The 64,790-nt window shown below is 38.2% G+C and overlaps 2 protein-coding genes and 1 long non-coding RNA gene across 3 annotated transcripts; 2 read left to right on the top strand and 1 right to left on the bottom strand.

Moving 5' to 3' along the window:
• Positions 1-8,603: 8,603 nt before the first annotated feature.
• LOC110890448 (polyphenol oxidase I, chloroplastic) lies at positions 8,604-10,564 on the top strand. The gene has a single exon (XM_022138057.2). The coding sequence runs from the start codon at positions 8,606-8,608 to the stop codon at positions 10,394-10,396; it is 1,791 nt and encodes a 596-aa protein (XP_021993749.1). The 5' UTR covers positions 8,604-8,605; the 3' UTR covers positions 10,397-10,564.
• Positions 10,565-20,748: 10,184 nt separating this feature from the next.
• Positions 20,749-21,509, bottom strand: LOC110892094. The gene is made up of 2 exons (XR_002565827.1): positions 21,380-21,509; positions 20,749-20,937 (listed from the first exon to the last, which is right to left on the bottom strand). It is a non-coding gene; the product is annotated as an uncharacterized LOC110892094 (long non-coding RNA).
• Positions 21,510-22,168: 659 nt separating this feature from the next.
• On the top strand, positions 22,169-24,324 carry LOC110890447 (dihydrolipoyl dehydrogenase 2, chloroplastic). The gene is made up of 7 exons (XM_022138056.1): positions 22,169-22,263; positions 22,517-22,595; positions 22,676-22,776; positions 22,977-23,090; positions 23,262-23,375; positions 23,498-23,601; positions 23,880-24,324. Exons 2-7 carry the CDS (start codon positions 22,559-22,561, stop codon positions 23,911-23,913), a joined length of 504 nt encoding a protein of 167 aa, XP_021993748.1. The 5' UTR covers positions 22,169-22,263; positions 22,517-22,558; the 3' UTR covers positions 23,914-24,324.
• The last annotated feature ends 40,466 nt before the right edge of the window (positions 24,325-64,790 follow it).

The raw sequence follows: 64,790 nt of genomic DNA, 5'->3' as shown, positions 1-64,790 counted from the left end.
ACAAACTTTGCAATCCGGGATTTTGTTACAATCAAATCACTTTGTTCTATGCATTTATTGGTATGTGTATATATTGCTCCAAGCATGCATCTGTATCCACTGTCTTGTTTTCTAGGTTGGCTTTCTAACAAAATGTAATGAATTTTTTCACACCATGCTATTTTTAACAGGGAACAACTTATATGCACAGACATGAGGCTAAAGACCGATTAAGAGGTAAAGACTTATTAAGGTCTACTGAACCTAAAATTAACAAATTCAATTAGGTTGTGACACATTATTAGTGAGAAACCTAGTTATAAGCATCTGCTATTTTATTTTTATGTTTATATCAGCTCTTCATCAATACCATCTTCTTCCTGCAGTTGTGGAAAGCCAAAAAAATTGAAAAACTTTCACATACACACAGTACACAGTACATACACAACTGATTGTTCAGATTCTGTTTGAAATAGGAATAAATCGAAAGCATTACCTACTATGTGAAGAAAGGATGGTAAACAATCTTTTTGACATCTCAAATAAAAATATAAATTAAAATGAGAATAAAGTCAAATAGTGCTACAACCTTGAAGTAAGCCTTAGAGTTGTAAACTGGAATAAAATGTTAAATCTTAAACCAAATTATCTGATGACCCACTGCAATTTACATTGCTACACTACACTTTAGAAATCTATAGTCATCCACATTATTATCTTTTTACTAAATGTCATAAAGGATATAAATAATCAAATACGTATGATATAAAATATTTAAAAAGTTAATATGTATTAAAATCTTGCAGTCCGGTTCGGTTTTATCTTGTTTTAAAATTTTTGAAACCGCAAACCAAACTGTTCATTACGGTTTGAGAACTTCGAAACCGATCAACAGAAAGATATTAAAAAACCGACCGTGAAACCAAACCGATGACCGGTTTAGACGGTTTCACGGGTTTAAACCAAACCGTGAACACCTCAACACCCCTAGTTCCAAGTAAACATATCCCTATACCTCTAAACAGAAACGTTAAAAAAGGCGAAACTTAAAAAAAAAACATAAACATGACACCCGTATTTACACACATACTCAACAGCCAAACAACATCCACAAATACCAAATACTTAAAAATACAACAACATTAGTCTAACTAAACTTGACACAACAAAAAACAATGTATGTTATGGAAAGCCTACAACCAAGTAAACTTTTTGAACATTTTTCTTATTCCCAAAATTCCGTCATTGATATAAATAAAAGAAGATATTAAGAAAACTACTTTTTCTCGATGAAATAAGGACTCGAAACTTTAAAAATTTACCTGCTTAACACTTAGCATAATTAAAAAATGCTGAGCAACCTCCTCAAATAGTGCCTCCTCAAACATCGCTAGTTCACTCCAACAGACAACCACGATAAAAAAACCTGGAAAAAAAAAATAAAAAAAACCCAAGAAAATATCAACACAAATCTTGGAAAATCAGGAACCAAACAAATACACCGCAGAAATAGATAGTAACCAAATTTCACACATACCACCAACAACTGAATCAGAGAACGAAGACAACAGCGAAGACGAAATCAAACCAAATCGCAAGAACCTACACAAAAACATCTTTAAAGACGAAATAGCTACAGCAAAAGCAAAAAAAAAATAGAAACAAATTCATATGCTACTGACCAAATGATACAATGAAACCTTTCCGTCGTTACCTCACCTACCCTCACTATCTTTCTTCACTTTCCTCATATCCCCAATAGCAGAACTTTGCAACAGCTGCAAAAACCGCCAATCATCCGTATAAATTCTAGTAGGGTGTTCTTCAGTGGGCTTCATACTGAACTATTGTAGCAGATGACCAATGAATTAACAATTGCAGCAGAGCCCTGCAACTGATGCAAAAAGCTCCAACACCTGCTCTACACACAAAGTCACAAACGAATTTCTAAACATGATCAGTATTACCAGACCAAATTTTAAAGTTGGTTTAACAAACATCAATCACAAACAAAAAGGAAAAATACAGAAGTTTCAACGAGAGAACTACTTGAGCGAGTTGATCAAGCATCTCAGGTTACGCAACAGAGACAACCGTTTCCGGCGATAATTCTGAACCACAAAGAGACAATATAAAAGAGATGAACAAATTGAAGTCAAGGAAATGGAAAGATTTTGAGCAAAAATTTATTACCATTCGATGTCTGGGAGTATTGTAGAATGAAAAATTGCTCCAATTTCAGTCGAATCTTGTTCTCCAACCCAGATTCACATGCCCACAAACCCTAAAATTGAGATTTGGCAGCGGCTAAATGGTGATTGAACGACAAAATAAAAAACGATTCCACAAATCTATACATATATCAACAATTAAAATATGAAACAGTGATTAAAGCTAAGGAATCAAGGGATTATCATATTACATCATCAAACATCGAAGAAAACAACATACCTTGATGATAGTTCGTATATTTGAGATTTAGAGATTTCTGAAGTGGGTACAGGTAAAATCACCAGAGATGAAGCCGCAGATAGTATTAGGGTTAGTGAATGTGAGGTAGGTGAAAGAAAAGATTGATGCATACTCGATGAAGAGAAATCAATTTGCCTGGAGAATGATTTTCAAATTGAAGAAGAGCGTAACTGATTGAGAGAATTGATTAGGTTTCCAAATTGAAGAAGAGCGTAGGTAAGAAGAAGGAAAATGCCGCCCAAAATTCCCAATTCTCTGGCCAAAGAGAATAGCCACATCATGGTCAAATGGTCAACCACTATTTTGCTTTAGTATAAGAGATAGACTCATCCCACATAAAATCCAATGAACAATACAACCCACGGGTAAAGGTATGTAAAATCATTTAAAAAAAAAGATATAAATACTTTTTTTGAGAAATTAAAAGGAAACATATTTATAAATATATACGTAGAAAGATTACAAAAATATTTATGAAAGAGAATAATGTTTATATTTTATGAAAAGTTAAATAAAGCTATATTTTAAAAAAGATTACAAAAACATTTTTCTATTTTAAAAGAGTTAAAACAAAACATTAATAACAGAATTAAAGACGCATTAATTTTTTTTTCCAAACTATCACGATCCAACAAAAAAATATATATATATTTTTGTTATTTATTGTAAAACTCTTTTCTTATGTTTCTGAAAAGAATAATTTTTACAATCAAATTAGTTTTTATTCAATAAGATTAAGAGTGAGAAAAATGAAGTTTTTAAAAAATACCTATTTTGGTAAATAAGTTTTCCACCTACACTAGTTTGGGAAAAAACTCCAAATATCATAGACTACATCACTCTTCACATCAACATTAATTACGTTTATCTATTTAAAAAAATTAATTACAACTCATGATTTTTTATACAAAAAATTACACTACAAATATAAAAAGAAAACGACTTCAATCTCTGACCTTGATCTTCATTTTTTGTTCGTTGTCCTCTTCATTTGAACGTAAAAGCTCCAATACCTACGAAAATTAAAGGAAAAAAAAAACAGAACGTTTACATTCCACAAACGTTTAGAGGAGCTCGGGCCTAATATCAGGGGCGTAAAAAACATTTTTTTACATTGGACACCATGCGCGGAATTTCTTTACATTCGACAACGTACGAGAAACAATTTTTCAAATGTATGTAAAAACTAAACATTTACGCGTGCCGTTTTACGAACATTTGAAACATAGCTTTATGCGTGACGTTTATGGAGCTCGGACCGACTATCAAGGGGGTAAAAAACATTTTTTTTCATTCAACATCATGTGCAAAAATATATTTTATATTCGAAAACTTACATAAAAAATATTTTCAAACGTACGTAAAAACTATTTTATGCCTTCCGTTTTTACATACGTTTGAAAATTAGATTTACCTGTGACGTTTAGAAGAGCTCGAGTCGGCAAGCAGGGGCGTAAAAATCTTTTTTATGCACGTTTTTAAAACATTTTTTATTTATTTTTTTACATAATGGTGTTCTCATACTCAGTTCGTGTAAATGTTACACACGTTGTCAAACCTTTTTTACGCACATTGTCAAAACTTTTTTACGCACGTTGTTAAAAGTTTTTTTTACGCACGTTGTAGAATGGTTTTTTATGCACATTGTCTTTGTCGAAAGTAAAGGTTTTTTGTTTATTTTTATACATAGTGGTTAATTGCGTAAAAATGTTTTTACGCACGTTGTCAAACATTTTTTACGCAAATTGTCGAATGCTTATTAACGTACGCTGTCGAATGTTTTTTTACATAAAAATTATGATCGAAAATATGATCGAAACATAGAATAACTAAAAGCTTGGCTCGCAAATAAAACCCGCAAATAAAAATGGAAAGCTCGGCTCGACTCGACTTTGGCTCTAGACATGATCTCAATACCATCAAACCGATCACCCAAAATCACAAAAAACTTTAAAACAAAAGCTATAAAATCAATCCCATCAAACCGATCACCCAAAAATTCAACTGGTTTCCTGTTCGTCAAGTAACAAAATCTAATATTATTAGTGATTACCGACTATACCGTCCTCAAAAGGCAAATTAAAGTTTCCGAAACTAATGTCAAATAGTGTATTTAACTAAAAAGCCACAAGCATAGATCTGACCTTTGATCGCTATAAGCATAGGCTTCTTCGGATCATTACCGTCGTAACCTTTCAACTCCTCTTTTAAAACCTCGCCAAGCTGAACCGGCGGCGGAAGAGGCTGCATGTCTTCTTTGTACGATCGAGACCACGACGACGGATGATTATCTCAGACGAAGAAGCCGGAGACGACATTGTATCAGGAGAAGAAGCCAGAGACGGCATTGTATCCAACGGGAGTTAAAGTGAGTAGAGTTATGAATGTCGCCAAAGATGAGGGTTGGATGGTGGATTGTACTTTGAATTTCTCTCTCTAAAATTGGGATGGTGAAATTAGGTTTGGATTGAGAAATATAAAAAAAGTATAAAAGAGATGAAAGGAGACAGATGTTTTCATGTCAGACATATAAATGATCATGTAGTGTGTTTTAGTGATAAGAGAGAGGGGATGTGACATTTAGAGAAAAAGATTAAAATACCCTTTTGAATTAAATTGATTATATATGATGTGTTAAAATTCTATTGGATGTGAGGAGTTCTCATGGTTCTCACAAGTGATAGTGGTTCCTTCTTGAATCAAATCCTAATCTAGTATTTATCATCTATGAAAAAACACATACTGATATCTTTAGGTATGTTATGCCATTATTATTTGCTTATATGTGGCATTTTTATGTAAGACTAACTTGACTGCGTCTGTAAATGTTCCACTCGAGATGAGGTGGATTTTATCTATATTTACAGGCGCATTGAAGTATGTCCAAATTGATTAAGGGCACCCGGGGCGGTGCACTTTTTTGTGCGTGATAAACTTTTCCACGCGTGGAAAATGAAAACAGACCACTGCCACCCTACAAAATTAACGAGTGATACATGGATTCCGTGATATATTTCACGCGTGAAGGAAGGAAGGATGTGAGGGGGTGTGAGGGTTTATTGTTGGGTGTTGTGAGTGATAGGTATTTCCACTAAAAAGGGTTTTGAGTGATGGAATAATGGTTGATGACATGGCGGAACTTGATTGGATGTTGTGAGTGATGAGTGAGTGATGAGTGATCACCACCCCCTCCCCCTAATATCCGACTGCAAGGGCACGATTTGTTTTGGTTCTTGTGCAAAAAAGCCATGTTTATTAATTATTTTTTCAACCGACCCATTACATTAAGGAGTACGATCAAATACAAACCACATTTCGTATACAAACTGTTAGAACCATTTAAAAAATGACATGTAGCATTCAACCAATTATAGAGAAATGGTAAAATGATAAACTAAATAATATCAATTATCTTGAATTCTTTATAATTATGTTAACAAGCATTTAATTCTTTATTTGGATCTTCCTTTTGTTTTCAATGTGCTGCTGATAAAGAAAAGTGTTGATATCATATCACATATGTGCTAAAATCAATTATCTTGATTAATTTTCATGTGCTAATATAATTTAAAAGTGCTACTTTTTTGTATGTATTGTTTTAGTATGTGTTAATTTAACTTTTTTAAGTGCTAGGATCTGTTCTTACAGTTTGTAGGATAAATATGATTTGTACCGGAACCAATCTCATTACGTTAATTCAAATTCATTCAATTAATTTTCAAATTTTGTTTCAACTGAATTAAGTAACAGTACCATATCTTTTCAAAAAAAAAAGTAACACTCCTATATGGACTTTATTTAATTTTCTTACATACCAGCTCAATTTTATATGGTGTATACTTTGCTTACGACTCCAAAGATTAGAAAATTTATGCACCAAATAGTCACGTCACCAATTTTGACATTTGCACCGGTAACCGTGACTCGTTTCTAAGTGGGGGGATAAAAATTTCGTAGTGGTATCAGAGCTTTCAGAGATTGGAATTCCTCAACTCAGAGTAGAACCAACGAAGTAGGTTTAATCTTGTTAAGGTTTAGAGATTCTACCAAAAAATGGGGGGATAAAAATTTTCATATGTTTTGAAATTTCTTCGGTAAATTTCTAAACGCAATCACAGGTGGTAGAGTTTGTGATTTTCTGGTGATACCAAAGGTTCTGCGTAGAATGTTTTGCATAGACATATATTTAAGGATTTTAATTAATTATCCAACCAGTGTGAAGGGTTTTGCACGGAAACATACAGGTATCTAAAGTCTACAGTTGTTTCAAAGCGTTGTTCACTTAAGACCTGGGGAATCTTTATGAGATTTTACATGGATCTGGGTGTAATTCAATTCGTTGAGTTCGCAAACGATGTACTTGGTCAAGCTGACATCCTGAGTACTGATGCTGAAGATCCGTAGTGCATTACTTGGTCAACTTCACAAAGGCGAGACAATGAGATCTGGATGTAGTTCAACTAAGTATGCTGGTTGAACTTGTAAGTGATATACTCGATCTAGCTGACTTCCTGAGTGTTGATGCTGAGGATCAAAGTGCATTACTTGGTCACCAGAAAGATGGTTTATAGAAGACAGTTCATCAGAAAACTCTACCAATGTAGTATGCTTGAATGAAATGTAGTTTTTATGACAAGATCAAGACTTGATGCAGTTTTTAAAGAATGGAACCCTTATCAAATGCCGGTTGGAGTATTGGAAGATCAGCGAAAGATCGTCAATTCAGCCTTGCGAGGAAATTGCACAACAACCAACTGGATACGCGTACTTTGAGGGGGAAATACTATATGAAAAGCTTCAAGGGTTTGGTATGAAGATTCAAGTGAAGATACTACTTACCTGGATCACCGGTCAAGGAGGAATTTGTTAACACCGTGAAGATGACATCAACAAATACTTGACTGAAGATCGATTGCAGTTGCATTTTCAGCAACGGACATATTAGAATTATTTTATGTTGATTATGTAATAGTTAGTGAAACGGTCAAACGAACGTGTATTGACCCCCTCGTCTCAAGTGGTCAGACAAGACGGTTATTTGTTTGACCATGTGTGTGTGCAAGACAAGTGGGTGTGGCTATAAATACCAACCCCTTGTTCATTTGCAAATAGAGAGAGAGAGAGTTCTCAGAGAGTTTGAGACGAGGTTTTAGTGTTTGGGGAAGAGATCACCACTTAGTCTCTCCCCGGATGTATACTCCTTTGGTATTGTTCGGTTAGCTTATAATCGGGCCGCTTTGTAATGTTATACTACTGGATTAATACAAAGAAGTTGTTTGTTTGTCTCTAATCTCTCCCATCTTGAACATAATCACTCACTAATCACGTTTTCGGTCCGAAATCACGAACCTACAACTTAATTTAGTGTCTATGAACCCTAATTTAGATGTGTTTTCGGATGAATTGTAACATATTAAACTTGTTCGTTTGTGTTCACTAATGTTAAATTGTGTTTGTTTATATTTGTTCAATTACGTTTGTTTGTGTTCGTTTATGTTTGTTCAATCATGTTAATTTATGTTTATTCAGATATGTTCCGTTAAGGGGTTTTTTTTTTTTTTTTTTTTTTTTTTTTTTTTTTTTTATGTTCGTTTGTGTTCTTTTATGTTCGTTTAGGCTTTAAATGAACGAACATGCCCGATTTCTTAATGAACGAACACAAACAAAAACTTGTGTTCGGTTATATGTTCGTGTTCGTGTTCGGCTAAAGTTAAATGAATGAACACGAACATGCCTATGTTTGTGTTTGTGTTCGTTCGGTTCATTTACGGGCCTACACACAAGGAAACTCTAGTGCCATAACATTTTACAAAACCCTATCTTATATAAAAATGTCAGTACTGTATTAAATTATAATTGTTTGATTGTTCATGTAGAGCGTGATTAGTTAACTAGGAAACGTTTTAAAAGAAATCGTGACTGAATCAAATCACTGAAAACTAAACTTTAAAAAAAGAAACACATGACAAAATGTCTGAATACCAAAATCCGTATCTGAAATAAATACTTAAAAAAAACGATTTGATGATATTGTTGGTTATATTCATCATTTTTAAACACCCTTACAAACACGCCTCAGATCCGATTTTGCCGGAAACTTCTCTATATAAGTGGCTTTCGGGAGCCAACTTAGAGCACAACTTAACCAAAGACAATGGCTTCTCTTAGCTTGTCTGCTGTTCCCACCACCCCTTTGTCCTCTCGCTCTTCGCCCTTATTTTCCAAAACCTCCACACATCGCTTCAATGTCTCATGCAACTCTTCTGCAGATGAAAACCCTAAACTCATACTTCCAAAAAGTACATCACTTAATGTAGACCGGAGAAACATGCTCCTTGGTCTAGGAGGTCTATACGGTGCCGCCAGCTTGACCAATATCGGGTCCGCCTCAGCATTCCCCGTCACTGCTCCAGACAATATTGCAGACTGCGTTGCTGCCACTGATGGCGTACGGGACCCCGACAAGGCTATAAGAGGCACTGCGTGTTGCCCTCCAAAGTTATCAGACTCAATCCCACCAGATTACGTCTTGCCTAACTTCCCCCAACTTCGTATTCGACCCCCGGCACAGCGGGTCGATGATGACTACATAGTAAAGTATCGAGCCGCAATTGCGGCCATGCGGGCTCTTCCTGATGAAGATCCACACAGCTGGAAACAACAAGGTAAGATCCACTGCGCGTACTGCAACGGGGGGTACAGTCTGGAAATGAATGGTCTTCCGGATGTAAAACTCCAGATCCACAACTCCTCGCTCTTCTATCCTTTCCACCGGTGGTACCTCTATTTCTACGAGAGGATCTTGGGCAAGTTGATTGGTGATGATACTTTTGCTTTGCCGTACTGGAACTGGGACAATCCCACCGGAATGATGCTTCCTGCCATGCTAGCCCCGGTGTTTGACGATAGAGGTAACCCGAACCAGTTATTGAACCCCTTGTTTGATCCTTTCCGGGAGGTGAAGCACCTCCCTCCCGCCATCGTCGATCTCCAGTACAGGGGCACAGAGAGTGGGCTTGACTGTATAGACCAGATAAATACTAATCTGTCCACAATGTACAGTCAGATGATCAACCAAACTACCGATACCTTCTTCGGGACTAATCCCGGTGATGATGGTAAAGGTACTCCTGGGAGCATAGAGAACGGTGCTCACACATCGGTGCACATATGGACGGGCAACTCTAAGATGCCAAACCGTGAGGACATGGGAAACTTTTACTCAGCCGGGTATGACCCGGCTTTTTACGTCCATCATGCGAATGTGGATCGCATGTGGCATGTCTGGAAGGGCTTGAACCCTTTGACAAACAAAGATCCAATTGATGATGACTGGTTGAATGCGTCATACGTGTTTTACGATGAGAACAGACAGCTTGTACGTGTCTACAACAGAGACGCTGTAGACGTTACTAAGATGGGTTACGATTTCGAACCTTCAAGAACCCCATGGATCAATAATCGCCCGGTTGCCCGAGTTAAGGCGTCCAACGTTGCAGCTCAGTCAGTCGGAGTTGTGAAGAAGGTGGAGGAAATGGAGTTTCCTGTGAAGTTGGACCAGACAGTGAAGGTTCTAGTGAAGAGGCCATCTACAAAGAGGAGCGAGGATGACAAGAAGAAAGCCAACGAAATATTGTTTTTGAACGGAATCAAATACAACGGTCAGCAGTTTTTCAAGTTTGATGTGTTGGTGGATGACGTCGATGATGGCATCGAGACCACTGCGGCTTCAAGCGAGTTTGCGGGTACTTTTGCGCAGGTGCCACATGGCCTCGGAGGGGAGAAGATGTTCATGACAACTGGGAGGGCGTTTGTGATCAATGAGCTTTTGGAGGATATTGAAGCTGAAGACGACGAGTATGTTTTGGTTACTTTGGTGCCGAGGGCAGGGGCGGATGATGCAACCGTTTCTGAGATCAAGATTCAGCTGGTTCCCACCGAGTAAAATTCCTTGATACAACAACTGCATTTTCAATCTTCATTTTCATGCATGGTTACGTAGCTTTTTTCTGTATGGGTCTGGTGTACGTGTGCATGTCACGAGAATTTTTAAAGTTCCTGTGACTTAATAATAATAATAATAATTTCGTTTCAACTTTGAAGTTGAGGAAGTAAGCACTAAGCATGCTTGAATGTCATATGCTTGCTTAATTAACTTTGGATTTGATTAATAAACTTATGTTAATTTCCTTTCTAATTGTTTATCTCATCATGTTTTCTTCACTTTGATCATTTTAGCTTCTCCAAAAAAAAAAAAAAAAAAAAAAAAAAAAAAAACTTATACATGAAAAGTGAATATGTTTTTGTGATCACAAATACACCTTACTTAAATTTCATGTACTTACAAAAAGTTTTAAAATTCGACTTATGGGACAGTTCAGAAAATATAAAAATAGAAACATAAAAAATATTTAAATATCTTTTAGTATGGATTAATGGTTTAGGATTAAATACAAAGTCCAGTAAAAATAAGAAGTCGTACAAAGAGTATCAAACAGACTACGGTTGACCTCATTCAAGCGTCATTAAAACCGTCTCATCGAACTATATATGATATGAGATTTTAGGTTTTCATTTTGAATTTATAGAATGACTAAAAAAAATAACGCAACTTTAATTATATAATGACTTAAAAAAAATTTCCATACTATAAATTGGTAACATTGTAATGCTTTATAATGTTGTAACCCATGCATAGGGAGATTTTCAAAAAAAATGATTTTTCTCTTCAAACCCAAAGGTTTTCATCTTTTGTATTTTATCCCCGGTGAATTTTTTTTTTACTTTTGACCCAAAGCTTTTCATTTTTTTTTTCCAATTTAACCCCATCATTTTTTTATTTTCAACTTTGGTCATCATACTTTTTATCTTTCGCAAGTTTTTAGTTTTACATTTCTTTTAAATTTTGCGAGTTTTTTTAACGACAAGTTTCTTTTATTCCTATTGTCTGTGAGACTTGAATAAAAGACCTTTCCCTCCCAAGGTGTTTAAAAGCTTTGCCTTTCTCTTTGCCAACGGGGTTCAACGTCTTTTTCGTCTATTTTTCCCATTTGATAGGCCCGTCGAAACGCGTCTATTTTCCCCGTTTGACATGTATGTAGCAAGGTGCGGGTCCTATATCGACTTAGTTATTTTTTATACATTTTTATGTTACGGTCTGATTTCTTCGCATTAACACGCCGCAACGAGCGTGCGTGGGTCAATGATTTTACGTCTACTTTTCGTTCGGTGTTATTTTTCTTTTTATATATTTTATTTTTACGAGTTTTTTCCGATGTTGGTGGTCGCTGGTAATGGTGTGGCATTTGTGCTATTTGGCACGGTTTTATGAACGTTATTAACATATTAAGATTTTTACTAATAATATGTTTCGAGTTTACTCCTATACTTTACTTAAAAAACTAATTATTTACGTGTATATTTTATGTACGTGTCAGTATAAATTTGATTTGTTCTATGTTTTGACATAAACTTTTTTAGGAAACAAGCGAACTCAAATATAATACACTGTCTTTTAAAAAAACCATTTTACGTGCATATTTTATGTACGTTTCTTATAAATTAGAGTTAGTCTATGATTCGACATAAATTTTTTGGGAAATGAGTCAGATTAAATATAATATGTTTTCATGCTTATTTTATGGATTTTTCGTAAATTTTGTTTCGAATAGAGTGGAGCCAAATTGTGGTTTCCTTTTATTCTTTTTTTTTCAAAAACTCTAATTCATTTTAATTACACGTGTCAGTTTTTTATTTTATACCCGTTACGTTTTCTATGTACGAGCCAAGTCACATATAATGTGTTATGATTGTACGGTATAAACTCGATTTACTTTATGTTCTGATCCAGTCACAATGCTTATATAGGTTACATTGAGTTCAATTGCGTACGTCGTCGAAACACGCATTTTCATATGATTAACGCATCGCTTAACGTTTGGAATATCCATTCGATATTTATGATGTACCCGCGCCGCAACGCGCACGGGTCTTATTGCTAGTAACAAATCTAACATTCTTTTCAAAAAAAAGAAAATACACATTAGATACGTGGAAAATGGGGGCTTGTTGGACGATACACTTGTGAGTTAGTTGCCACTGATCTCGTGCTAACAAATGAGTAATTGATTTATATTTGAAAGAGTAAAATGTCCGGATAGTCCCTGTGGTTTGGTGAAATTTCATCTTTAGTCCCCAATTTTTCTAAATTACATGTATGCTCCCTATGGTTTGACGACTTGTTACTCGGATAGTCCCTAACTTGGATGGAGATTAGTTTTTGGTGTTAAATAGATGTGAAATTACATAAATACCCCTACTATAAAAAATAAAGTTTAAAACACTCAAGTAGGTTCCATCATTAATAAAACCCTACATAAACCCCTTTCTCCCACCTCTATCTCTCTCTAGAAAACCTCCATTGCAGCACCTTCAAAACACTAAACACACTCTCATCCTCCATCATTTTCACACAATGATCCCTCACACGTACTCAACCGACGCTTAATCCAAATCCGCCAACTTCGCTGTCACAATCGCAGTCGCATCAACACTGGAGGAAATCGCCACTATGTGCGCCGCAGTGATTGTTTCTAAACAAACACTTGCCTGAAAAGTCCCGATGGTTCTTCTCCATCACGTTTCCAACCCTAATTTGCAGGTTATTCGGTATTGAGAACAAAAGCCTAAAAAATCTAACGGTGACAGCTGGATTGACGTTTTAGCGTCAGTTGACGATGTGAAGGTTTCTAGTAAAGTTTTTGAGCTTTTAAATCCATCTAGTGGTTTAATTTTGTAACACCCCAAACACGGGTTTGGTGATTTAAACCTGGTTAATAAAAAGGAACGGGTAAAAGTACCATTAGTGATTTAGTGGTAAAGGTGAAACCGTAAACAAAATAAATGGGAACAAATTAACCTATTGGTAACATGAATATAAGTAACAAGATAAGAGTTTCATTCTCATTTATTATCAAACGAAAGTTGAGGGACCAAAACCGTTAAAAAGGAAACAAGAGTTTAATAAATAAAATTAAAACACCACACACACATAGTGTGTGTGTGTGTGTGTGTCGATGTCCAGGAGCAAGAAAGAACAAGGGTTCAAACCCTAGTTCATGAAGAAGCTTTAAATTGGAGCTCAAGCTTATGCTTGAACATGAATTAGTGATCACCTACACAAGGGGATCATGAAGTATGTTTTAAAACCTAGATTGGTGACCTTGTATGAAGTGGGTTATGTTTAATCCGTGAAATTGGTTGAAATTAGAATGAATACTTGTTAATGCTATTATGTTGAAGTTGAATCATGGTTAAATTTTAGTTATTTGGATGAATTAGAATGAAGCCCATTGCACGAGTGTGATGAGGATGATCATGATGAAATTGTAGATGTTATATTGTGATTTTGTGATGTACAAGGTATTATATGATAGATTTTGATAGACAGACTTGATGTGAAATTGATGATTATGGGGTCTTGTTTGAATGTGGTGGTTCATGAGTTGAAGTTGGGAAAAACATGCCCAACACACTTGTACATTATGCTTAGAAAGTGGTATGCACACCAAGTGTTCGATAAAATGCTTAGGTGAAAATGATAAGTGAAATTTGTATGCTAGCAATAGGTAATTATATGTAGAATGTGATAATGATGTAATAGATAATAGGTTTGCAAAAGGAATGTGTTTTAGATGGATTACAAGTGGGAAATTAGTAGGGGTGTTCAAAATCATCCGAATCCGAATCCGAATCCGATTTATCCGATTATCCGAATCCGAATTATCCGAAAATTCGGATATCCGAATTTTCGGATATCCGAAAGTCGGATAATCCGAATTTTCGGATTCGGATTCGGATAGTTATTTCAGAAAGTTTCGGATAATTCGGATATCCGATATCCGATTCTTTTTAAATGCCCCTAGTATATAATACCACTATAGAAAAAAAACCTAACCCTAATCTCTTTCTTTTCTATCAGCCGCTCTCTCACATCTCAGCCTCTCACCCCACGGATGAAATAACATCCAGATCTGTGAGACAAGATCTGAAAATCGAAGATCCAGTAATCCAAAATCGAAGATCCAAGGTATGTCTGTTTCATACGAATCGAATTTCATAGATTATATATCATTTGTTTTCCAATTTCATCGATTATATATCATTTGTTTTCCAATTTCATCGATTAGTTTTATCTTCCACATCGATTATACGAGTTGTTTTCCAAAATCGTATTATTTGTTTCCAGTTTATGTCTTTCTAATTGTTGTTGGAAGCAAGTTGTATCTTATCCTCTTTTTAAAGAGCCATATGTTTTCTACTGAGCTATCTAATGGACCTGATGCAATGGGCCCATTTAGATCTGTTTATTCATCCTTCATGTTCAAGGATCATAATATTTTAGAGGATATCCTTATACAAACGAAAGCTGTATTAGTGATGAAGGCTAAGCACCAATTTAAAACAGTATATTGGTCCTAGAGTTGATATGAGCATTGAGAATCAGTCCATTACAAAATTATTAAATGATAAATTGTTCGATATTATGTTGGCTGTTCAATGTAAATATATATTATGTTGACTAAGCTCATTTATGTTTTTGCTCAACAGGTTTGATATGGTGCTTTGAAAGTTGGAAGGATGGATTGGAACCTGAAGCAGTGAACTAGAAGATTATGTTTTTATTTCCACTTTTAAGACAATGTTTTGCTTTATTTTGGACATGTTTTGTGATTTAGAACAATGGATTGTGTTGGGTTTTTTTTTTTTTTTGAACATCGGATCTTTAATCTTTTATTTGCTGTTTGGTTTGTCGAAACTTTTATTTTGAAATTTATTTTTTTAGAGTTTCGGATATCCGTTTCATTATCCGAATCCGTATCCGAAATTTCGGATATCCGAAAGTCGGATATCCGAAATTTCGGATACGGATTCGGATAGTGAAATCTACTATCCGAAATGTTCGGATATCCGACTTTCGAATATCCGAAATTTCGGATATCCGGTTTTGAACACCCCTAGAAATTAGCGTGATAAGGTGATACGGTAAGATACATGCATTAGAAAGTTGTACTACATGCTTTGAGGGTGTGATGCACACCGTATGTGGGATTAGGTGTTTGATCATAACTAGTAAATAATCATGTACTAAATATTAAGCGTGTGAACTCACTAGCGAGTAAAGAAGGTAGAGTTATGTAAATGGGTTAACTTTGAATGTGTTGGTCAATTTGTAGGATCATGAAGAATTAGCATATTTAGGATTTACTATGTGATAATATGTGGATATAACTAGGTGATCGCGCGGTATGTGCATCACCACATGAGTATGAAATGCATACGATGTTATTACTATGGTCTACCTTATTAAGAAAATCAATTTGAAGGTATACATGTAAGTTAGATCGCTGACTTTTGAAAGTCAACAGTGTATGAATGTAATGGATGGACTTTTGGACACAAATGTAAGAGCAGAGAATTAGCGTGTGTAGTAGATGATTTATGTGCTATGTGTGATGGTAATCGAGTTGCATGAGGTTTGAATGAGGTAACTATTGGTATATGTCTTAAGTATGCGAAAATGTGACTAATGAAAGTCAAATAATGTGTAAATGAAAAGAAATGAATGTTTGTAAGTATGGTATATGCTAACTTTGATACGAACGTGATGACATGTAAGGAAGGAATCGTATCAAATGACTCAAATATGGAGGGCTAATGCGACGAGATGAGCAAGGAAGTAAGCTCTAATACGCACGCTTAAGGTAAGTGACTTCCGACTCACTTATTAGTATGTGTAGGGAGTTATTTAATGCTTTCGAATGTGGGGAGTTCTTATATGATTAAGTAATAAATGGAATTACTAAGGTAGGAATGATTGTTGGGGCTGAAAGTAGCGAGTTACGTCGGAAATAAAATGGTGAATCAAACGGGTCGAATAATGGCATGAAGGATCTATAAGTCTTTATCTTATAATTCAGCTTTTGATGTGAGTTAGGATGGTAAACGGATCCGTAATTAAATTACGGACGCGTAGAAACAAGAATTACACAAAACGGATGTCTAGATCAAAAGTTAGAATTCATAGCTAGGTACCATATGCAGCAGCAAAGGAAAACATTCTGTCGAAATAGGGTTGTTGCGCTACACGACAGCAACTCAGCTTCACTGTCGCGCAATGCGACAACTGTCGCGCCCCGCGAGCGCCCGGGGTAGGGACCGTCACGCCCCGCGAGAGCCAGTGAGCTGGCGAAACTTGTTTTCTGTTCGTTTCAGCACCCGGACTCGATTATAAACGCTTATATATTGCGAATGTTTATCTTATTTCATGGTTTATGATGTTGGTTTTGTTTATAAATGAATGTTATGGTTCTCCGGATAGTATAAGTATGGATTTACCCTCGTGTTAATGAAGAAAATCTATAAGTAAATGTATCTAGAAACCAGTATGTACGTAGGTCGATATGTATAATGCCTATATTATGTAAAGTTACAATTTTGACATGTTAGCATATGTGTATATTAATAAAAGTAGTAAGCAAGAGCTCGTAATCGTATATGTACGAATATAGGTATGTAAGATTGTATGTTCGCATGAAGTAACGTATGTATGTACGAAGGTGGGTTGCTATGAATAAACGTAGGAATGGTTTCAATACTTTGAGTATTGACAATTACTAATGATGTTTCTCGAGTATGAAATGAGAATGCAGGTACACCCTTAAGGACCTTGTGAAGGTTTAAGGAATTGGAATGCATGATTGCACATGGAATGCCGATCTGAAAAGATGAGCATGAGAAGAAGGAATACAGAGTGGTTATTTGATTGCGTATGTTTAATTTAAGAATAATGTCACCAAATCTTAATGATGCGTATGTATGTGGTGAATGTAGGTTGCGTGGATTTAACATCATTATGAAGAATAGAAGGATTGAAGATCGAGTCAAGAACAAGGATTGTACGGAAAGAGTGGTCACTCAACTAGAGCTTTTATATATTTCAATTGATGTAAAGAAAAAAAAAATAATAATAAAGAATGAATGTTGTAAATCTATTTAGAAAAGTGTTAATTATTCTAGTAACAAACCTTCAACTATGTTACAGGGGTAATAATGAAAGAAATTTTTTTGGGCTCATGTTTTCGTAGCGTTGTTTTTAAGTTATTAAGTGTTAGGGCGTTTCAAATTTTGGATTAGGTATGGTAAGGATTGGTGAATGGGAGTTTTGTTGTCAACTAGTTTCTAGGCAACGATTAAGGTTTGAATTATTTAATTCTACACAGAGTAGTAGTTTCTCTAGGTTATGCATAATTAGGCATGTTGAACATGGATATGTTGGAAGTGATTTCAGTGTTGCTGCCTTGAATTCGGTTGGTTGGGTCTTGAGGGGGTTTGATTTAATGAAGGTGGTTGAAGGTGGTGGTTACGGTGTAGGGGGTGGAGATATGGTTGTTGGAGGTGGTGTTTTAGGGTATGAAGAAGAGAGGTGGGGGTGCGAGTGGGGCCCATAAGGTATAATTTGTTTTTATTATTTAGATGAGGTTTTATTAATGGTTTTAAACTTTATTTTTTATAGTAAGGGTATTTATGTAATTTCACATCCATTTAACACCAAAAACTAACCTCCATCCAAGTTAGGGACTATCCGAGTAACAAGTTGTCAAACCACAAGGAGCATACATGTAATTTTGAAAGTTGGGGACTAAAGCTAAAATTTCACCAAACCACAGGAACTATCCGACCATTTTACTCTATTTGAAACTTAAAAACTTGTTTGTATAGACATGTCTATATCTTCATTATCTAACGCTTACGTCTAAAACTTGAATAACAGAACTTCACCACTACAAAATTGAGTACTTGTCACTAGAATGGCACATTTGATTTGAACTTTTAGTATTTCTAGTTCTGTAATACATTTTTTTTATTGTTGTTTTGTGGTTGAGAAAATGTCTGAATAATCCCTGTGATTTGTTCTATTTTCACCTATAGTTCCTACACTTCTAAAATTACAGCTATAGTCCCCAACTTTTGCACATTTGTTCTTGGCTAGTCCCTAGCATAGACGGAGGTTAGTTTTTGGTGTTAAGTGAGTATAAAATGACCTAAATACCCTTGATATAAAACAAGATGAATTAAAACTCAAGTGGGCCCCACCCCTGCCCCCACTGTATCTTCTTCATAATATCTCCCCAGTCAATCCCTCACCCCACACACCGTCTAAACCACCTTCCACCACCGTTCAACCCACCTCTACCGGCCACCACCATCCACCACCACGCCGACGCCCCCTGTCTTCTCCACACACCACCGCCGGAGAAAACCCAATTATTCAACTCCTAATAAAAAACCACACATGGTTGTCGTATAACATTTCTTTGCCGATCAAACGGCCGGTGGTTGAAGATGGATCTATTTCTTTTTAACAAAAAACCACACATGGTTGTCGTATGACATATCTTTCCCATTTTTTAACAAAACCCACTCATGAAACTCGATCTATTTCGCCGTTTCCATTGCTTGCTGGAAAATGGATTGCAGGAGAATAGATCTATTTTGCAAGATGGTCAGGACTTATATTGCTAGAAAACGGACCCCCAATGTTTCTATTTTGCTAGAAATCGTCTTGGGATGTTCGACAGAATGTATGGCAGTGGTTAGTACTAACCTAAGGGGTCGTTCAAAAGATATGTGAGTAGAGAGGGTTTGGTTCGTGATTTTGGTGGTGTGTTATGGGGTGTCGGAAAGTTATTACAGACCTAGGACAAAGGGTGGGATGAATAGAATGAGTGGTGGTTGTTATTTCATTTGTTCACAGATTTGTACGCTTGGTAGTGACGAGGTGATGGTGAAATATCAACAGTGGTGGTTTGAACTTGATGGAATGTTATGGTTGTTGTGGTGGTGGTATGATTGTGGTGGTTTGGAGTTGTTGTGGACAAAGAAAGAGAAAGAGGAAGAGAGAAAGGGGAGAGGGGGTGGGTAGGAAAAGGTAGGGCTCACTTTTTTAAATATTATAATCGATTTACTACTTTAATTATTTTCAACAACTACAAACCCAAGTGTCGACGCTGACACGGGAATAGGTGTGCCCCTTTATTGGGCTAAATGGGCGGCAAACAAATAGTTCCAGGCACTGCCTGGTACTCCCATATTGGCCTAACAAATATACGATTTTATCCCGCTTTAAAATTACGATTTTGCCATTAGTTTAAAATTATGTTATTGCCCCCACTTAAAAATAAATTTACGCTTTCGCTCCCAGCTAAATATTTCAATTTTGCCCTCGGTTAAAAATTACGATTTTGCCTCGTTTCAATTTACAGTTTTGCCATTAGTTTTTTTTCCTTAAAATTATGATTTTCCCATCAGTTCAAAATTATGTTTTTACCCCCACTTAAAAATAAATTTAGGTTTTTGCTCCCAGCTAAAAATTCCAATTTTGCCCTCAGTTCAAAATTACGATTTTGCCCCGTATAAATTCACAATTTTGCCATTAGTTTTATTTTCACAGACAAGTTACGATTTTTCCCTCAACTTAAATTTACATTTTCCCCATCGTTTTTCTTTGTTTTCCTGGTGAAACTACAATTTTACCCCCGGTGTAAAATTACAGTCGTGCCGACAGCTTCCTGGCACTCCCCCGTTGGTCCATTTAATTTACGATTTATCCCCGACTTAAAATTATGATTTCGCCCCCAGTTAAAATTTACGTTTTCCCAATTGTTTTAGTTTTTTTTAGCAAAAGTAGAAAACATTTTTTTAATTGGTTGACTCGACTTAATTTTTTCCCGTGTCAAGGAGCCGCCTAACACTCGCTCATTAGTCCTGAAAAATTACAGTTTTGCCCCGATCCGAAAAATATCGTTTTACATTTTTTTTCCTAGCAAAATTATAGTAGTGTTTTGTTTGATTGATTGAGAATTATTCGGCCATCGCCCCGCAACGCGGGCAGGGCATCAACTAGTTTTTATTAATAGTAAGGGCAATTTCGTCATTTTACAAGCACTTAAAACTAAGAAAAATAAGGACATCTATGCTAGGGACTATTTGAGAATAATATGCAAAAGTTGGGACTATAGCTGTAATTTTAAAAGGTTAAGGAGTATAGGTGGAATCTGAGCACATGGACTATCCGAGCATTTTTCTCTTTGTGTTTTAAAACACTTCAAAAAGGCCACTGGTGTTGGAAATTCTAATAATTTATGGATGTTTTGTCACACCCCAACTGATAGCGGAAACATCGGAGTGAGATGAACGAGATTGCTCGAGACTTCATAACACTAAATATGACGAGTATTAAATAAATAATTTTATTTTATTGCTATTATCAAGTACACTATTTGAAATAGAAATACAACAAGTTTGAAATAAACAAGTTACAATAAGCATCGAACGAATAAACTAATAAACACGAATTAAAGTTTGGTGCGCTTCTAGGCATCCTACTATATTCTGTGCATCATCATCATCATCATCATCAAAAGCCTGCAATACATTTTAAAGTATGGTTCAATACAAAAGTATTGGCGAGTATACATGTTTTGAGTACTAGCATATATGTATAAGAGTTTGAACAATCCACATAGAAAAAATAGTTAACGAGATTAATGTAAACATGGCATGCAATTTAACAAGTCAACCCTCTGATTACCACAAGTTAAAAGACTTAACATGACCTCAAGAATACGGGCGGTGCGTTACTCCTATAGCGCTATGCATGTTAAGGGGAGGCTCGTACAAAGTTAATGACAAGTAAATCACACAAAAGAATCATCCAAGTATACAAATCAAGTATCACGTATTTAAGCATGTATGATTGAAATGTTTGTGTCTGTGATTTAAGCATAAAGTATAATTTCGTGTGTTTAAATGTTGTAACGTATTGCACCCAAAAGTGTAAAAGGAGAAAGGAGTCAGGTATACTCACAATCTTGCAAAAGCTTTCTGATTATCCGTGGATTGACGATTTGTTGCGATTGGGGAAATGAAGGTGTATGGTCGCTTGGGGCTTATGGAGTGGTTGGAGTTGGAATTTTAATATACATAAGTATATAGTATGAAAGTATGTTTAAAAAACAGAATATATTTAATATATATATATATATATATATATATATATATATATATATATCATGTCAAGGTACTTGTCATGACACTGAGTTTCCTGTGATTGTTCGGGTCCACGTTTGCCTGACATAATCAGTAGCAAGGAACGCGAAAATAGGATAATCGGAAACCGAAACACAAACTATTCAGATGAATGAACAGTTCGGACGACAGGGGCCTTTCACGCGAAAGGGATCACTCTTTCGTGAGACAGGGACTGTTTGAACCGAACTTCGTCTCCGAACATTTTAACTATTAATCAGTTATGTTTGTGAGTCCAGTTAAGTTATAGATATATTATAACAGTAAAAAATGTCAAAGAGTTCATAGAAGTCATGCATGGAGGTATTTACCTCGTTATAGTTCACCAAAGCACAAGTTAGTTAACAAATTTAGCTAACTAGTTGGCCATGAATAATAGAAATGGAAATAACAGAATTTATGTAGCCAAATAACCGAACAAGGACAACCCAGGTGTGCCAACTCAACATAGAAAGAGTGAACTAAGTGTTGGAGGCTGGACGGGGTTAACTTGTTCTAGATCTAGCATGTGTATCTTGATAAGGAAAAACTAAATTTAAGTAGAAACAATTCAGAAAGTTTTAACCACTTCTATCGTATTTTGTTTTGCTACGTGTGCAGGTAGATGCAGCATTAATTGCCACTGGAAGAGCTCCATTTACAAAAGGTCTAGGGTTGGAAAATGTATGCTACGAAGTATTAAAGAATTAAACATGAAAATAATACTATAACATGTATGAATCTAAGGGTATAATGGATTTTCTCCATATAAATTGAGACTCAACATGGCTTTGTTCCTGTTGATGAGCATATGCGAGTAGTCGATGCAAAGGGAAATACGGTTTATTGCTAATGATTTATGAGCTTATATTACGAGAATATTATTATTTATCAGTGTTTAAGACTTTGAGAATGAATTCTGGTTATTATTTGTTAGGTTCCTCACTTATATTGCATTGGTCATGCACATGGGAAGTCGATGCTTGCTCATGCTGCAAGTGCACAGGGAATATCAGGTAAGTTACGATACATGTTTATTTTCTTTTTTTTTCTTTATTAGTATGCTAAATCAACCTTAATGTATCTTTTGAAATAGTTGTTGAACAACTCAGTGGAAAAGATCATGTTCTTAACCATTTGAGTGTCCCAACAGCTTGCTTCACCCATCCTGAAATCAGTATGGTGGGATTGACCGAGGTAAAAGTCTTGATTTTAGTCACCTGCCTATATGATTGTGAAAATATATTTTTTTAAAAATATACAACACACTGTGAGGGGGGTTAACTGGGTTGAGCAACGGGTCAATATGGGTAATTCGGTTACGGGTTGGGTATTGTTTTTTAAATTCATATTCGGTTTGGGACAATGCCAGATTTTGTTATCACTGAATGGTGCAGACTCAAGCAAAGGAGAAAGCCAAGAAAGAAGAGTTCAAGATAAGTGTTGCAAAGACGAGTTTCAAGGCGAACACAAAAGCATTGGCCGAGAATGAAGGGGAGGGTCTTGCCAAGGTCTCTTCCCTCAACTTCTTCTTTATTAATTAATTAATTAATTAATAAGAATACTGTTATGTTGGGTCACAATGGATTTATTTTTTGTATATTTGCTTCAATTGCTCATCCGGTGGCCATTTGGCAGTCAAATAGAGAATTTTGATGGGCTTTTGGTTTTATATGATGCAGTTGATATATAGGCATGATACCAGTGAGATTCTTGGAGTACATATATTGGGGATGCATGGTGCTGATCTTATCCATGAAGCATCAAATGCCATTGCATTAGGAACTCGTGTTCAGGCACATTTTCATCCCTCATTCAATTATGAAAACATAAACTTGAACCTTGAATATAATTGGTAGTCATAATTTGAATTATATAAGTCAATGAATAGAAACAAACACTAAATATACTTTTGCAGGACATTAAGTTTGCAGTTCATGCATATCCCACCCTATCAGAAGTCCTTGACGAGCTTTTTAAAGCAACACATGTCAATGTAGATGAACCCAAGCCAGTAGCAGTGTAAGTGAGGTGGTTTGATCAGTTATATGTATTCGGATTATGTTTGATGATGGTGTGTACATCTTATTGCAAAATTTTACAATTATAAGACGATGTGTTTTACGGATACTGCACATAAAGGGTGGCAAGTAAATATCGCCAAAACTGACCCATCTGTTTTTTTTGTTTTGCTCTGCGTGAATCTATTTATGAACAATGGATTGATTTTGATTATTTCAACGGGCATCGTCTTACAGGTCGCCATGATAAGTGAACTGTATTTTTATTCGGTTGTTCAGGTTGCCGGGGTTCCTGCGAGGTTACCCCTCTTAAAGAAGACTTAGGAGAGGTGACTGGATAATCACCACGTGCGCATTCAGGGCGGTCTTGGCGGTGGAGATTTTCAACTTCAAACCCTGGCCGATGTTTTAGGTGATGTCAGCCGGGGTTCTTGCGAGGTTTCAGCCTTTCACCTACCTGATGATGATGGAGGCTTGCTACCTGGTATGGCAACTCTGGTTGCAACCGTAGTGCTACTGAGCGGGTTCAACGACGATGATGATCTTTTCTAGATCTGAGTCGATTTATGTTGGTGATTTTGTTTTTTTGGTTTTTCTTTTTGAGATTGATTAAACGATTGTGTTAATGGTGTTGGCCATGTGGTTTCTCGTTGTTGTTTCGGCTGTGATGTTGGTGGTTGTGCTGTTAATAGTAGTAATGAAAAGACAGGCTTTTTTATGTTCATGGTGAAAAGTACAGACCGTATGTTTGTCGATTTATTTGGGATTTGAAGCGTTATTCGGCGATGATGGTGGCTTGCTACTTGGCGTGGCAACTCTGTTTGCAGCCGTAGCGGCACTGATCCATGTTTTCTTAGTACCGACGATAATGAAGTGTCATTCTGAGCCTTTTTTGCTTTGTGACAACTAGCGCTGGTTGGTTGTGATTATTGGTGTTTTACTAAGCCGTATTTTAGGGTTTGAATATTGGTGTTTAACTGGTTGGTTTTGATTACCGGCTAAAAAGAGGTATCTATTATTACACATGTGGCAATTTTCAACGTAAAACCCTGGCCGACGATAGCTGTTGTGGCCCTTGGTAGGTTGTCCTTTGGATTTCTCTTTTTCCAGGATTACTAGCTATCACCATTACCTGTGGGGAAGACACTCATGAACTATATATAGAAGCAGCCTCTGTTCTTTCAGAAGCTCTCAAAATTGAGTCTCAAGCAAAGAAGATAAAATCAGTAAGCCCTTTACCAGTTTTATGTTTATTTTTATAATATATATTTTTGACTTATGACTTATCGTTACTGATTAAAAACTTCTTTAGTAGATATTGGATAGTTTAGTTGTTATCACTTTTGTTTCTGGGGGGGGGGGGCGGACAAGTTAGATGAGACCAAAAGATGTATGCAAAGTATACGGGTTTTCATGCACTCTAGAACAGATGGTTAGGCATGTTTGAGATGGTTAATCGAACCTCGACATTAGTTTGATAATTAGATTAGGGTGTACCTATTGGCACACCAATGTGCCCATTGGCACACCAAACCCTAGTAAAATCACGGTTTACCTACGCTGCGTATAGGTCTATACGCAACGTATAGGGTTTAACCGTATACGCTATGTATAGACCTATATGCAGCGTAGGTAAACCATGGATCTCAGTGCCTAATCACTAATCATTGCACAGAAAACAAGGTTTATATACACTGCGTATAGCTCTCTACAGAGCGTATATAAACCATCTGAAAATTTGGGGTCATTTTGGTAGGTTTGAAGCATTAGATTTTTACAAGGTTTATATACGCTGCGTATAGAGCTATACGCAACGTATATAACCTTTCAGAATTTTCTTTCATCATTCAGCCTATTTGTGGTTAAATTCTCATCCGGTTACAACGTTAACTCGCTTAAAATATATAACGAGTTAAAAATCTATAATGTTTTTTTATTATTTAGTCGACATCGTCGTTAATTTATTTAGTCGATGTAACGCTCCGAATTTTCCGTGCTTTCTTATTTTAGCAAGTCATGTTGTACTTTCCTTATTTAGACGCTTGTACTCTGTTTGTAATCTACTTTCGTTCCGCTTGTAATTCGAGACTATTGATCATAATGAAAACGAAACTATTTTGTGTATTCATATTATGTGCAAATGTTAATCGATTTCTCGTTTAAACGAAATATTATTCAAGGATTCTTGATTCTATATTTATCGACACTTGATACTCGTTAAACTAGCTGAAACTATTAAAATGATGAGATTCGGATCCTAAATCTCGAAACTCGAAAGCTTTCTGAAACGAATAAACGTTTAAAGACTTTTATTCGTTAAAAATATGGTCATTATTCAAATTTAAACTAATTAAATTAATTAAATTAATTAATCTTGTTATTTGAAAGTTTATTTTTATTAATAAACTAGTTAATCCCGTTAGATATTAAAGTTAGTAAACTAACTTAGTTAGTTTAAACTAAAATGTTAGTTTCTTTTATTATAACTTGGTTATCGAATAGTTCAGGGGTGAGTTATACGATTTTTGAAAGTGTAAAAGTTGCAGGGACTGATTGTGTAATATTTGAAAGTTTAATAAAAAAAAAGAATAAAAAGAATGCAGACCACGGGACTTGAACCCGGCTCTGCACCCTCACACACTCGCGCATCAACCAACTGAACGGTGGCTCCATATTGTTTAAACCTGGCACCATTAGTTCCTCAAACACTCGCCTAAACGCGCTGAAACGTGATCATACCCATTTCAGCTTGATTTTTTTAGCGCGAATTTGAGTTTGTTTTGAGTTTTAAACCAATTTTTAGCATTTAATACACAACCACAACCTACCCTAACCTTCTCCTATAAATACCAAGCCATTCCCAAGCTTAAATCATTTTGCAAACTCATCCAAATCACTATCAAATCATCTAAAACGCAGCTGAGTTTCCAGATTCGAGCAGATTGCTACCTCTTCACTAAAGTGAGCATAACTTCTTCGTTTCTTATCCGTTTTGCCTCATTCTTTTTCCTATGTGCTTGGATTGACCTTAGCTTCCATTCTATGGGGTTTTCACAGTAACTAAGTACCTGGAACGTCGCCAAAAAGGCTCCAAAGTTCACTGTTCACTTCTGATTTCATCTAATCTTTACTAAACTTGTTCAACTTGAGTCTAACTCATCTCAAACCTATGTTGGTTAGGCTTAAAAATAAGGTTGAGACATTCAAAATCAGTGGTTAAACCTCATTTACATTCTGTTTTGCTTAGGGTTTTTCAACCCACAAGTGAAGTTCAAGCTTAAAGCTTGATGTATATGTGATTGAGGATTAACTTGGGTTGTCCTACATAAAATCCACACATTGCTTGATGATTTATTATAGATTAGTTGTTTATATTCGTGTATTACTTGCAAGTTCATGACCCTCCTTGAATGTTTTTACATTAAGTGTAGTGGTGAACAATTAGAGGTTCCTAAATGGAAGACTTCTCTTCCTACCTCCTACATGATTTCCATGAAACTTAGAGGTACCTAAATGAAGACTTCGATCTTCTACCTCATGCTTGACTTATTTGATATACTATACTCTATATAATACTTATGTAATATTCGAACAAACCGAACCTTTGATGATGAACAAGTGGACATTTTCAAATTAGTAAGTTATCATCTAAACATCATATGTGATGGATGATTATTTTTCATATTGCTATGTTTATGTTATTTAAATTCCGAAATCTACAATCTTCCGTTATTTCCCCAAACGCATACATCTATGTTCCTTTGTGTAGAAGGACAAGGTGCTCCCAACTAAACAACCAACACCACTCGCGGGATTCAAGTAGGAAAGCTTGCAAAAACCGTGAGTATACTCGATCCCTTTTACCTTTCTATCACTTTGGGTGCAACATGTATATTATACAAACTACACATCACTTTGAAATTATTTTAAACGAACTCTATCCATTGTTGAAACATGAAACTATGTGTGATGCTTGTTAATCTCGTATGCCGTGTATACTATTTGTGTTGATATATGCTCATTAACTTTGCTAGCCTACCTTAACAATTATAGCGCTATAGGATTAACGCACCGCCCATGATACTTGGGGTATTGTTAAGTTAAACATGTAACCTCCCGCGATACTATGGGATAGGCAAAATTAAACGCGTTGGAAACTTGGGTTTGAACATATTGTTACACTATCTAGGCATACTAGTAACTCGCATATTATGATTCATCTGGATATGAGCAACTTTTTAGTCTATGTTATGCTATGTAAACAAACTTGTATGCTCGCCAACTTTTTTTGTTGATATGTTTTAATACATGTTGCAGGTTGATAGTTTGATGATGATGCGATAAAGAACACGATTAGGTGGACTTAGATACACACCTAAATTTAAATTATCTTTTGATGTTATGTTTTGATGAACAATGTTGTATTTCTTTGGAATCTTGTATGACATTTAGTCCATTTATGAAATTCGAATTTTAATTATATTTGTTGGTTGATAGTTTGATGATGATGCATTTGTCTATCGACTTCGTCTTGTATCGAGTCTTGTATTTAGAATGATAGATCATGGCACAAAGTACGAGAAAATTGAGATAAATGTGGGACATATCCATTTCGCACGAAATGGATTTACCAGTACGCACGAAATGGATTTACCAGTTCGCATGAAATGGGTATTGACCATTTCGCACGAAATGGTGTTGCCATTTCGTACGAAATGCAATGTTCATTTCGCATGAACCATCCCGTGCGGAATGGTTGGCCTATAAATAGTAGCCTTGGTAATTTCATTTGTAACGATCTGATTCCGGTGCCGAGGTGCTGCCGAAGTGTCTACTCGCTGTAAAACGTTGTTATATCAATAAACAAGACTATTAGAGTGTATATCAAGCTGATTCAAAGTCGATACGTTAGTTTCCGCCTCTCGTATTGATTAGAACTCTTCTGAACGACTCATTTGGTCGTGCAAACGATCCTACAAGTGGTATCATGGCTCAGGAGGAAGAGTTCTTACCGAATCCAGCTTGATTTCTTCAAAATTCTGACTTCTACACTTTCTTTTACAACATGTATCAAAATTAAACAAGATTTTACGGTTAAAATGAGCTAATTTTTTCATATAACGTGCATAACACTGTTTTAATCAATCCTTGAAAGAATTAGACCTAAAATCGTCTTAAAACCTGATCAATTTGACAAAAATCTGGCCGAAAGTATGACATCAGCACCATTTCGCATGGATTGAACCGTTCATTTCGCACGGATTGGCAAAAGTTGACTCATTTCGCACCAAAGTCATCATTTCGTACGGATTGGATTTCCATTTCGCTTGAATGTGTCATCTCGTGTGAAACGGCATACCATTTCGCATGAATTGAGCTTTGGGGTTCATTTCGCTTGATAGTATTCATTTCGTTTGAAAGTGTGTCATTTCGTACGAAATCATCCATTTCGTATCAGACCATTTCGTGTGAAGAGTGCCATTTCGTTTGAAAACTGAGTTTGTGAAATTGTTTACCGAATCATGGAAAACGAATTTTATAATACCTTTGCTACTGCCTCGGGTACTCCAGTTACAGTTGCTCAGAGTGTAACCATGGAAAATGAAACTGGAACATTACAGAAACCTCCGAAACTGATGGGCATTGAAAAATATCATAGTTGGAAAGAACGTTTTGAGAATTGGGTTCAAGCAAATCATCTAAGGTCTTGGGAAAGTATAGAAACTAAGTATAATAGACCACGTTCTGGTTTGGGAGTTGATAAGATTATCTCGGAATTTTCAGATAAAGAGAGGGATATGTACAAGGCAGAAAAAATGATGGTTAGTTTACTTCAACAAGCTGTGAAAGAAGATATTTTCATATTACTTCAACATGATGGTAGTGCATATTCGATTTGGGATGCACTTCGCACAAAATTCGAGGGAAGTGCAGAGATGATCAAGAGTAAAAAATCATTGTTGAAGAAGGAATTTGAGTTGTTTACAAGTGTGTCAGGTGAAACTACAAAGACTCTCATTGAGAGATATTGTCATCTAGTGCGTTCAATGTCTAGATTGGAGATTACTAAAACTCCAGAGGAATGGGTTGACAAATTAGCAGATGCTTGACCTCAAAAAGAATGGGGTACATATCTCATGATTTTGAAGAATTCCGGTGAATATAGTAGATTGTCGATTGCTCAGTTTATTGAAAAAATTGAAGGACAAGATCTTGAACAGCAGAAGATTGCTAGAATGAACAACTCAAGTGGCCAACAAGACTTCAAGTTGTATCACAAAGGTAATGTTCAAAATGTTGAAGCTAGTCCAAAGATACAAACCGTTTTCAGAGCTGAGAACTCATCCGTATCAATCAATCAAAGCTCAAACAACAACAGTGGTTTTTCTTCATATCCAAGTGTCAATCCGAATGTTTCAACTTCAAATCATCAGTTCCAAAATTCAAACAACAGTAATGGTCATGTGTTACACTGCAACATCGCGTTGCACCTTCAGAACGGTCAAAATCTAAAGAAGTCGCTAAAGGTCATATGGCATTACTAGCTACAGTGTTAGAATCATATGAGGGTTTAGTTGCTGGAAGGATTGGAAATCCTATGTTAACAAAAGAGGATTACGATCAGATTGATGTTGAGGAGATGGAACTTATGGATATTAAGTGGTGTTTAGCAAGTGTGTTGAGGAGAGCTGAGAAATTTTAGCTGATTACAGGAAGAGATGACTTCTGTGATGCTAATGTTTCTACTTTAGGTTTTGATAAATCTAAAGTTACTTGTTTTCGATGCAGGGAAAAAGGACATTTCAAGAGGGAATGTACCAATCGAGAAGCAGGCGGAGCTCAGAATCCGTTCGAGAATAATGATTATTAGCAGAAAGCTATATATCAACAAGTTGCTCAACAACCGTCATCATCCCATGCTATTGAAGATGGAAAGAAGAAAGCTTATCTCGTAAATCAAGATGATGAAAGAATGGCAGAAGGTTTTAGCTGGGACAAATATATTCTGGCTGATTCAAAGTTAGGAGCATTCATTACACAAATAGTTCAAGAACCAGAGTTGATGAAAGAGTGGATGGATGTGTTTGCAGATAATGAGAAAAGTCAAGATGGAGAGTCTGTTTCTTCAGATGATTGTTCAGAAAAGACACAAGTGTTTGATCAATCATCAACTGATAGTAGTGATGATGAAGAAGAAATAAATCAAATTAATAATGGCAAAACTCATTTATCTCCTGATAGTTTCAAATTTTATTTTGCAGATAAATTGGAGAAGCTAAAGGAGAGACAAGCAGCAAAAGAAAAGAAAGAAGTAAAATGTGAGAATGTTGCGGAGAAGGAGATGAATGAACAGAGTAAAGAGGTCAAAGTTGTTGAAAAGATTGTAGAGGTCACTAAACCTTGTCTGAAATGTTTGGAACCTTGCAAGCAGTGTGAAGAAAAAGACAAGAATTATAGTGAACTCGACGAGATGAAAGAGAAATTACTGTTCGATGTTAAGTATGTGAAAGAGCCATATGATGTGTTAAATAGAACAGTGAATAGCTTGGAAAAGACAAACTCTGAAAGGGAAGATGCTTTTACTATGATGAATGCAACAATGATGTCTAAGCAGAAAGAAATCAATCACTATATTGAAGAGTGTGCAAAGTTGAAGCAGGAGTTAGATACTGAAAAGACTAAAAATGAAAGAATCAGACGATTGCTACAAAGTTATTTAAGTTCTGATTATTTGATTGATAGAATTTATCCAACTGTTGCAGGTTTTGAAGCATTTCAAGATAAGAAGTCAGAAGAGAAGAATACTGGTAAGAAACAAAGTGCAGTTATAACAAGTGTCCGCCTCTGATCTGGGAAGGTTATTCTTCCAGAAAACCAAATGAGGAACAAGTCAAAAAGGCAGTCAATATAAAGTTAAAATCCGAAACAACTGATGTTTTACCAGACAATATTGACGTCACGTTCACATCGTCTAACACTGATCATGAATCTGAGTTAATAAAAAAGGTGGTCGATCAGGTGTTGGATAAGGATGAGGAGTCAGAGTCAAAGTCTGAGTCAGAAACTTCGAGTTCGTCGGTCAACAGTTCAAAATCATCAGTCAAAAGGGTGTACAATAAAGAATTTCTGTTATCAAAAAATAATTTGAAGGAAAAATCAATCAAAGTGGCATATACTTTGAATGACTCAGACAAATTATATTCTGATGAGGAATTTCCAATAAGAGGTGTTAAAATTGAAATGATCAAAAAGGTTTTCAAATCAACAGAAATTAATATTTCTGAAATAAAAGTGTAAATCTTACTGAAAAACCTAAAAAATACACTTCAAGAGTTCAACAAAAATTGAACAAGAAAAAAGGTTACAGTTCTGGTTCTGGTTTTCAAAAGAAACCAAACCATAACAGTAATTTCAAAAAGAAAGGTTTAGGTTTTATTCCACTCGAAAATCATAAAAATGAGAAAATTTCTAAAACAAAAACAATATTTGTTTCAGGGTCAAGTTCTGAGGAAGAAGAAAAGAGCTCATTCTGGAAGCAATCGAACAAATCGTACTTTGTAGAAAAACAGAAACGTGAGAAGAATGGAGTTCATCAGAGAAAGGAGACAAGAACCTGTCCAAAGGCTACCAACACAAAACATGAAGTTGTTTCTAAACTCAAAGAGAAAGTTGTTGATAAAACCGAACCACCAACTGAAAAATTCAAAGTGTTTAAAAACTCAACATATGAAGTTGGCAAATGTTCGAAAAGGTTTTACAAGAGAAGAGTGAATCTTAACAACCAAACATGGGTTGTTAAGAAATCAGATGAGAAATCTGGCGATGAATTTGGCTCGTCAAAGTCAGAGGAGCCACAAGTTGAGACAAAAAGAGAAAATTCAGTTCCGCCAATGGATGATGTCAAATTTCCACCATTGCGGGCTGAAAATTTAAAATCAAAGATTGGAAAAGTGGAGATTTCGAATCAATTCTATTCTGAAAACAAAGAATTTGATGTCGAAAAGGTTTTTAACAACAAAGTGAAAGATATTTTTGGAAGAATGGTTGTTGGGAAGGAAAAAGGGGTAAAAGAATTTTATGAAGATAAAAGGAATGTTCAAACCTTGAGTGAAACTGAGAAGGTCACACCCAAAGCTGGTCAGGCTTGGGTGTCTGTATTCTTTGCTTGAAAATCCTGACTTGCCAGAACTCCCAGGTTGGTAATTGGGGAGTAGGAATTGGCATCTTTCTTGAGAAATTCACATCTGTGATATTTCGTCCTACATGTGGTAGTATTCTTGAAAATTGTCATATTTTAATTTACAAGTGGTATGGTTGACAAGTGTTCTTACAAGTGGTTAATCAAGGTCATTAAGTTGAACTTGATTTAACTTTCATTCAAGTGTTTGAAAAACAATGTGATGAAACCCCTAACCTACTAGTGGTTGGTGAATTTCAACAAAACTTATTTTCCGGAAAAACCATTTTGATTAAAACAAACTTAAGTGTTTTGAAATCATAATAGGAAAATAGTTTGTTGTCAGGGGGAGTTCTGATTGTTTATGCCAAGAGGATGGCGATTTGAAGCAATTCACAACAGTTGTCATTTTATTTGTACAGTTTGTTTTCAAATTTTCCTTGAAAATCAAAAATTGAAACATATTTTTGATTTTAGGGGGAGTAAAATTTTTTTAGAAATTTCGAAAATTTGAAAAATCCAAAAACATGATAAAACCAGAAAAAGCTAAAAACATAGAAAATGTGCGGAAATGAGTTCTGGTGTGAAAAAGAGGAAATAATAGTACATCAGTGGACTATCACAACACGCTAAAGAATTGGAAAGTCTAATGTGATAAACGATCTCATTGAGGATGTGCCAGTAGGTTTTTATATATTTAGTAGATTGTTTTCAAGATATAAACCTTAATTATCAAATACTTACTTATCTCATGGGGAACATCTCTCGGATATATGGGTAACCCCGAAATCTTGTTTGAAAGACTTTCTATTTCTGACATACTAGGTCTTTGTGCGTGATGATATCTGGGGGGTATTATACCAGGACTTCTGATTTTGCGGAAGCAATAGCCTAGTCCTCGTATAATACTTTGCACAACTTTAATCTTAAAGGCAACCCTCAGCATAAAAAATGATGAAACATTGAAAAATGTTAATCACGTGCTGTTGAAGAAAAGATCCCCAAACAGGACACACCGAAAGACGAGCCATCATCTCTTTGTCTGAACGGAAGTTCTAACCTGAGCTCTCATGGTCTCGCATTACCCGTTTACAGATATCATTAGTGTGCATTCACCTGTAAGACTGAATATAGAAGTCTAGATACGGGAGTATATTCTGAGGTGGGACACGCGAATAAGTTTAAGTTTCTTAAAACACTAATCTCGTATCTCAAAACATTTGAACTTTGTGTGAAAATTTAAGTGGATCAGTATACTGACAATCTAAGTGAATCGTTTAGAACTTAAAATGTTTAAAGCTTAACGGTGTTAGTGATTTGTCTCATAAACTGATATGATCCTATTACGCAAACTCAAAAAAATAGTGTATGTGAATATTTCTTTAATGCATTTCTTTAAAAAATAAAATCCAAAAATATTTTCAGTGTGTTTTAGCATAAATTTTTAAAATACAAAAAGATTTTCGACAACTGATAATGAAAAGCTGATTTTCAAAATTCCGAGTGCTAATCATGATGAACAGGTTTGGGTAAGTTTGTTCGAGATGAAAAGTGAAGTTAAAAGGTTGAAATAATTTGTGAAATGTGATATTATAATGATGTTTTTAGTTTATTTCTACAAGTGGTAAGTAGAGAATAAATTTGTCAAATTTTAAATTTGTGAAATTTATTATGAGGTAGAGATTTGTGCAGGTCCCCGTATCTAAACCTGAGCAGCGTGTGAGCCAGGTCACGATCTTGGAACAAGAGCTTTTCCAGACTGCGATCCCAGCTCATCGCAAGGGGGAGTCTGATGACATAAGAACCAGTTTCTGATTCTGGATCAACATTCCAAGAGGGAGTTTGAATGATAGAAGAGCCAGTTTGAATCACGGTGTCCACACAAGCTGTTAATGCTAAAGAACTTAAGGAATCAAGAAATTCGATCAAGAGAAGAGAGTCAGGTTGAGATCCTGGAAGAAAGAAAGAGAGAGAGAAGAAGAGAGAGATTGAGGATGCTTTCATTGTCAGATTCTTCGGAAAGAGCGAGAAGATTGATAAAGACTGAAGACTTTGAAGACTCGACACTGAAGACTTCGTCAACATCCAAGGGGGAGTCTGTTGGTGCATATGTCTGTCGACTTCGTCTTGTATCGAGTCTTGTATTTAGAATGATAGATCAGGGCACAAAGTATGAGAAAATTGAGATAAATGTGGGACATATCCATTTCGCACGAAATGGATTTACCAGTTCGCATGAAATGGGTATTGACCATTTCGCACGAAATGGTGTTGCCATTTCGTACGAAATGCAATGTTCATTTCGCATGAACCATCTCGTGCGGAATGGTTGGCCTATAAATAGTAGCCTTGGTAATTTCATTTGTAACAATCTGATTCCGGTGCCGAGGTGCTGCCGAAGTGTCTACTCGCTGTAAAACGTTGTTATATCAATAAACAAGACTATTAGAGTGTATATCATGCTGATTCAAAATCGATACGTCAGTTTCCGCCTCTCGTATTGATTAGAACTCTTCTGAACTTCTCATTTGGTCGTGCAAACGATCCTACAATATTGTCACATAGTGTTATGATGTCTTTTGCAATCTATTTCGTCTCATCCCGATGTTTCCGCCATCGGTTGGGGTGTGACGGATTGGTATCAGAGCCATAACTATAGGGAATTAGGAAAAAGTAGGAAAGCTTTGCCCTAGTCTATAGTTTTAGGAACTTTGCCTCTTATTTGTTGTTTAAAACTTATGCATTCTACCTTACATGCTTCCTAGCGATACTTCTTGTTTGTTAAACTTACATGCCTTTCCTAAGGCTAACACGAATACACTTTGATTCTTTGAAGACACTCGTAACATAAACGAGACGACTTTACCAAAATAGGCGTGAAACCCACAATTTGGTAAACGACTCTCATTCTAACTTAAACTATTTTTGCATGAAATTACACCATTAAGCTAGGAGTGAAATCCACAACTTAATGGTAATTTCCATTTCAACTCTAGTGGACTGTCGTCAAAGTGTCGAAATTATATTTTGACCCGACGAGTACCAACCACATTTAGGGTACGAAATCGTCAAGTTAGGGGTGAAACCCGCATCTCGTCGATTAAGTCCCATTCCTCGATTTTCAATCTCGCCAAAGTCCCGATTGTTTCAATCGATTAGAGACGTGTAGTAACTGGAAGGCTAAGATACCGTTAATCGCTTCTCGACGAGAGTATCTTACCTATAGGCCAAAGCACGATTTCTCTAATTCGAAAGGACTTTCGACCCACTTTGGAATAGTCGATGTTTCTCTACCCGAAACAATCCAATGTTTTATTTGAGCCTCTCTTTTATGTATCTCAATTTATATGTGATTTTATACTTGAACGTTCGTTCGTTTCAAACTTTTTACTCATTTCGCATGTTTAGTGCAATCAAAACCAATAATAATCTCTCGTGAACAAACTAAATTTACGATGCTTTTATTATCCATGTTATGCTATGTGGAATTCATGTTGTACCATGTGCAATTCATGATTATGCTATATGAGACGTTTGAACCTTTTATGCTATGTGAATCAATTTGAACCCTTTGTGCTATGTGACACTTTATGCTATATGAATCAATTCATGAAAACGATTTTCTTAAACAAAAATTATGATCAATTCTCACCTATTCTTTTTTTTTTTTTTTGAATTCTCTAGATATCGTTTTCTCATCTCTCCAACTCGACTAAGAAGTCAAAGACCAGCTCTCAAAAGAAGATGATGGCATTCATGGTCAATCAAATTGCGCGTATCATCCCTAAAATCATCACTGAGATTCGAGCTTCTGATACTCCAAACTCCTCCGTTGATTCAAAGGTTGAACCACGCAAGCCTGTGTCATTTAACTACAAGCACTTTTCGTCTTGCAACCCCAAACCATTCACTGGTAATGATGGGGTGACCGCTATGCTTGAGTGGTTTGATAGCATAAAAGTCACGTTCAACAATAGTGAATGCTCCGAAGAGCTCAAAAGGCGTAGTGCGACTGGTGTATTCCAAGCCCGAGCTCTCGAATGGTGGACAAACGAAAGGAATCTTCGTTCAAGTTGCATATGCCTACCTTGGGAGGAAGTTAAGACAATGATGATGGAAGAATTTTGCCTGCCGCATGAGCAACAAAAGTTGGAAGAAGAATTCTGGGCTCTAAAGCAAGTTGATGATGATAACCAAGCCTATACTACTCGCTTCAAACAGCTTAGTTTCATTGTTCCCCATCTCGTCTTGACCACCGACCACAAGATAAGGAAATACATCAAAGGGTTACCTCCTGGCATGCGCGATGCGATCGAGGCAGCCAAACTCGACAATATCGAAGCCGTTTACCGTTTGGCCGCTTCACTGAACAACAATTGCATTCGCGATAAGCAAGCTACAAAACTTATTTCATCCAAACCAGCCAACCAAATTACCCAACAATCGAGTTGCAATAGGGGAAAGAAGCGAAAGCATCAGAACCCTGTTTGCAAGGCGACTGTACCAGCTGCAAACCCAAACCCTGTTGCTCCCGTTAACACTCAAAATTCGTACGTCGGACCTCATCCCAAGTGTACCAGTTGTAACTATCATCACCCGACCAATGTCAATTGTCGCCACTGTACCATTTGTAACCGTTATGGGCCCAATACCACTCACTGTCGTAACAATCCACAACCGCAAGCCCAACAAGCTCAACCCACTCCTCAGAACGCCAAACCAGTCAGAGCCTGTTTCAATTGTGGTGACACTAATCATCTTCGTCCTCAATGCGCGCAATGGAACCAAGAGCAACAACAACCTGCTAGAGGTCGAGCTTTCAACATTAATGCGAACCAAGCGCGCAACGACAATGAAGTCGTTAATGGTACGTTTCTTGTTAACAACCTTTATGCTTCATTGTTATTTGATACTGGTGCGGACAAAAGCTTTGTGTCCGTTGAATTTGAACCTTTGTTAAATGTTACACGCTCTAAACTGCCTAAGTCGTTCTCTGTCGAAGTTGCCAATGGCAAATCCGTTTTAGTCGATTCCGTTCTTCGCGATTGTCTTCTTACTCTTAACGATCATACTTTCACTATCGACATTATACCCATGCGATTGGGTAGTTTCGACATCATCGTAGGCGTGGATTGGCTTCGTGAAAACCATGCTGAAATTGCTTGCTACGAGAAGTATGTTCGTCTACCTCTTCCATCTGGCAACACTTTGCGCGTCAATGGAGACCGACCTTCAGAAGGACTAAGGTTAATGTCCTGCACACAAGTGAACAAATATTTACGTAAACCGTACTTTGCCTTTTTTAGCCCACATTGTGGAAGAAAAGGGCAAGGGAAAGTGTCACACCCCCAAAATCCACAGGCGGAGTACCACCGCTTGGAGGCGTGACATGACTAGGATCAAGCCACCAATCATATTGAACATATACGTAATAAGTAAAAGTAAATGTAACTCAACCAAACCCATATGAAAGGTGTTCAAAACATAAGTATAATATCAATGTTTAGCGGAAGCATAAAAATAAACCCAACATAAGTATGAGTATGAAATGTCATAATGTTTAATCAAAGCATTCACGATCCTTGTCCACAACGACCGCGCCTCCCAGTCAAAGCTCCATGTATACCTAACGACCTGCAAGGCATGTAACAGAGAGTCAACAACTAGTTGAGCGAGTTCACAGTGGGTTGTTTAGTAATAGTGTTCATTTCGTAAAACGTTTGTTTGTTTAGTAACCCATGTATCGTTTATAATTACATCGCGGCCCTCCAGGCATGTTTGCGAAGATTAGTGGGAATTTCCCATGTATTGTAGACTAGTTTTATTTGTATCGCGGCCCTCCAGGCATGTGTGCGAAGTTTAGTATCAGTATCGCGGCCATTCCAGGCATGTGTGCGAAGATCAGTTTCAGTATCGCGGCCATTACAGGCATGGTGCGAAGAGTAGTGGGGGCTTCCCCATGTATCACTAGTCTAGCAGTATCTATTGGTGACCTTTCCCAACCGAGGTAAGTAATCCATAATTTCCCAATAACAACGTAAGAACAAATAACCATTCAATCCCATTCCCTACTGTCACAGTCCCCGATCCCTATCTCCCGGGAACGGGCGGCCGTGAGCCAGTTTCGGTGGTATCACATTTATTTATCCAATTTGGCAGCGGAAATTTTCATCAGGACCGTAGTTAGGAAATATTTAATCAGAGTAAACCACCATGTTTTATTACATTAAACATATGGGTAAAAACCCAAGTTTTCAATACACACGTTTCATAGGAATAAATCCTATTTATTTAATAAAAACATCCATTTTATTCTTAGGTAACTTTATTGCCACTTTTCCAAGCCTTCAGTGCTGTCCAGCTGGCTTCTATTTGGCTTTCACATTTTGTTACCTGAAACGCGTTTTAAAAACATTTTGTCAGTGGAAAATACTGGTGAGTGATTCCCAGTTTAATCAAGTTTAAGTAAAAACCAATTTGCAGTATTGAGGGCACATCCGCAATTACATTTGTATCCAAGACATCACAATTAACATCAGTGGTACGGTCATACTCAACTTATGGGATGTTACCACGCCAGTAACCAATTTTGTATACAAAACCCCAATATACCCACTATAATTGTATCCCTTACAAATACTCAATAACTGCTTTGTATATATTTAATTAAGTGAGGTTTTGTAAAAACAATAAACAAAAAGGTTTACAAAAGTGGATCAACTCACATTGCTGTCTTAGGTGATTCTTTAGGGTTTCCTGGTGAATATCTATAATTTACACAAATGCACGTGTGTTAGTATAATAACCCATTTTAACATTAGTAATACCCTCCCCGAGACGGCATTCCAACGACTACGTCGGGCAGAACCACGACAGCCGTTACGGAACCCTAGATCAATCGGGCAGCGTATCTAATACGTCTCCAGGGGTTATAATACTTACATCGTAGCAGAACCTCGCTAATTTAGGGGGTATAATACCCGGCTATAATAACACTACTACAGAAATTGTGATTGAGAATCGAAAATTGAACGAGCAGACTGAAGGCCCGTTGCCTTCTATTTATAGTTGTGAAATCTGGTTCCCACGCGGCCCGCGTACGAACACGAACGGGAAGGATGAAAGCGAGTTGGTATGCTAATTCCTCATCTGCAAATCAGCCCTTCCCGTGGGTTATTTTCTCAACGAATAAGTAATTCTAGGAATGAAACCTTTATCTAATTCGAAAAAACAAAGCACAAGTCCAGGGCAATAAAATATGAAAAATCCAAATTTTTCATATTTCTAATATTAAACAAAAGGATTAGCAAATAAAAGTGCTAATGCTACAACCAGGCCATAAATTGTTAAAGCTTCCATAAAAGCTAGACTAAGCAATAAAGTACCTCGTATTTTTCCCTCCGCCTCGGGCTGTCTCGCGATACCTTCTACAGCTTGGCCCGCAGGACATTTGGGCAGGGCCTACGCGGCCCGCGTCAATCTCGGTCAACGGACTAGCTTGTCCGGCTCACCCCCTAGACTCGCCACGATGATGACACGTGTCATCACCGGGCTGCGCCACTATCTTGGTCGCTCGCGGCCCGCCTTCACTTAATCAAACATGTACGCGGCCCGCATAAACTTATGGTTTTGGCTAAGTCTGGTCTCATACTTGCGCGGCCCGCATGAACTTGAGGTGAGGCCCTACGCGGCCCGCCTCAGCTTATCTTTTAAGGTTTTTTTTTTTTAATTTATTTTATATAGTATAATCTATTTTCGGGCTCGGTTTTCACATACGGGGTGCATATAAAGACAAGTTGATATATTTAAAGATATATTAGGGTGACATAATTATTATGAGAGATGTCGGTTTTACCGAGGGTTGTTATATCCTCCCCACCTTGTTTTAGAGCTCGTCCTCGAGATCTACTGGAATAAGTGTGGATATTTCTTTTGCATTTCTGATTCCAGTTCCCACGTGTATTCAGGTCCTCTTTTGGAGTCCCATTTCACTTTGACCAGAACTAATCTCTTATGCTTGAGATTCTTAATCTTTCTATCTTCAATCTGTAGAGGCCTTTCTACAAATTTGAGTTGTTCATTAACCTCTATATCCTTGAGAGGTACTATGAGTGATTCATCAGCTAAACACTTTTTGAGATTAGATACGTGAAACACATCATGTATTCCTGCCATTTCTTCTGGCAGTTGTAGCTGATAGGCTACAGGTCCTATTCTCTTAAGAATTTTGAAAGGTCCAATATACCTGGGACTAAGATTTCCTCTTTTGATGAATCTTACCACTCCTTTCCAGGGAGAGACTTTCAATAATACTTTATCTCCCACTTGAAATTCTAATGGTTTGCGTCTGTTATCAGCATAGCTCTTTTGGCGATCACGTGCTGTTTTCAGTCGTTCCTTGACTTGAATGATTTTATCAGTTGTTTCTTGTACTATTTCAGGTCCAGATAATTGTTTTTCCCCAATTTCTGCCCAACAGACTGGGGTTCTGCACTTTCGTCCATAAAGTGCTTCGAATGGTGCAGCATTGATACTTGTGTGATAACTGTTATTATAAGAAAATTCTATTAAAGGTAAGTGTTCGTCCCAATTACCTCCAAAATCAATTACACAAGCTCTAAGCATGTCCTCCATTGTCTGAATTGTCCTTTCGCTTTGTCCGTCTGTTTGAGGATGATAAGCTGTGCTTAGATTTAACCTGGTTCCCATTGCTTTTTGGAAACTTGACAAAAAATGAGAAGTAAAACGGCTATCTCTATCGGAAACAATTGATAAAGGAATGCCATGTAATGAAACAATTTCATTTACATACAATTTGGCTAATTGTTCCATACTAAAGGTTTCCTTTATTGGTAAGAAATGAGCTGACTTGGTTAATCTATCTACAATCACCCAGATTGTATCATTACCTTTCCTTGTTTTAGGCAATTTGGTAACAAAATCCATTGTTATCAATTCTCATTTCCAAACTGGTATTTCTAATTGTTGTAACAATCCTGAGGGTTTCTGATGTTCAGCTTTAACTTGTGAGCAAGTTAAACATTTAGAAACATAAGCTGCTACATCCTTTTTCATCCCTATCCACCAGAAATTTTTCCTTAAATCCTGGTACATTTTATCACTTCCTGGATGCATCGTATATTTAGACTTATGGGCTTCTTCTAATATACGGTAACGTAAATTTCCTAATTTAGGTATCCACATTCTCTTTTTATGGAACCTTCAAATTCCATCCGTTCCTTGTTCTAATTCCTTAATTATTCCCTTTAATTTTTCAGTATCTTCCTTGATTACTGATTCTTGTGCTTTTCTAATCTGATTGTTTAAATCTACTTGTAGATTTAATTTAAGAGAACGTATCCTTTTTGGCTTTTCGTGATATTTTCGACTTAAAGCATCAGCTACCACATTGGCTTTTCCTGCATGATACTGGATATCACAATCATAGTCACTAAGTAATTCCATCCAACGTCTCTGTCTCATATTCAATTCTTTTTGCCCGAAGACAAATCTTAAACTCTTATGATCTGTGAATATGGTAAACTTACTACCATAAAGATAATGTCTCCAAATCTTAAGGGCAAAAATTATGGCTCCTAATTCCAAATCATGGGTCGAATAATTTCCTTCATGACTCTTAAGCTGTCTAGATGCATAAGCTATAACCTTTTGACGTTGCATCAATACGCATCCATAACCTAACTTGGAAGCGTCACAAAAGACTACAAAGTCTTCAGTTCCTTCTGGTAATGCTAGTATGGGTGTATGGGTTAATCTTTGCTTAAGGATTCTAAAGGCTTCTTCTTGTTTTGGTCCCCATTCAAACTTAACAGATTTACAGGTTAACTTAGTTAAAGGAATGGCTATTCTAGAAAAATCTCGAATAAATCTTCTATAATAACCGGCCAATCCTAAGAAACTTCTAACTTCAGTTGGTGATTCTGGGGTTTTCCATTTGGTAATTGCCTCGATTTTCGTTGGATCTACATGAATTCCTTCGTGGTTAACTAAATGTCCGAGAAATTGTACTTGTTCTAACCAAAATTCACACTTTGAAAACTTAGCATAAAGCTTCTCTTTTCTCAATAAACTTAAAAGTAAGTGCAAGTGCTTTGCATGCTCATCTTTACTTTTAGAGTAAATTAGAATATCATCTATGAAGACAATTATGAATTTATCCAAATATGGCTTACATATTCGGTTCATCATGTCCATAAATGCGGCTGGGGCATTGGTTAAACCAAATGGCATGACAGTAAATTCATAATGACCATACCTTGTTCTGAATGCGGTTTTAGGAATGTCCTCTTCCTGTACCTTTAATTGATGATATCCTGATCTTAAATCGATTTTAGAGAAAAATCGAGCTCCTTGAAGTTGATCAAACAAATCATCGATCCTCGGTAATGGGTACCGATTCTTAATCGTGATTTTGTTCAATTCACGGTAGTCAATGCACATACGCATCGATCCGTCCTTCTTTTTGACAAATAATATTGGTGCTCCCCATGGCGATGAACTTGGCTGTATGAATCCCTTCTCTAACAACTCGTCTAGTTGTTTCTTCAGTTCTTGCATTTCCGCGGGTGCCAAACGGTAAGGTGCTTTGGCAATCGGTGTTGTTCCTGGTAACAGATGAATTCTGAATTCAACTTCCCTGTCTGGCGGTAGTCCTGGCAATTCTTCTGGAAAGATATCTGAAAATTGGGACACTACTGGGATATCTTTTAATTCTTTTCCTTTAGTGTTAGTGATTATTGAAATCAAATACACTATAGATCCTTTTCTTATACAACTTGCAGTTTTCATCACAGAGATGAATTTAGTGGATCTAAAAGGTTTATCTCCTTTAATTGAGATCTTTTCACCTCTTGGGGATTTTAATTGAATTGTCTTTTGATCACATAAAATACTGGCTTTATTGGCTATTAACCAATCCATTCCTAACACAACATCAAATCCAGCCAGATTCATTGGATAAAGGTTTGCAATAAATTTTTGATTAAAAATTTCTATTCTTGCTCCCTGCAAGATTTCAGAAATCTTAACAGTTTCTCCATTTGCGGTTTCCACTAGACATTCTTGTGGTAGTTTAGTTAATGATTGATTTAAGAGTTTGCAAAACGAAGTATTAATAAAACTTTGGTTTGCACCAGAGTCAAATAATACTTTAGCAAAAATATCATTAACTAAAAACGTACCAGCAATGATGTCCGGAATTAGTCTAGCTTCGTCTGCAGTTAGCACGAATGCTCTGGCATTTTTAGGATTTTTGTTGGTTGCAGCTGGAGCCAATTTCGGACAGTTTGTCCTAATGTGACCTTTTTCCCCACAATTGAAACACATTCCATTACTGGATTTCTTCTTGCAATTCTCTTCCTTGTGTCTTGGGGCCTTGCAAAAATTACAGTAAGTAGAGCATCTTCCAGAATGCTTCTTTCTGCAGGCTTTGCAGTAGGGTGCAGAGGTAGAACCTACATTCCTACGATTGGAATTCCCAGAACGGAATTCTTGAGTAAGCCTTTGGGTTAGGTTTCTCCTCTGGTCTTCTTCTCTAGTACGGATTAACTCATCTGTCAAGGTATTGGCTAGTTCTACAGCTTCCTCTATGGTTTGGGGTCTAGCTGCCTTGACTACATGTCTAATTTCTCCAATTAATCCCCAAATGTAACGGGAGATTAACACTGGTTCAAGTGATGCAAGGGTAGGTACTATCCTAGCATATTCAAAGAATGTGGTAGTGTAACCTTTACTGTCTACCCCGGTCATTCTAAGATTTAGGAACTTATTTGCTATCTGTTCTTTTTCATTGGGAGGGCAGAATTTCCTTTCTACCATGTTCTTGAATTCTTCCCATTCCATATTATAAATCTTATCACTTCCTCTGGATTGGAGGATAGTGTTCCACCATTCTAAGGCTGCATTTTTAAACAGATTTGAAGCAAACATTATTTTATCTTCTTCAGCACACTTGCTTATTTTCAGAACTGCCTCAGTTTTCTCTATCCAGCGTAAAGCTGCAATGGGTCCTTCATTGCCCGAGAATTCTATTGGTTTGCAGGACCAGAATTCTTTGTAAGAACAACCATGTGGCATGGTTCTTCTTCTTTTGGGAACGGGCGCTTGAAGTATGGGTCCATTGTTCACGCTGTTTTCGGGTTCAGTTGGTCGCTTACTGCTATGCTTACTTTTATTATTCGCTTCCTGAACTGTTTGAATAATAAATGGCATCGCATCTATAATTCCCTGTGCCACAATATGCTGAACGGCACTATTATCCATTTGGTTTCCGTTGTTATTATTGTCCGAATTCTCATTAACCACGTTAATGTTACTCTGGTTATCGTTATTCAGATTATCTTGATTTCCCTCGTCGGCCATCTGAATTTTAAACATTTACCAAATATTAATATCACAATTAATATTTGAATATAGCCAATCACATGACACGCACGTTTAACCAAAAACGTCGAGCATTGCGACATTTACTCTATTTATATAGTATGCATCAATACACATCAGTACAGAAATTAAAATTACAGTACCGACTGAAATGTAAAGCTACAATACTAATAGTATGCATCCGTAGTTTTTTTTTTCTAACACATACACACATATATTATTTTATTATTATTATTATTACTGTTTCTACCATCACCTTCACTGATATGGATTCATCCAAAAATCCATATTACGCTCATCGTATTTCCATACGAGGCGTTCTCCCACCTGTCGCATACGATCACTGCTTTCTAAAATTTCCTCCCCAAAAGTCCTAAGCTCCTGGACATTTTCTGCACTCATTGGGGGTGCAGGTTCTAGGACTGGATTTGGAAACTGAGGTACGGGTTCCTGATACAGAGGCATAGGGGCTTGGTACGGGTATGGATTTTCTAAAATTTCCCTAACATATGCGTCACTAATGTTGTAGGGATCTTGAGGATCTAACCCTGGATAAGCTCCTAAGTTGGGTATTGGCACATTTTCCTGAATTGGGTTTTGTTGCACGTAGTCCCTAACATCGTCCCACCAGGGGTCGTAGCTGTTTGGGTCTAGAGGATCAGGTGCAGGTACCCTAGGTATCTCCTCCGGGTTGTACTCAGGCATTTCTATCTGGTCTTCTATTTCCATGGGTTGATCAGGATTTTGTGGTTGGGGTGCTAGCATTTGTTCCAGGTTTGGGTCGGCAGCAGTGGTTGCTAAAATATGGATATTAGCGATACCCCTATTGAGCATATCCTGATTATAAGCATCAGTTTCTCTTTTTGCTGCGGCTAACACTCGCTGTTCCTGCAACTTTTTCATTCTTTTCCTACGCTCGTGCGCTCCCCTACTGAACCATCCCCTCTTTTTCTGAGGAAATGGCTCTTCAGACTGAGCCTTAAACACAAAGATCCCTTCTTCTGTGTCAGCAGAATACCCTGAGAGGGCAGGCTGAGAAGAGGAGGTGCCTTCGCTCCTAGGCGAACCAGACAGTTGACGATAGGCGTCAGAAGGTCCTTGGTCGCTCATACTGTAAACTAACAAATAGTCAGATAACACATAGCAAGAAATACAATTATACACGTATTTCCATAGTTTATTTCCTAACACTTTGAATTTTGATGTCAGCAGAACACTTCTGTGGCTGAATCAGTGGCATAGCTCTGATACCACCTTCTGTCACAGCCCCCGATCCCTATCTCCCGGGAACGGGCGGCCGTGAGCCAGTTTCGGTGGTATCACATTTATTTATCCAATTTGGCAGCGGAAATTTTCATCAGGACCGTAGTTAGGAAATATTTAATCAGAGTAAACCACCATGTTTTATTACATTAAACATATGGGTAAAAACCCAAGTTTTCAATACACACGTTTCATAGGAATAAATCCTATTTATTTAATAAAAACATCCATTTTATTCTTAGGTAACTTTATTGCCACTTTTCCAAGCCTTCAGTGCTGTCCAGCTGGCTTCTATTTGGCTTTCACATTTTGTTACCTGAAACGCGTTTTAAAAACATTTTGTCAGTGGAAAATACTGGTGAGTGATTCCCAGTTTAATCAAGTTTAAGTAAAAACCAATTTGCAGTATTGAGGGCACATCCGCAATTACATTTGTATCCAAGACATCACAATTAACATCAGTGGTACGGTCATACTCAACTTATGGGATGTTACCACGCCAGTAACCAATTTTGTATACAAAACCCCAATATACCCACTATAATTGTATCCCTTACAAATACTCAATAACTGCTTTGTATATATCTAATTAAGTGAGGTTTTGTAAAAACAATAAACAAAAAGGTTTACAAAAGTGGATCAACTCACATTGCTGTCTTAGGTGATTCTTTAGGGTTTCCTGGTGAATATCTATAATTTACACAAATGCACGTGTGTTAGTATAATAACCCATTTTAACATTAGTAATACCCTCCCCGAGACGGCATTCCAACGACTACGTCGGGCAGAACCACGACAGCCGTTACGGAACCCTAGATCAATCGGGCAGCGTATCTAATACGTCTCCAGGGGTTATAATACTTACATCGTAGCAGAACCTCGCTAATTTAGGGGGTATAATACCCGGCTATAATAACACTACTACAGAAATTGTGATTGAGAATCGAAAATTGAACGAGCAGACTGAAGGCCCGTTGCCTTCTATTTATAGTTGTGAAATCTGGTTCCCACGCGGCCCGCGTGACATTTGGGCAGGGCCTACGCGGCCCGCGTCAATCTCGGTCAACGGACTAGCTTGTCCGGCTCACCCCCTAGACTCGCCACGATGATGACACGTGTCATCACCGGGCTGCGCCACTATCTTGGTCGCTCGCGGCCCGCCTTCACTTAATCAAACATGTACGCGGCCCGCATAAACTTATGGTTTTGGCTAAGTCTGGTCTCATACTTGCGCGGCCCGCATGAACTTGAGGTGAGGCCCTACGCGGCCCGCCTCAGCTTATCTTTTAAGGTTTTTTTTTTTATTTATTTTATATAGTATAATCTATTTTCGGGCTCGGTTTTCACATACGGGGTGCATATAAAGACAAGTTGATATATTTAAAGATATATTAGGGTGACATAATTATTATGAGAGATGTCGGTTTTACCGAGGGTTGTTATACCTACCCCGGGAATCCCATGCCTTGGTAAGAGTGTGAACTCACCTTGGTTTGCTCAGTATGCTAAGATATGGGCTCACAGTTAATCAATCAAGTCCTAGAGTATACATGCATACACAATCAGTTTATATTTACTAAGCCCACATTTGCATATTCAATCATAGTGGTGATAATTCAGCAACCACGAAAATCACAAAGTACGTATACAAGTTCATACAAGTCATGCTAAACATTTAACAGCAGTTATTTAATCCAGTTAACACTTAACAGAGTTAAATTAAGTTACTGTGCAAAATTACCCAACCGACGAAGCACCCCTGTTTCATCGTTAAGCCCCTTCGACGCAACACCACTGTTTCGTCGTTATAACCCTTGGCGAAACACACATTCGTTTCATCATGACTGGCCTCGACGAAACACCCTCTTCTGTTTCGTCGTGCTTGTTTCGCCAGGATATACGTTTCGTCTACACTGTCAGTTACGTCGTCAACACATCAGTTACAACCACTAACACAGAAACCCTAATATCCGTCATACAGAATCATAAAATCATCATCATACAGCAATCATACGGAGATCATTACACAACAATCATTACGGTTTTCATTTAGTCGGAACAGAACCGCACATGAAAATATTAGACAGCCTATTCATGTGATAATCAAGTTTCAAGGTTTACTATATTAATCAATCCTTATCCTTGAACAATACCAAGAATCAAATCAACAGCAAGAACCCTAGGTGCTACAGATTCAACCTTTTTATCATTATTATCCGAACCGTGTTTACTAGCTTCACTAGGGTTCATACAGATCATCATTACAATCAACAGAGAGTTCCAACATAATATCAAGAATCATGTTTTCGATTAATAATAAGTAAAGATAATCAATCTAAAGATCATGCAAGGGTTAAACGCTAACCGTAAAAGATGAAACAACACTCGATTGATCTAGAGGGCTTCAAGGATTCTGGGTCGCCGTTGCACAGAAAATTCTAGGGTTTCTATTTGCCAAAGAGTGTTACGAATGGAACAGAACACAGAATAAATAATTCGTGTACCGAGTTGGGCCCTTAATGGGCTTCGGCGAGTTATTGGGCCGGCGAAACGGTCTTGTTTCGTCGAGTTGTAGACGACGAAACACTCAGTTTCGTTGAATTACCTTGTGACGAAACATAGTCTGTTTCGTCGAGTTGGTTTACGGTGGAACACCTTGTTTCGTTGGGTCTAATCTCATCAGTTATGTAGTATTACAAGTTCATGCTCATGGAAATCAAACGTTTTATTCATGTTAAGCACATAACACATCAAACAAATGTCTCATTTGATAGTTTAGTGTACAGTTACAAGTCAAACAATCAAACAACTACACAGTCAACGTGCAATAAATGCGGATAAGGAATCTTGGAAACTCGAGTTGTCACATTATCCCCACCTTGAAAGAAATTTCATCCCGAAATTTAGCATGCGGTTACTGAGGAAGCTAGTTAAGTTGTACCGTTTACTGGTTTTCCTGGGGTGTCACATCATCCCCCCGTTGATTTGGAATTTCGTCCCGAAATTCTGTAGTTGCTTCAGCCTCAGTAGTAGTTGCATTGTTCTGGAATAACTGGGGATATTTGAGTTCCATTTGGTCTTCTCGTTCCTAGGTATACTCTGGGCCACGACGGGAGTTCCAACGAACTCGAACAAGAGGTATTCTGGTGTTCTTGAGGACCTTAACATCCCGATCCGTGATTTCAACAGGTTCCTCGACGAAATGTAACTGTTCGTCGATAGTGAGTTCCTTCAAAGGAACTATGAGGGTCTCATCTGACAGACACTTCTTCAGATTCGACACGTGGAAAACGTTGTGAACTGCACCGAGTTCTGCTGGTAGGTTCAGTCTGTAGGCCACTTTGCCTATTCTTTCGGTGATTTTCAACGGTCCAACATACCGCGGATTGAGTTTGCCCCGTTTACCAAAACGAGCCACACCCTTCCAGGGTGAGACTTTGAGTAGCACTCGATCCCCAACTTGGAACTCGAGTGGTTTTCTGCGCTTATCAGCGTAGCTTTTCTGACGGTCACGAGCTGCCGCCATGCGTTGCCGTATCTGTGCAATCCGTTCAGTAGCATCAACTACCATTTCTGGACCTGTGATTTGAATATCCCCCACATCTGCCCAACAGAGAGGTGACCGGCATTTACGTCCATACAATGCCTCAAATGGAGCGGCTTGAATGCTGGTGTGGTAACTGTTATTGTACGAGAACTCCACTAACGGGAGATGTTTTTCCCAGCTGATGCCGAAGTCGATAACACATGCACGAAGCATGTCTTCTACAGTCTGGATAGTTCGCTCAGACTGCCCATCCTTCTGAGGGTGATATGCTATGCTCATGTCTAATCGTGAGCCGAAAGATTTGTGCATTGCTTGCCACAGTTCTGAAGTGAATCGTGCATCACGATCCGAAATAATGGAGGTTGGCACTCCGTGCCTCGAGACAACTTCTTTCAAGTATACGTCTGCTAAGGTAGAGAACTTATCCGTTTCTTTGATAGCCAAAAAGTGAGCAGACTTTGTGAGTCGATCCACGATCACCCAAATAGTATCGTTCCCACGCTGGGATCTAGGTAGGCCAGTAACAAAATCCATAGAAATTTCCTCCCATTTCCATTGTGGTATCTTCGGTTGCTGAAGTAGGCCTGACGGTTTCTTGTATTCTGTCTTGCCCCTCGCACAGGTCAGACACTTGCCAACATAAGTCGCTATGTGGGCCTTCATACTAGGCCACCAATACGTAGTTCTAAGATCGTGGTACATTTTTTCCGAACCTGGATGTACCGAGTAGCGAGACTTATGTGCTTCATCTATTACCAGCTCGCGTAAGTTACCATGAAGTGGGACCCAAATGCGTCCTGTTACGTAGTAGGCGCCATCTTCCTTTTGTTCTAATCGTTGCCTTGAGCCGCGTAGGGTTTCAGCCCTGACGTTTTCTGGTTTCAGTGCTTCTACCTAAGCGTCTCGTATCTGTGCAGGAAGACCGGACTGAATAGTAAGTTGCAATGCTCGCACGCGTCTAGGTACAGTATCCTTTCGACTGAGAGCGTCAGCCACAACATTGGCTTTGTCGGGATGGTACTTGATGGTGCATTCATAATCGTTAAGTAGCTCGACCCATCGACGTTGTCGCATGTTCAATTCCTTCTGCTTGAAGATATGCTCGAGACTCCTGTGATCGGTGTAGATAGTGCACTTGGTACCGTACAGGTAGTGTCGCCATATCTTAAGCGCGAACACAACAGCTCCCAGCTCTAAATCGTGCGTAGTGTAATTCCTTTCGTGAATTTTAAGTTGGCGCGATGCGTAGGCAATGACTTTATCCCGTTGCATCAACACACACCCAAGACCCTGAATGGATGCGTCGCAGTAAACCACAAAATCGTCCGTGCCCTCGGGCAATGAGAGGATAGGTGCGATGCAAAGTCTATCCTTTAAGTGTTGGAAAGCTGTTTCCTATGTGTTACCCCAACGATAAGTAACACCCTTCTGTGTCAGTAGTGTAAGTGGCTGCGCAATCTTTGAAAAATCCTTGATAAATCGCCTGTAATAACCCGCCAAACCCAAGAATTGGCGTATTTCCGTTGGTGTACGTGGTGCAGGCCAGTTCCTGATCGAGTCTACCTTGGATGGATCAACATGAATCCCATCCTTGTTTACCACATGGCCTAAAAAATGGACTTCACGAAGTCAGAAGTCGCATTTTGAAAACTTGGCGTACAGTTGTTCCTTTCGAAGAAGTTCCAAAATGAGTCGTAAGTGTTGTTCGTGTTCCCCTTGACTCTTGGAGTAGATCAGGATGTCGTCGATGAAAACGATCACAAACTTGTCTAAGTAAGGCTTGCACACCCTGTTCATAAGATCCATGAAGACTGCCGGTGCGTTTGTTAACCCGAATGGCATGACAAGAAACTCGTAGTGGTCGTAGCGAGTTCTAAATGCTGTTTTGGAGACGTCCTCATCCCGGACTCTCAGCTGATGGTAACCTGACCTCAGATCTATCTTTGAATAGTAGCTCGACCCTTGCAACTTGTCGAATAATTCATCGATACGTGGAAGAGGATAGCGATTCTTCACAGTCACTCTGTTGAGTTCACGGTAGTCAATGCACATCCTGAAGGTACCGTCTTTCTTCTTCACAAATAGTACTTGAGGAAAATCGCGTACAACTGGTATATCCTCTAGTCTCTTTTCTTTCGTCGATGCTTCTGTAATAAGTGCCAGAATGGCAGTGTGACCCTTTCGCAAACATTTCTGAGCCTTCAGAAAGGAGATGATGCCAACCACGGCACCACTCTTGTCGCCTTGAACCTCGAGGGGTTCTTTACCAGAACGGGGTATACGAACAATCTTCTCCTTGCATAAGATCTCTGCTTGTTGTTGGGATAACCAATCCATACCAATGACGATGTCGAAACTACCCAGAACTATAGGAATGAGGTCGATGGAGAAGGTCTGACCGGCTAAGACGATGTTACAACCTTTGACTACGTGTGTGGCCTCTAAGCTTTTACCGTTGGCTAACTCTACGACATGTTTGGTGTTTAGGGGTGTTGGCGTACGTTTTAACATTTGACTAACTTTTAGAGACACATAACTGGTATCCACACCCGAATCAAACAATACAGTAACATAAAAGTCGTCAAGAAGAAACTTACCCATAACCACGTTAGGATCATTCCTTGCGTCATCCTGCCCCAGCACGAACACACGACCCCTAGCATCGTTACCGTTGTTGTTCCCCCGTTGTTGTTCCCATTGCCCTGATTGTTGTTATTGTTGTTGTTCTGGTTCTGGTTTAACTGGGGGCAGTCACGTTTGAAGTGGCCTTCAGCACCACATTGATAGCATCCCCTGTTGCCTCGCTGCTGTTGCTGCTGCTGGTTTCGTGGAGCAGGTGGTTGTTGTTGCTGATTCTGATTCGCAGGTCGTGAGCTCCTGCAATCTTTAGCCTCATGATCCATCATGAGGCACCGCTGACAACGACCCTTGTTGCACTGGCCGTTGTGGTGTTTGTTGCAAGTATTGCACCTTGGAAGGTTTCCTCGATATCCACTCTGTCTTTGATTACCCGAAGATTGCTGACCAGGGCTCTGGTACTTATCAGTCTTGCGCTGCTGAACCTGAGACTGAGCTGTAGCTGAGCCTTTGCTGGAATCCCCATCCCATTTCCGCTTGTTATCACTAGGAGTAGCGGAAGTAGTAGCATCGGTTGCACTGATACGTTTAGGCAGTCTGTTCTGTTCCACTGCCTGATCTGTGAGGCGATGAGCAAGACGCTGGATATCCTGGATGTTATCAAGGTTGGCCGATGTCACGTGACTTTGAATTTCTGGTCCCAGCCCTTTGAGATACAACTCTATACGCCTGATAGGAGGGTCCACCATAGTTGGACACAGGACGGCCAGCTCGTTTGACCTTTTAGTATATGCCTCAATTTCCGACCCAGTCATCTTCAAATGAAAGAACTCCACCTCTAACTTGTGGATGTCGTCATGTGTGCAGTATTCCCATTTAGTCAGCTCTTTGAAATCATTCCAAGGGGTGGCGTTAGCAGCTGCCAACCCTAAAAGTTGAACTTGCGCATTCCACCAAGTCAGCGCGATTCCTTCCAGTGTGCCAGTGGCGTACTTCACCCTGCGAGCCTCAGGGCATTCACACATCTCAAACACAGACTCGAGTTTTTCAAACCAATGGAGGAGTCCCACTGCTCCCTCCGTGCCACTGAACGTGCTTGGACGACAGTCCATGAAATTCTTGAAAGTGCAAACAGGTGGCTGAGCGTGTTGACCTGTTGTGTATAAGAACGGGACAAGGTTAAACACAAGAGTTGGTTTAGGAGTGTAGGATCTAAAGATCCAAGTGTGAGTTACGACTGCAGGGTATACCTCCTGCTTGTGCGGCTGCAAGTGCCGCAGCAACTTATTCGTTAATGAGAGCCGTCAACTGGGCTTGTGTCATGTTAATGCGTCCAGCCATGATCTTCATAGCAAAGGTAACATATGTGAGAGAGCGTTCGCGAATAGTGCGACGACAGAAGAGAGTAAGCACACAAGTGTTATCAAGCAATAACGAATAGTAGGCAATGTAATCTAAGCATACCACGAGCAAAGTTCTATGTAATTCTAGCAAGTAGGCAAAGTAAACATGAATAGTAGTACCTATGGTGTTGAGCCTTGCACGTGGACCGAAGCGTCGTTGTGGATCGTTGAGCACTGTACTGGTTATAGTCTGGTTTTAATAAAAATGTTTTCCCCATATTAAAACCAAGTTCTCTATAACCAATGGCTCTGATACCAATCTGTCACACCCCCAAAATCCACACGCGGAGTACCACCGCTTGGAGGCGTGACATGACCAGGATCAAGCCACCAATCATATTGAACATATACGTAATAAGTAAAAGTAAATGTAACTCAACCAAACCCATATGAAAGGTGTTCAAAACATAAGTATAATATCAATGTTTAGCGGAAGCATAAAAATAAACCCAACATAAGTATGAGTATGAAATGTCATAATGTTTAATCAAAGCATTCACGATCCTTGTCCACAACGACCGCGCCTCCCAGTGCAAGCTCCATGTATACCTAATGACCTGCAAGGCATGTAAGAGAGAGTCAACAACTAGTTGAGCGAGTTCACAGTGGGTTGTTTAGTAATAGTGTTCATTTCGTAAAACGTTTGTTTGTTTAGTAACCCATGTATCGTTTATAATTACATCGCGGCCCTCCAGGCATGTTTGCGAAGATTAGTGGGAATTTCCCATGTATTGTAGACTAGTTTTATTTGTATCGCGGCCCTCCAGGCATGTGTGCGAAGTTTAGTATCAGTATTGTGGCCATTCCAGGCATGTGTGCGAAGATTAGTTTCAGTATCGCGGCCATTACAGGCATGTGTGCAAAGAGTAGTGGGGGCTTTCCCATGTATCACTAGTCTAGCAATATCTATAGGTGACCTTTCCCAACCGAGGTCAGTAATCCCTAATTTCCCAATAACAACGTAAGAACAAATAACCATTCAATCCCATTCCCTACCCCGGGAATCCCATGCCTTGGTAAGAGTGTGAACTCACCTTGGTTTGCTCGGTATGCTAAGATATGGGCTAACAGTTAATCAATCAAGTCCTAGAGTATACACGCATACACAATCAGTTTATATTTACTAAGCCCACGTTTGCATATTCAATCATAGTGGTGATAATTCAGCAACCACGAAAATCACAAAGTACGTATACAAGTTCATACAAGTCATGCTAAACATTTAACAACAGTTATTTAATCCAGTTAACACTTAACAGAGTTAAATTAAGTTACTGTGCAAAATTACCCAACCGACGAAGCACCCCTGTTTCGTTGTTAAGCCCCTTCGATGAAACACCACTGTTTCGTCGTTATAACCCTTGGCGAAACACACATTCGTTTCGTCATGACTGGCCTCGACGAAACACCCTTTTCTGTTTCGTCGTGCTTGTTTCGCCAGGATATATGTTTCGTCTACACTGTCAGTTACGTCGTCAACACATCAGTTACAACCACTAACACAGAAACCCTAATAGCCGTCATACAGAATCATACAATCATCATCATACAGCAATCATACGGAGATCATTACACAACAATCATTACGGTTTTCATTTAGTCGGAACAGAACCGCACATGACAATATTATACAGCCTATTCATGTGATAATCAAGTTTCAAGGTTTACTATATTAATCAATCCTCATCCTTGAACAATACCAAGAATCAAATCAACAGCAAGAACCCTGGGTGCTACAGATTCAACCTTTTTATCATTATTATCCGAACCGTGTTTACTAGCTTCACTAGGGTTCATACATATCATCATTACAATTAACAAAGAGTTCCAACATAATATCAAGAATCATGTTTTCGATTAATAATAAGCAAAGATAATCAATCTAAAGATCATGCAAGGATTAAACGCTAACCATAAAAGATGAAACAACACTCGATTGATCTAGAGGGCTTCAAGGATTCTGGGTCACCGTTGCACAGAAAATTCTAGGGTTTCTATTTGCCAAAGAGTGTTACGAATGGAACAGAACACAGAATAAATAATTCGTGTACCGAGTTGGGCCCTTAATGGGCTTCGGCGAGTTACTGGGCCGGCGAAACGGTCTTGTTTCGTCGAGTTGTAGACGACGAAACACTCAGTTTCGTTGAATTAGCTTGTGACAAAACATAGTCTGTTTCGTCGAGTTGGTTTACGACGAAACACCTTGTTTCGTTGGGTCTAATCTCATCAGTTATGTAGTATTACAAGTTCATGCTCATGGAAATCAAACGTTTTATTCATGTTAAGCACATAACACATCAAACAAATGTCTCATATGATAGTTTAGTGTACAGTTACAAGTCAAACAATCAAACAATTACACAGTCAACGTGCAATAAATGCGGATAAGGAATCTTGGAAACTCGAGTTGTCACAAAAAGAGCATAAATGATGTTCCAGTGGTGCGCGACTTCCCTGACGTCTTTCCTGAAGATCTGCCTGGTCCTCCTCCACCTCTATTTGTTGATTTTCGTATTGACCTCGTACCTGGTTCGACTCCTGTTGCAAAAGCTCCGTACCGCCTTGCACCTTCTGAGATGCAAGAGTTATCTAGTAAACTCCAAGAACTCCTCGAGAAGGGATTCATTCGTCCAAGTACCTCACCTTGGGGTGCTCCTGTGCTTTTCTTCAAGAAGAAGGATGGCTCGTTTCGCATGTGTATCGAATATCATGAGCTTAATAAACTTACAATCAAAAATCGTTATCCGATACCATGCATCGATGATCTTTTTGATCAACTTCAACGCGCTACTTGCTTCTCCACGATCGATCTTCGATCTGGTTATCACCAGCTTCGTGTTCTCGAAGAGGACATTCCCAAAACCGCATTTCGCACTCGCTATGGACACTGCGAGTTCGTGGTTATGCCTTTTGGCTTGACTAAGGCGCCTGCTGTGTTCATGGATCTTATGAATCGTGTTTGTAAACCTTATTTGGATCGTTTTATGACCGTCTTCATTGATGACATTCTTATTTATTCTAAATCTCAAGCCGATCACGAGCGTCATCTACGTCTTATACTCGAGCTTTTACGTACCCGACGTCTTTACGCGAAGTTTTCTAAATGCGAGTTCTGGATCAAAGAAGTCCAATTCCTTGGGCAAGTTGTTAGTGAAAAAGGAATCCATGTTGATCCTTCCAAAATCGAAGCAGTGAAGAATTGGACCACGCCTAGAAACCCCTCTGAAATCCGTTCTTTCTTAGGATTGGCGGGTTATCACCGCCGATTCATCTCGAACTTTTCAAAGATTGTCGTTCCTCTCACTTCGTTGACTCAAAATGAGAAACCTTTTGCTTGGGGTCCTGAGCAAGAGGAATCTTTTCAAACCCTCAAGGATTTGCTTTGCAACGCTCCTATTCTTGCCCTCCCTGATGGGAACGATGACTTCGTGGTATATTGTAATGCCTCGAATCGTGGTCTTAGTTGCGTTCACATGCAACGAGACAAAGTCATCACTTACGCCTCTCGCCAACTCAAAATACATGAGATAAACTATACTACCCACGATCTCGAGCTTGGCGTAGTTGTTTTTGCGTTAAAGATTTGGCGACACTACCTATATGGTACGAAGTGTGTGGTTTTCACTGACCACAAGAGCCTACAACACATCTTTAACCAGAAAGAGCTTAACATGCGACAGCGTCGATGGGTGGAATTGCTTAACGACTACGACTGCGAGATTCGCTATCATCCTGGAAAAGCGAATGTCGTGGCCGATGCTCTTAGTCGTAAGACTCATATTAATAGTACTCGTTGTTTTCATAGCTCAAGAGACCTTCACACTTGCATTCGTGAAGCGCAATACTCGTCTACCAATGAAGGAACCATGTTCGTCGAAATACGTGGTGCTACTGAAGATCAACTTGTGACTAAATCCAATGGTCTTCAATACTGTCGTGATCGCATCTGGGTTCCAGATCGCGACAATCTTCGTGAACTCATCATGAACGAAGCACACAAATCCAAGTATTCGATTCATCCTAGTGCTGACAAGATGTACTACGATTTACGTACATCCTATTGGTGGCCTGGTATGAAGAGAGATATTGCTACGTACGTCTCCAAGTGTCTCAGCTGCTCGAAGGTCAAAGCTGAGCATCAACGACCTTCTGGAATGCTTAAGCAACCTGAAATCCCTATTTGGAAGTGGGATAGCATCGCTATGGACTTCATAACTAAACTCCCTCGCACACCTTCAGGTCATGATAGCATTTGGGTAATCATCGATCGTTTGACTAAATCAGCTCACTTTCTTCCTATTCGCGAAGGCTTCAAAGTTGAGAAACTCGCTTGAATCTATACTGATGAGATTATATGTCGTCATGGTATTCCTCTCGATATCATTTCTGATCGTGATGGTCGTTTCACTTCGCGTCTTTGGCAAACTTTCCAGTCCGCTATGGGTTCTCATTTGAATCTCAGTACGGCCTTTCATCCTCAAACGGATGGAGAGACTGAACGTACTATCCAAACCCTAGAGGACATGCTTCGTTCTTGTGTCATCGACTTTGGGGGTAGTTGGGATGTGCATTTACCATTGATTGAGTTCTCGTACAAAAATAGCTACCACTCCAGTATTCAAATGGCTCCTTTTGAAGCTTTGTATGGTCGCAAATGCCGATCTCCTTTAAGCTGGCACGAGATTGGTGACAAACAATTTACTGGTCCTGAGATCATACAAGAAACAACGGATAAGATCCTTCAAATCCGTGATAATCTGCTCAAGGCTCAAAGTCGACAAAAGAGCTATGCTGACAAGAGACGCAAACCATTGGAGTTTAACGCTGGTGACCATGTTATACTCAAAGTATGTCCTTGGAATGGAGTAGTTCGTTTTGGTAAAAAGGGAAAACTTGCCCCTCGCTATGTTGGTCTTTTCAAGATACTCGAAAGGATTGGCAAGGTGGCTTATCGACTCGATTTACCTCAAGAACTCAACAACGTTCATCCAACGTTTCATGTCTCGAATCTAAAGAGGTGTCTCGCTGAAGAAGGACTTCAAGTTCCCCTCGAAGATCTTCAAGTCAACGAAACCATGCATTTTGTGGAAAAACCCATCGAAATCATGGATCAAGGAGTCAGGTTGTTGAGGCGTAGTAAAATTGCTATCTTCAAGGTTCGATGGGAAGGAAAACATGGCGCCGAATTCACTTGGGAACTCAACAGTGACATGAAGACGGAGTATCCATATCTTTTCGCTACTTCTTCCTAAATTTTGGGATGAAATTCCCAAAAGGAGGGGAGACTGTAACGCTCCGCATTTTCCGCACTTTCTTATTTTAGCAAGTCATGTTGTACTTTCCTTATTTAGACGCTTGTACTCTCTTTGTAATCTACTTTCGTTCCGCTTGTAATTCGATACTATTGATCATAATGAAAACGAAACTATTTTGTGTGTTCATATTATGTGCAACTGTTAATCGATTTCTCATTTAAACGAAATATTATACAAGGATTCTTGATTCTATATTTATCGACACTTGATACTCGTTAAACTAGCTGAAACTATTAAAATGATGAGATTCGGATCCTAAATCTCGAAACTCGAAAGCTTTTTGAAACGAATAAACGTTTAAAGATTTTTATTCGTTAAAAATATGGTCATTATGCAAATTTAAACTAATTAAATTAATTAATCTTGTTATTTGAAAGTTTATTTTTATTAATAAACTAGTTAATCTCGCTAGATATTAATGTTAGTAAACTAACTTAGTTAGTTTAAACTAAAATGTTAGTTTCTTTTAATATAACTTGGTTATCTAATAGTTCAGGGGTGAGTTATGCGATTTTTGAAAGTGTAAAAGTTGCAGGGACTGATTGTTTAATTTTTGAAAGTTTAATAAAAAAAGAATAAAAAGGATGCAGACCACGGGACTCGAACCCGGTTCTGTACCCTCACACACTCACACATCAACCAACTGAGTTGTGGCTCCTTATTGTTTAAACTCGGCACCATTAATTCCTTAAACACTCGCCCAAACGCGCTGAAATGTGATCATACCCATTTCAGCTTGATTTTTAGCGCGAATTTGAGTTTGTTTTGAGTTTTAAACCAATTTTTAGCATTAAATACACAACCACAACCTACCCTAACCTTCTCCTATAAATACCAAGCTATTCCCAAGCTTAAATCACTTTGCAAACTCACCCAAATCACTCTCAAATCATCTAAGACGCAGCTGAGTTTCCAGATTCGAGCAGATTGTTACCTCTTCACTAAAGTGAGCATAACTTCTTCGTTTCTTATCCATTTTGCCTCATTCTTTTTCCTATGTGCTTGAATTGACCTTAGCTTCGATTCTATGGGGTTTTCACCGTAAATAAGTCCCTGGAACGTCGCCAAAAAGGCTCCAAAGTTCACTGTTCATTTCTGATTTCATCTAATCTTTACTAAACTTGTTCAACTTGAGTCTAACTCATATCAAACCTATGTCCTTATGCTTATAACCATTTCTATGGTTAGTTAGGCTTAAAAACAAGGTTGAGACATTCAAAATCAGAGGTTAAACCTCATATACATTCTGTTTTGCTTAGGGTTTTTCAACCCACAAGTGATGTTCAAGCTCAAAGCTTGATGTATGTGTGATTGAGGATTAACTTGGTTGTCCTACATAAAATCCACACATTGCTTGATGATTTATCATAGATTAGTTGTTTATATTCTTGTATTACTTGCAAGTTCATGACCCTTCTTGAATGTTTTACATCAAGTGTGGTGGTCAACAATTAGTGGTGGCTAAATGGAAGACTTCTCTTCCTACCTCCTACATGATTTCCATGAAACTTAGTATAACAACCCTAACGTAAACCGACACCCTCGAATATTTTTCGACACCCTAAAAATATTTAAAATATCCCAATATGTCCTAAAATACACCCCATACGTGAAAACGGGCCCCGAATACCTTAAATATTATTAAAAATAAATAAAAATCAAATTTTTTAGTTTAGGCGGCCGCGTAAGCCACCCCTTAAGCTTACGCGGGCCGCAAGAGATCAAGAACGCGGCAACACCCCAGGCCGACACGTGTCATCATCGTGGCAAGTCTAGTCGTTGATCCAGACGAGCTACGCGTTGACCTGGGTTTGACGCGGGCCGCGTAGCCCATTGTTATCATTTACGCGGGCCGCGTAAAGAGAAAATCAGGCCCTATATAAGAAGGGCATCGACCTTCAGTTCTGATCGCTCGAATCTTTCTTTCTTACTTAATTTCTGTATAGTAGGCATTATACACGGGTGTAATACCCCCCTAAATGGCGAGGTTCTGCTCCGATGTAAGTATCATAACCCCTGGAGACGTATTAGATACTCTACCCGATTGATCTAGGGTTCCGTAACGGCTGTCATGGTTCTGCCTGACGTAGTCGTTGGAATGTCGTCTCGGGGAGGGTATTACTAATGTTAAAATGGGTTATTATACTAACACGCGTGCATTTGTGCAATTTATAGATTGTCATCAGGAAACCTTACGGATAATCTAAGACAGCAATGTGAGTAATCCTCTTTTTGTTAAATGTTTTTACAAAACCTCAATTAATTAATTATATATTAAACAGTTATTGAGTATTTGTAAGAATACAATTATCGTGGGTATGTTGGGGTTTTGTATACAAAATTTGTTACTGGAGGGGTAACATTTCCACAAGTTGAGTATGACAGTACCACGGATGTTAATTGTTATATCTTGGAAACAAATGTAATTGCGGATGCGCCCTCAATACTGTACAATGGTTTTTATTAAAAACTTGATTGAAGTGGGATTCACTCACCAGTATTTCCCGCTAACAAAATGTTTTTAAAACGCGTTTCAGGTAACAATATGTGAAAGCCAAATAGAAGTCAGCTGGACAGCACTGAAGGCTTGGAAAAGTGGCAATAAAGTTATCTAAAAGAAATAGATGTTTTTCTTAAATACAAATAGGATGTATTCCTATGAAAATGTGTATACTAAAACTTGGGTTTTACCCATGTGTTTAATATTATAAAAGTGTGGTATTTTACTCTGATAAAATATTTCCTAACTACGGTCCTGATGAAAAATTCCGCTTTCCAAATTAGAAAATAACAGGATACCACCGAAACTGGCTCACGGCCCCCGCTCCTAGGATGGGATCAGGGGTTGTGACAGAAGGTGGTATCAGAGCTAAGCCACTGATTCAGCGACAGAAGTGTTCTGCTGACACCAAAATTCGAAGTGTTAGGAAATAAATTACGGGAATACGTGCATAATTGTATTTTCTTGTTATGTGTTATCTGACTATTTGTTAGTTTACAGTATGAGCGACCAAGGACCATCTGACGCGTACCGTCAATTGTCTGGTTCGCCTAGAAGCGAAGGTGCCTCTTCTCAGCCTGCCCTCTCGGGGTACTCTGCTGATACAGAAGAAGTAATATTCGTGTTTAAGGCTCAATCTGAAGAGCCATTTCCTCAGAAAAAGAGAGGATGGTTCAGTAGGGGAGCACATGAGCGTAGGAAGCGTATGAAAAAAGTTACAAGACAAGAGAGCATTAGCCGCAGCCAAAAGAGAAACCGATGCTTATGCCTAGGATATGCTTAATAGGGGCATAGCCAATATCCATATCTTAGCAACCACTGCAGCTGACCCAAACCTGGAGCAAATGTTAGCACCACAACCACAACCACCAATTCCTGACCAACCCATGGAGATAGAAAACCCTGAAAAAAAAGTAGAAATGCATGATTTCAATCCGGAGGAAATACCTAGGGTACCTGCACCAAACCCCCTAGACCCAAATTGCGACCCATGGTGGGACGACAACAGGGACTGTGTGCAACGTTACCCTATCCATGAAGATTTGCCCATGCCAAATCTAGGAGCCTACCCAGGGTTAGATCCTCTAGATCCCTATTACGATAACGATGCATTCGTTAGGGAGATTATAGAGAATCCTTACCCATACCAGGCCCCGTACCAGGAACCCACACCCCAGATTCCAAACCCAGTCCTAGAACCTGCACCCCCAATGAGTGCAGATAACGAGGAAATTTTAGAGAGTATTGAAAGAATGAGACAGGTAGGAGAGCGTCTCGTATGGAAATACGACAAACGCAATATGGATTTTTGGATGAATCCATATCCTTGAATCTATGGTGGAGACGATAGAAATAATAATAATAATATAATATAATAATAAAATATGTGTGTATGTGTATAAAAAAAACTACAGATGCCTATTACTAGTAGTGTAGTTTTAAATTTCAATCGGTATTGTAATTTTTATTTCAGTACTGGTGTATAATAGATGCATAGTATATGAATAGAGTAAAGTCGCAATGTTCGACGCTTTTGACCAAAAGTGTGTGACATGTGATTGGCTATATTCAATTATTATTGGTGATATTAATATGTGGTAAATGTTTAAAATTCAGATGGACAACGAAGTGAATCAGGAAAACCAGAATGATAACCACTCGAATAACGATAATCTGAATAACGAGAATCCGAACAACAACAACAATGGAAACCCAGTGGATAATAGTGCCCTTCAACATATAGTGGCATAAGGAATCATAGATGCGATGCCATTTATTATCCAAAATGTTAAGGAAGCCGAAAATAAAAGTAAGCATAGCAGTAAGCGACCAACTGAACCGGAACACAGCATGAACAATGGACCCGTACTTCAAGTGCCCATTCCCAAAAGAAGAAGAACCATGCCATATGGTTGTTCTTATAAAGAATTCTGGTTCTGCAAACCAGTAGAATTCTCGGGCAATGAAGGACCCATTGCAGCTCTACGCTGGATAGAGAAAACTGAGGCTGTTCTAAAAATAAGCAAGTGTGCAGAAGAAGACAAGATAATGTTTGCTTCTAATCTGTTTAAGAACTTCGCCCTAGAATGGTGGAACACTATCCTCCAGTCAAGAGGAAGTGATAGGTTATATAACATGGAATGGGAGGAGTTTAAAAATATGGTAGAAAGGAAATTATGCCCTCCCAATGAAAAGGAACAGATAGCAAATAAGTTTCTGAACCTTAGGATGATCTGGGTAGATAGTAAGGGGTACACTACTACATTCTTTGAATATGCTAGAATCGTGCCAACCCTTGCATCACCTGAACCGATATTAATCTCCCGTTACATCTGGAGAATAATTGGAGAGATTAGACATGTAGTCAAGGCAGCTAGACCCCAAACCATAGAAGAAGCTGTAGAACTAGCCAATACCTTGACTGATGAAGTGGTGCGTACTAGAGAAGAAGACTAGAGGAGAAACCTAACCCAAAGGCTTACTCAAGAATTCCGTTCTGGGAATTCCAACCATAGGAATGTAGGTTCTACCTCTGCACCATACTGCAAAACCTGCAGAAAGAAGCATTCAGGAAGATGCTCCACTCACTGCAATTTCTGCAAAGCACCAGGACACAAGGATGAAGATTGCAAGAAGAAATCTAGTAATGGACTGTGCTTCAATTATGGAGAAAAAGGTCACATCAGGCCAAATTGTCCGAAATTGGCTCCAGCTGCGAACAACAAGAACACTAAAAATGCTAGAGCATTTCTTCTTACTGCAGATGAAGCCAAGATGATCCCGGACGTCATAGCTGGTACGTTTTTAGTTAATGATATTTTTGCTAAAGTATTATTTGACTCTGGTGCAAACGAAAGTTTTATTAATACTTCGTTTTGCAAACTTCTAAATCAATCATTAACTAAACTACCACAAGAATGTCTAGTAGAGACAGCGAATGGAGAAACTTTTAGGATTTCTGAAATCTTGCAGGGAGCAAGAATAGAAATTTTTAACCAAAAATT

Source organism: Helianthus annuus, chromosome 3 (genome assembly GCF_002127325.2).
Source record: "Helianthus annuus cultivar XRQ/B chromosome 3, HanXRQr2.0-SUNRISE, whole genome shotgun sequence".
Lineage (NCBI taxonomy): Eukaryota > Viridiplantae > Streptophyta > Magnoliopsida > Asterales > Asteraceae > Helianthus > Helianthus annuus.
The sequence above is the reverse complement of the archived record's forward strand: the minus strand, read 5'-3'. Positions and strand labels throughout refer to the sequence as shown.

Coding starts and splice junctions, on each gene's coding strand:
- LOC110890447 (XM_022138056.1), top strand. CDS start 22,559: ATGCTTGCTCATGCTGCAAGTGCACAGGGAATATCAG. Junction 22,777..22,976: donor GTATGGTGGGATTGACCGAG/GTAAAAGTCTTG, acceptor TGAATGGTGCAG/ACTCAAGCAAAGGAGAAAGC. Junction 23,091..23,261: donor AAGGGGAGGGTCTTGCCAAG/GTCTCTTCCCTC, acceptor TATATGATGCAG/TTGATATATAGGCATGATAC.
- LOC110890448 (XM_022138057.2), top strand. CDS start 8,606: ATGGCTTCTCTTAGCTTGTCTGCTGTTCCCACCACCCCTTTGTCCTCT.